The 54,999-nt window shown below is 35.7% G+C and overlaps 5 protein-coding genes and 1 long non-coding RNA gene across 10 annotated transcripts; 3 read left to right on the top strand and 3 right to left on the bottom strand.

Annotated features, from left to right (window-relative positions):
• The first annotated feature begins 397 nt into the window (after positions 1–397).
• On the top strand, positions 398–6,782 carry LOC123681304 (leucine-rich repeat-containing protein 27-like). Its single transcript, XM_045619630.1, has 5 exons — positions 398–783; positions 2,444–2,782; positions 3,828–4,107; positions 5,463–5,772; positions 6,648–6,782. Exons 1-5 carry the CDS (start codon positions 507–509, stop codon positions 6,714–6,716), a joined length of 1,275 nt encoding a protein of 424 aa, XP_045475586.1. The 5' UTR covers positions 398–506; the 3' UTR covers positions 6,717–6,782.
• A 2,704-nt stretch (positions 6,783–9,486) lies between these two features.
• LOC123681299 (attractin-like protein 1) lies at positions 9,487–30,009 on the top strand. 3 transcript variants are annotated; one of them, XM_045619622.1, is made up of 13 exons: positions 9,487–9,962; positions 10,094–10,500; positions 10,584–10,871; positions 11,106–11,699; positions 12,599–13,172; positions 13,417–13,865; positions 15,624–15,989; positions 17,322–17,703; positions 23,332–23,458; positions 23,518–27,228; positions 27,445–27,521; positions 27,575–29,546; positions 29,614–30,009. In XM_045619622.1, the coding sequence occupies exons 1-10, from the start codon at positions 9,727–9,729 to the stop codon at positions 23,845–23,847; spliced, it is 3,753 nt and encodes a 1,250-aa protein (XP_045475578.1). In that variant the 5' UTR covers positions 9,487–9,726; the 3' UTR covers positions 23,848–27,228; positions 27,445–27,521; positions 27,575–29,546; positions 29,614–30,009. The 3 variants fall into 3 exon arrangements, with proteins under 3 accessions (XP_045475578.1, XP_045475579.1, XP_045475580.1); XM_045619623.1 differs by lacking the exon at positions 27,575–29,546; XM_045619624.1 differs by lacking the exons at positions 23,332–23,458; positions 23,518–27,228; positions 27,445–27,521; positions 27,575–29,546; positions 29,614–30,009 and adding an exon at positions 21,982–22,385 and having other exon boundaries at positions 9,489–9,962.
• Positions 19,356–20,280, bottom strand: LOC123681301 (small glutamine-rich tetratricopeptide repeat-containing protein beta-like). Its single transcript, XM_045619628.1, has one exon. The coding sequence runs from the start codon at positions 20,235–20,237 to the stop codon at positions 19,413–19,415; it is 825 nt and encodes a 274-aa protein (XP_045475584.1). The 5' UTR covers positions 20,238–20,280; the 3' UTR covers positions 19,356–19,412.
• A 25-nt stretch (positions 30,010–30,034) lies between the features above and the next one.
• Positions 30,035–30,720, bottom strand: LOC123681302. Its single transcript, XM_045619629.1, has 2 exons — positions 30,564–30,720; positions 30,035–30,397 (listed from the first exon to the last, which is right to left on the bottom strand). Exons 1-2 carry the CDS (start codon positions 30,610–30,612, stop codon positions 30,102–30,104), a joined length of 345 nt encoding a protein of 114 aa, XP_045475585.1. The 5' UTR covers positions 30,613–30,720; the 3' UTR covers positions 30,035–30,101.
• Positions 30,721–30,798: 78 nt separating this feature from the next.
• On the top strand, positions 30,799–48,644 carry LOC123681298. 3 transcript variants are annotated; one of them, XM_045619620.1, is made up of 16 exons: positions 30,799–30,883; positions 31,065–34,044; positions 34,190–34,493; positions 34,789–35,564; positions 35,637–35,807; positions 36,619–36,759; positions 37,044–37,277; positions 37,791–37,865; positions 37,923–38,060; positions 38,276–38,407; positions 38,462–41,059; positions 41,408–41,782; positions 43,587–44,236; positions 46,924–47,146; positions 48,155–48,336; positions 48,485–48,644. In XM_045619620.1, the coding sequence occupies exons 2-16, from the start codon at positions 31,077–31,079 to the stop codon at positions 48,551–48,553; spliced, it is 9,036 nt and encodes a 3,011-aa protein (XP_045475576.1). In that variant the 5' UTR covers positions 30,799–30,883; positions 31,065–31,076; the 3' UTR covers positions 48,554–48,644. The 3 variants fall into 3 exon arrangements, with proteins under 3 accessions (XP_045475576.1, XP_045475575.1, XP_045475577.1); XM_045619619.1 differs by having other exon boundaries at positions 30,824–30,999; XM_045619621.1 differs by lacking the exon at positions 30,799–30,883 and having other exon boundaries at positions 31,067–31,168; positions 31,231–34,044.
• LOC123681303 lies at positions 48,626–53,475 on the bottom strand. Its single transcript, XR_006747680.1, has 2 exons — positions 53,257–53,475; positions 48,626–49,038 (listed from the first exon to the last, which is right to left on the bottom strand). It is a non-coding gene; the product is annotated as an uncharacterized LOC123681303 (long non-coding RNA).
• Between the last annotated feature and the right edge of the window lie 1,524 nt (positions 53,476–54,999).

Genomic DNA, 54,999 nt, shown 5'->3' with positions numbered 1-54,999 from the left:
AGAGTAAAAGTTGCCATACCTTAGATACAGAACTTAGATACAGAAAATAATAAATATTCTGCTTTTTATGAATTCGAAAATTAATGAAAATATCGGATTCCAAATATTCAAATTTGCATATTTAATTGAAAATCACTCAAATAAATATATTTCTTTCAATAAAATATACATTCATAACGATATAGTAAAATTGTGGATTTGAAAATAAATCACGATCCGACAACATAAATTAACCATGTTGGGGACATGTAAAATTGCGTATACTCCCTCTATCTATGTTTATTACTCTATGGATTCAATCGATCAATCAAAGGCTCTTCGAATATAACAATTAACGTTATTTGGTCGATACGTAACATAGCTACCACGGTTGCTATAACTAACAACTTTTACCTCCATATAGACAGAAGCATGACATGAAGGGAACGAAACATCAAATCGTAATCAAAATTACTCATACAATTTTTCTAGCGAATCGAGAACATCGATGCTCCCAGTGAAACATCATGACTGAATACGATATCATTGCAGACCATTCCGAAGAGGAACTGACCAAAATTCCAGAAGATGTTCTCCGCATGTTCAATCTTAAGATGCTCTATCTGCAAGACAATTCCATTGAATACCTACCAGATGATTTTTTCACCATTTTGAGTAAATTGAATTGGCTCGATCTGAGAAAGAACAAACTAAGGTGCATTCCGAAAAGCATTGCAAATCATGAAAATCTGGAAAATTTGCTGGTTTCCAACAACTACTTGGAGAAACTTCCAAATGAATTGGGTGAGTTATCTTAGTTTGCAGAAAATATGCTTGTAGCTTTCATTAAGGTTAGGGAAGAAGTAATTTCGTGTTATTTTTTATTTATAATTTTTTTTTTACAATGATCCAATTTAAGTTTCAATGCGCTGTTCTATTCTACCAACGAGATTCCAAATTCATAATATCCTTCAAATAGAAGCATTTGTTCCTATTTCCAAAAAACTTGGACAACCAATTTTCAGACAGGAACAGATGGTACCAGATTGCCCAGGTCCCTCTTGGGTGGATGAATAAGAACATCCCAGCTTCCGAAGCATCCAGCGCGTCAAAAAAATGTGTGCGAACTGGTTTTGTCCTGATTTCTATCCCATTCACCAATGAAGACCACTTCTATTCAATCGCCAGCTTCAAAGGGTAATATTGTTCATAGTAGAGGGCAGAATTGAGAGGGTTCAGTTTCACTGCGACCTGATGGTCTATTGTGCCCTCCATCAAAGCTATTCCCTCCATAACGTAATCTACAGCTCGTCTTCGAGTTCCAGAGTTCCAATGAACTCCAGTATCTGGGATGGCTTCAAGGAGACTAATTCCCCACTTCTACAAGTTTCTTGTCAAAAGCAGATTTTGCGTTGGCTACTGATGGCGAGCAATTCCGTCACCAGGTGATCCTGAGTTTCTTCCTCCTCCACACATAATCTGCACTCGTAATTTTCTGCTAGACCCATTCACATGAGTTGTTTCCTAAGGCCACAATGCTTTGTTGGGAATCCAGTGAGGAGTTGTAATATATTCTTGCTAAAATCCAGATACTTCTTGGATCTTGCAGTTTCGAAGAAATTTTTTGGAGTGATCCAAACCTGAAAGATTCCGCCAGAGTGTTTCTCCTCCAGTTTTTTCCTTCTCCTGAAATTCTTTCTTGTAGGTACATTTGCCTATACCACATAAAGGTTCCGGGCCGATGAAAGGAGTTTATGCTTCTTTTCTGGCAAGTGTGTTGGCCTCTTCATTAACCTAATCCCTAAGTGGCCAGGAACCCAGACTAAGAAAACCTTGTTATTCTTACCTACTTCATTGGGTTTTATTCGGCACTCGAATACCATTTTACAATCGATTATATGTGAGCTCAGTACTCTGATTGCAGCTTGACTATCAGAATATATCGCTATATCACATTTCTGATAGTTTCTTGCTAGTTTAATTTCTACGCATCTCTCTATTGCAAGTATCTCTGCCTGAAAGACACTTAGATAGCGGCCTAACGAATTGAGTATTTGGTACCAGTATCAAGTACTCTAGCGCCAGTCCCCGTCGTGGTTTTAGAACCATTTGATGGAATTCTTTTTAGGAACTGGGATTATGGACTCTCTTTCCAAATAGAATCAAATTTCATCTATTTAAGATATTGTGGTGGCTCTTTGCTAGCCTAAGAGACTTAAACTTAACCGTTTTACGGCAAAGTCACCACGCTCCGCTATGGAGATGAGAGGTGTATATGGTAAGGACCACCGAATTGCCAAACTGGTGATTCAATCAGTGGTCCCGGGATGAAACGCAATTTTTTACCAAACCATGAAAATTTATTGATAACACCTCGCCAATATATATAACTAACTACACGTAGGATAGGTGATACCATTTTCGTACACCATACAGATAATATTTTTTGTTGTTGTTTCGACAGGTTTGGTTCCGAAATTGAGAGTTTTACACGTCTCCATGAATCCCCTGATATATCCAAGTAGGTCCGTAATAAATGAGGGATCAGAAGCTATCTGCGCATATCTGAAAGAGCGCTATCTGCTCGAGAATTCGAAGGAAGGAGAGGCCGACACGATTTCCAGACCTGATGCCGATTGTTTGAACACCAGGAGGTCTTCAGAAACGTCTCTATATACCGACGCGAGCAACGAAACTGGTGATATTGAGGAGAGGTATTCTAAGGCGTTGACCACGACGAAATCGAAGAAGGTCAAGACGAAACGTAGATTTCCTGAAAGGGCGCCGATTATAACAATAACAAGTGAGTGAGGTTTAGTAATAACGGGTGTTTTTTTTTCGAGGTATATAACTTTAAGTTGGCATTACTGTTCAAGATGGCGACTGATTTAACAGCTGTCAAGTGATTTATCCTCAGTTTGATTTGGCAATTCATCATGAATAGACTCACGCCTGAACAACGCTTGCAAATAATGCAATTTCATTTCGAAAATAATGGTTCTGTGCGGAATACGTATCGCGCACTACGTCCATTAGCGATGAAGCGCACTTCTGGTTGAATGGCTACGTCAACAAACAAAACTGCCGCATTTGGAGTGAAGCTAATCCTCAAGTGTATGTCGAAACACTGTTACATCCAGAAAAACTGACTGTTTGGTGCGCTTTATGGGCTGGTGGAATCATTGTTCCGTACTTCGTCAAAAACGATGATGGCCAGAACGTTACATCCAATGGTGATCGGTATAGAGCCATGATTACTAACTTTTTCATTCCTGAATTGAACAACCATGATATCCAGGAGCTGTGGTTCCAACAAGACGGCGCAACATGTCACACAGCTCGTGCCACAATCGATTTATTGAAAGACACGTTTGGTGACCGCCTAATTTCACGTTTTGGACCTGTGAATTGGCCTCCAAGATCTTGTGATTTAACGCCGCTAGACTACTTTATGTGGGGCTATATAAAATCATTGGTCTATGCAGATAAGCCACAAACCCTTGATCATTTGGAAGACAACATTCGCCGTGTTATTGCCGATATGCGGCCACAAATGTTGGAAAAAGTCATCGAAAATTGGACGTCCAGATTGGACTACATCCGAGCCAGCCGTGGCAGTCATATGCCAAAAATCATATTTAAAATGTAATGCCTCAAGATTATCTTGCGGATAAATAAAATTCATGTCAATCGGATACTCCATCGTTGTTTTATTGCAATTTGAAGTTCTATAGCTCTAAAAAAACACCCTTCATTAGGTTAGGGAAAAAGTAATTTCGCATGTGACAGAATATTTCTTTGTTCTTTATATGACATACGTAAACCACAAATCAGTAGAATATGTTCAGGTCTGTCTAGGCCAGTGGATGAGTCGTCCAGTATGTCAGACGTAGAGATAGCCACGACGATTCAAGCCTCACAAGAACTGCCAGACGATAAGCAAATAGTTCATGAGATTACCAAAGGACCCTCGCAGATAAGCCTGAAGTCTTACTACAAGAAGGGACATGTTAAGGAGAAAAAGGAAAATATTCCTCACAGCATTTCTGACGCGCAACTGAAACAACATTGGATGGAGAAACTTCAGTTGATACTGAACGAGCAAGAAAAGATACTGCAACAGGAGAAGTGAGTATGCAATTAGAACTTTAATGAATCTGGGTGTTTACCATGAGGAAGTGGGAATGTTTGAGTCAAAATATATGACTTTGTCAAAAACACCTAATAGGGTAATATTGTGTTGGTCCCGATCCACTATGGACGTTGGCATTCACGTTGGTTCTCATTACTTTGTTGACTGTAGTCTTGAGTCTTTGTAGAGTGTGTATAGTGAACAGTGTATTCAAATAAAGATGATTACGCATTCATTTTCATTGAATTTAAAATCTCCAAATCTGTAGCCGTCAAGAATAGATTAGATAAGATTTAATTAAGGAGATTCCGTCTCACTGCGACCTAATGATCTATTGCTATTTTCTCCATATCGTGATTTACAGCTCGCCTTCCAGTTCCAGAGTTCTAATGAACTCCAATATCTGGAATGGCTTCAGGGAGGCTAATTCCTCACTTCTACAAGTTTTGTGTCAAAAGCAAGTTTTGCGTTGGCTAGCGACGACGAGGCATTCCGCCACCAGGTGACCCGGAGTTTCTTCCTCCTCCCCACAGAATCTGCACTCGTCATTTTCTGTTAGACCCATTCTCATGAGATGTTTACTAAAGCGACAATGCCTTATGAGGAATCCAGTGAGGAGGTGTAGCATATTTTTACTAAGATCCAGATATTTCTTGGATTTCGTAGAGTCAAAGTTTAAAAAAAACTTTTTGGAGTGATCCAAACTAGGAAGATTCCGCCAGAGTATTTCTCTTTCGATTTCTTCCTTCTCCTGAAACTCTTTCTTATAGGTACATTTGTCTACGCCACAGAAAGATTCCGGGCCGATGAAAGGATTTTGTGCTCCTTTTCCGGCAAGTGTGTTGGCCTCTTCATTACCTCTGGATTCCCGAGTGGCCGGGAATCCAGATTAAAAAGACCTTGTTATTTTTCATTGATTTTTCTTCGGCACTCCAATACCATCTTAGAATCGATGATATGTGAGCTTAGTGCTTTGATTGCAGCCTGAGTATCAAAATTTATCGCTATATCACATTTCTGATAGTTTCTAGCTAGGTTAATTTCTACACATCTTTCTAATGCAAGTATCTCTGCCTGAAAGACACTTAGACAGCAGCCTAGCGATATTGAGCATTTGGTACCAGTCCCGAATACTCCAGCGCCAGTCCCCAGCGTGGTTTTGGAAGCATATGTTTACCATTTGATGGTATTCTTTCTGAGAACTGGGATTGTGGACAGTCAAGGGTATATCCCTCGTAAATTATCTAGGATTTCGATTATGGAAGCGCGTCAACATGGGCATAGCTGTGTTTAAGCCTCTCCTTGCTCAGGAATGGATCTATATTTATATTGTAATTTGTCAATGTTTCAGAAATTTGATGAGCCTAAAAAAATGGCGAGAGGAGAAGAAACAGGAGAGTCCACGATATGTCAGTCCTCAAGACTTGCCAAAACCGCCATACGACGTTCAAGAAGAATACATGACGATGGATTCAAGGACGGATCTTTTGAACCGAGAACTAGACAGATTCATTCAAAGGGGAACAAACACTCCGAAAGAGATAAATATTCCTAATCTGATCGGCGAGTTGGTCAATCAATTGAAAGAATTGGAGATCCAGTGTGAAAAAGACCAATCCCCAAGAACGGACATTGAAGAAGCGGCAAAACAGATAAGAACGGTACGATCATCTAATTTCTAGTATGTTTGTTTCGGCAATCGCATGACGTCACGAATGGCGAATCCGAGATGCCAACTGAATCCACCTTAAAAAAAGCTCACAAAGCCGGGCAATATCTAAAGTTGGTGTTATGAATCCTTTCTTATCTAACATATATAGATCTTTCAACATTTCCCATTTACACTCTATCGCTGAAGTCACACCATTGTTAAAATAAATGAGTTGTACAAATTCATTTTTAGCTGAAAAGACCATTTTAAGAAATAATCCTGAAACACGTAGATTTTTTATTTTAATTTACAGTATTTTAAAATAATAATCTAATATACAGGGTGAATTACTTTCGAGTTATGACGTCACCGTCATTTTTTTTAAATGGACACCCCCATTTTGTCTCAATTTTCCAATTACTCTAGCTGAGCTGATTCCAAAAATTTATCACATGTTGATTCCAATTGGAACAGGATGGACAAACATACAATAGTTCTGTGTGTGCTCATAAAGTAACGCGTAACATTCTTTATTAGTTAAATTAACAATATTATCAAAAATACTTACTCGAAACTAATTCACCCTGTATATTAGATTATTATTTCAAAATACGGTAAATTAAAATAAAAAATCGACGTGTTTCAGGATTATTTCTTAAAATGGTCTGTTTAGCTAAAAATGAATTTGTTCCATACTTTACGGACACAGTGTATAGTCTAAGGCTGTACCCTATGATGAAAATGGATTAGTGTGAGTGATACACCTTAGTGCTGAGAATTGAAGTTTCTCCGAAATCGTTTTGACACTCACACTATAAACTTAAAAATTTCTCCAATGTTCATTTATATCAACTCTATAATTCTTTTTTTTTTTTCATGTTACAGATTATGGGATTACAACAAAGAATTCAGAATTTGCAAGATATGAATGATAAATCTGTTTCGACTGTTTGAATAATCTTGGACCTTCGTTGCTGATGTATGTTTTATTTTATACTTAATAAATTTTATATCTGAAAATTTTTTCAAATAAAACTGAAATATCGTTTTTAAATCATGTTTGGTGAGACTTTCTCGAGCCAAATATCGTTAGTGCGCCCTCTCTCAAGGGATTGAGAGATCAAGATCACTGGTGGACTCTTTAGATAGGAAATCCAGCGATCTCTGCCTGAGTCACCCTCCCACACCATCGTGGGGAGGTGACTCTGCTGCAACGCGGCGGCTCCTTTCAACCCGCCGGGACCGCATTAAAGAGTGGAACGAAGCCCATACTGCCACCTCTCGGGCAGACAGAGTCACTACACATGCAATGATAATACCACAAATGAGATCAGTGACTAAAAACCATATTCCATCAATATATCAATATTTTATTGAAGTCAAATAAAATTAATTGTGAAAAACTAGTTGAAAGTGTCTCTTGATTAATCAATTTCATATTTGTATAACTTTATCATGATAAATACGATTGAATTAAATTGGACAAATTAAGGAAAGCATAACGTGCTTTCGTGTTTTCGGACAGACAGAATAAATTCATCATTATTGCCTTATTTGATACAATTTCCGGCTGACAAGTAGAAAAATGATTTATTCGAGGAACGAGCGCTCAAAAATGGACAAGGCACTGACGTAAAGACTGGAGGTTTTGAGCTCAATTCAAACGTTTCTTTAAGGGCCAATTGCACTCTTGGAGACCTCATTTATACCTATATAGAGTAATGTGATCTCCAAGGGTGACTAATTTAATAGAATCAATATTTTCTTGAGTTATCAGGAGAGCAAAGTTTCAGATGTCTGTTCAGTACAAAAACTAAATCGGCACAATTGAGACCTCAAACGTATGAATTCTAGAAATTTGAAGTCTCTTATTAAAAAACCCCAAAATAATTTGTTGCAATGGAGCACCGAAAACAAATTTCAAAAGGACAGATAATGCCAACTTAGCGGTAGAGCCGATAGAAAGAGTTTCACCATTTGATGTGGTGCTTTTTAAATAATCGGCTCCTGATCCTTTTTTATTACCATAAGACATACCTATGATATGAAACAACTATCATCGAGTTACTGCACTCATTAATTTCACTATATAATTCCCATATTTTTCAACCTTCTTCGAAAATTCTACCATAAAGACCTCTTCAACTTAGCTCAGTAATTCCTAAAGAGTAGGTGAGCAGCTTTCACGCGCTCATCGTTACAGTGGTCACTCTATTTCAAATTCTGTTGGATATCAAATTTTCATTGCTCTAAATATTCTATGAATATATATGTTCACTAATATAGGTCGTTTATGCATAGACTAGGTAAGTATTATGGCCAGTTGCACCATTTGCCTAAACATTGATAAAAAATTCAAACATTGATTACTTTCTGATTTCTTAAGAGAAATCAGAAAGTAAGGCAAATGGTGCAACTGGCCATTAGTAATTCATCGAAAAGGTGAAATATTCATCAATTACTCGAACGATATTAACAGAAAAATCTTATTTTCCTAATTAATGAAGAACCTGCTAAGAAGCTGAATTCTTACAACTCAATTTATCTGTTCGAGGCTTGCAAAAAAGGTATCGAGGTTAATATTTGCCCAAACCGAATCCTTCTGTTAGCTATAATGATCTAACAATACAAAGATGCTCTCTTGATCAGTCCTACAGTGCAGAGCATTGACTCAACATTAGAGAGAAAAAGATTGAGCCCTGGGTCACGTGACCACGAGGAATAAGGTGAAAATGTTTGAATTTTAACCAATCAAAACGTCGGTCGATTTAGCCCTAGGTCACGATGTGTAAACACAGTTGGGCTGAAAATTTCGTAGGCTTACAGAAAAAAAATTATAAAATTGGATTTTTTTTATTCAATATAGGCGCGATACAATGATTATAGCGGCCATTCAATTATTCGATGCCATTTTCATAGTACGATTTGTATTTAGCCTCAAAATAGGCATTAGTTTTCATTCATTCTTTTCGAACTAACAAAAGTTACTCCTCTCAAAATGCCATATATCTCTAAAACTAATAGTCCAATAGCTTTCGAATTCATACACGTATCTTTTGAAGGTTTAAGCTTACTAAAAATCATATGAATCATTAAATTCATATGATTTTTAGCTATTGGGCTATATGTTTGAGAGATAATAGCATTTTGAGTGGAGTAACTTTTGTAAGTTCGAAAAGCGCTACTAGTATTGACTAGTAGCGCTGCCTATATGTCAGATTTTAATGTTTTTCCATATTATTGATAGGTTATTTTGAGGAAAACTTATGTACCTTCAAATGGTTTATATATACATATAGCACAAGACAAACATAATGAGACAGGAAATCAACAAATGATTATTTGAAAGAATATTTTCGAAACGCCTAGTGGATTCCACGAATTCATTCAGCTGTGACAGTCAAAATCCGAACCTACCCTGAAAATTTACGGTTTCTAGTTCCGTTCGAGAGTTATCGAGTTTACGGACAGACGGGACGTCCGCTCCGTAAGGCAATCAATAGAAATACTCTTGTTACTTATCTGCATAACCGCATTTTCAACTTGTTGCTTGTTTTCAGAGAAACAAATAATTTTGATCCCTCAAAAAAGATTATAATAATATAATCACTGAAAATAATAAAATTGAGATTAGTTCAAAATGTCAACAAGTTGTCATAATTCAAATGTGTAGTTCAAATAGATTGTTTCTCTTCTTAACTTCCGGCTAAACTGTCACTTTGTTGTATTGTTGGTTGTTGGATGTCAAACTAGTATGGAAACCAAAAAATACAAAAACTTCTGATTGCATTCGAAATTAACATTTTATCTCCTGATATCAAACAAATTAATTTGACCTCAGACCTTATGATTTAATATCTTACTGCACTTTTGACATTTAAATTCGAACCTTGGACTAATGTGGATATACAAGTTTACAGTTATTTGTCGCATTTCGATTTGTAATGTTAATGCTGACTGAAGAATGTTAGAAGTCTTACAAATGTTCTTATTTTTATTCAAATCGAAGTATCGACGAAAATCCTTCCAATGGACCTTTATGTGCTGTGCAATCTTAGTCATCTTAGAAATTGCTGATTTGGTTCATGCTAAATGTCAGGACACTAACTGTAATGGAAATGGGGTATGCAGAAATGATACTTGTGTTTGTTATGATGGGTGGCAAGGGCCCCAGTGTCAGTTTTGTGGCGGGAAAGTAAGGTGGGTTCATTTTACCTCTAATTAGAAATATTGTGAAAACAAATTTCTCTGCAATATGCATACCTATGCAACTTCAAACCCTCTCTCTAAGGAGCGAAAAATTCCAAAACTGTAATTGTATAAATTTGCAGACTTGGAGCCTCTACAGGGTTAATATACGATGGCCTAGGAAATTACTCCATAAATGTAAAATGTAGCTGGTTAATTGATGCACCAAACTCTTCAATTACTCTCCATTTGGATGAATTCGCCACCGAATGTGGTTGGGATCACCTTTACATATTTGATGGTGACAGTGTGGCCTCTCCATTGCTTGGTGTATTTAGCGGCCTCATGTACAAAGATGGTTACAGTATCCGAAGAATTCCCGAAGTAGTAGCCAGCAGTGGCTCAGCTTTGGTGCATTTTTTCAGTGATGATGCCTTCAACATGTCAGGTTTCAATATAAGTTATAGACTGAATGCCTGTCCTTCAAATGTAGCTGGGGTTGATTGCTCCGGAAATGGTGCTTGTATAGATGGACAATGCACTTGCGATGGTGAGAATTTTTCATTCTGGTTTATAACTTAAAAAAAAAATGAAATTCTTTTCTTCTTCAAATAAAAAATGTATCTCTTTTAGGTTATTATGGAGGAGTTGCTTGCCATTTAGAAAAATGCCCAAATAATTGTGGTAAATCCAAAGGTAGAGGCAGATGTGACCAAAATGGCTGCATCTGTAACTCGGATTATAAAGGATATGATTGCAGTCAGTTGAAGGTCAATGGTTATTGGGAAACAATATCTGTTCCCAGTTTTGTTCCTCCAGGCTCTGCCTCACACGGAGCTGTTGTCTGGAAAGATTCTATGTATGTGACAACAGGAGAGAGCTACGGCAGAGGAACAATGCTGTATGTTTATGACTTCAATGGTAAATAATTTTTTCAAATTATGATTCAAGTTTTTACATGCATAAAGCAAAAGTGCAATATTCAATTATTCTATCCAATTTAAGAAGCTTAACCTTCAAATTTTACAACTATAGTTTCATCAGCATGGCCGAAAAAGATTCCCATTCAAAATCCGTGTTTATTTTACGAATTTTATTATTATATAATATAAAGATATTTATATTTTGCAATGCTAGGATTCTCATCTTTTTCAGGTAATGTGTGGGAAAAACCTCAGATAGCAACCAATCCTTCACCACGATATGGTCACTCAACTGTTATCTACGGAGATAAGATATTTTTATATGGTGGAATCCTTGGTAATAGGGGAGTGACCTCTGAAATTTGGGCATTTGACATCAGTGCCAAAACTTGGGAGAACATAACAGTGAAATCATTATCTTGCAATGACAGTTACTTTATGTGTGGCCCTCTGAAACTAGCCGGTCATACAGCAACTGTTGTAACGAATATTGACAATAAAAAAGCTGATAGGATGATTGTAATTTTCGGATATTCGTCCAGTTATGGTTATTTGAATACAGTTCAAGAATATTATTTTGGAGAAAGAGAATGGTACATTGTGAACACAAGAGGTTTTCCTGTTAAGGGAGGCTATGGACATTCCGCAGCTTGGGATTCGTTAACATCGAAAATATATGTGTATGGGGGTATAGTTTCAGAAAGCGACACTGCACAGACCCTGAGCCGTCATCTTTATTCGTATGAGCCAAATTCTAGAACGTGGACCTTGTTAACTGATTCTCCATCATCTAGATTTTTACACTCCGCTTCATTCATAACACCTGGTAGGTATTGCTTAATTATTTCAATTAAAAAATTTCTACCACCCTGAAAATTTTTACAGTTTATGTTTTGGAATGTGTGGTATACAAAATTGTAAACCGTGTAGAGCTTTTCTCAGAAAAAATAATAGCTATTGGCATTAAATTTGTTAGAACAATTGGATTCAATTTTGAAAGCATCAAGAAAAGAATTTAAAAACAAACATCTCTCAGAAACTTGGCTCATAAAATAATCCCTACAGAATCTTTATGTATAAAATCTTTATAGATGGTTTATCAATCGGAGATTTCATTTTGAAGAGCCCTCTATCTAGGCAGCTGCCACTTTTGAAGCTCTCATCTTTTGACATTTGACAAGTAAAAACTATGTTACTACTAAGGGTATGGTCCGTATATCGCCAAGAATTTCAGAGTGATTACTAGTGGTTTTCAATGTGTCTGGTAACATGCTTCGCATTTACGAACCGCTTGACACTTGTCAATGGCCAACTAATTTTTTCATTGACAGAATTTTGAAGGTTATAAATGGTTGATCTCTTTTAATTCGTAAATAACTAATACTTCTTAATGGCTCCAAAGGGTGTTTGTTTCATAATTAAAATAATAAAGTTTTGAGTGTTAGATGTCATGGAAAAGATTCATAACCAATAATCTGAAAATTAAAATGACAACTGCCAACCGGAGTGGGCGTGGTTACTGAATCTAACCAGAATAAAAGTACAGTAGCTCTGGTGACAGATAACTAACCCAAGTTTGAGGAAATAGTCACCGATTTTTGAGGAATTTGACATATAAAGACCACCAACTTACTAACCATAGTAACAGAGGTGATATACGGACCATACCCTAAAAATGGAAAGATACAACCTCCAACAACGCATGAAATTGTTGTTTTTTTCCAGGAATGATGCTTGTATTCGGAGGGAATACCCACAACGATACCGCTCATAGTTTCGGTGCTAAGTGCTACAGTGCGGAACTGCTAGCATACGACGTAACCTGCGATTCGTGGCATGCTCTCGACGTCCCCAAGGACATCCAAGGTGACCTGCCGAGGTTCGGTCATTCGGCTGTCGTCTTCGAGAGTTCGCTCTACATTTATGGTGGATTTGACGGTCAGATGTTGTCGGACATGATCAAGTACACTCCTGGCGATTGTTCCAACTTTCATCCGTCTGACGCCTGCCTCAACGCCAAGATAGGCGTGAAGTGCGTCTGGGACATAGCCACCAGCAGATGCGTCGACATCGAGACCAAGATGTCGGAAGTCGAGTTTTTGGGAGAGAGCGAACGCTGTCCGGTTGTTAACAGGTCCCTGATGACCCAACGGATCTTTCATAATACAGAGAGATGCAACAGGTTCGAGGATTGCTCTAGTTGTACTCAAACTACAAGTGATTGCATTTGGTGTGGTAACACATGCAGTTACAAGGAGTGCAGGAATACGTCCAATACTAAAGCTCTCACCGCAGCAAGGTAAGCCTCCACACACCCTTAGTTCACAAGACTGTAATCCTTCAACACTTCAGCAAGTTCAAAAAAAAAATGAGAAAAAACTTTGTAAAGCGTAGAACTTTCCTAAGAGCTTTTGTTTACGCGAAAGACCTTTAATTTTCGCCAAGGATTCAGCACATATTTGTAAATTTAATTGTATCCTGAAAAATAAAATTTAATTTAATGTTGTTACTTGACTAATTACTTTTGAAATCTCCACCCACAGGTCCATTGAAGATTGTCCGAGTGAAAATGACCTGCAGTGTCATCGTTTACACACATGTTCCGCTTGCAACACCCGACCAGAATGCCGGTTCACCACCAAATGCGTTCCGAAACCTTCCAACAGCTCTGCGGATATTTTCATACCGAACGGACAGTGTAAAGTTTGCTCGGAATTCAATTCCTGTCTGAATTGCACGATTGCAGAGTGCATATGGTGCCAGAACGAAGGAAGATGTGTGGACAAAAATGCTTATACCGCCAGTTTTCCGTACGGACAGTGTAGGGAATGGACAACGGTGCAGACAAAATGCAGGAGTAAAGGAAGCAATGAAAAATCGCAATGCAGTTTTTATTCGAGTTGTACGCAGTGCAGGGACGATCCGGCATGTGGATGGTGTGACGACGGGTCGAAAACTGGCTTGGGGAAATGCATGCTAGGTGGCTTTGGTGGTGAGTATTTTTGTCCTATACAGGGTGGTCTTAAATTTGAGGTACAAAGGAAAATGACAGATTCCTCCGATCATTTTAAGAAAAAATGTCATACTAACATGGGCCCTCAAACGTTTTGTTTTCAAGATAAAGGGTGTAAAAGTTTGATTTTTTTTCAAGCTTTTTCTCATAGCACCTTCCCTTCACAAGATATTCATCTTAAATTAAAATAGATATTCCAATTGAAAGTTTTCCTCATGTGAATTTCGAATGCAAATCTACTGGGTGATATTTTTTCTGGAACAGTGGCCGCTTCTTTCCTCCAGAACTTTTTTTTGGGGACTACTGGTAATTTAGAAAAATATAAAAAAAAACTTTTGTCTAGTACTAAACTTTTTGCTTTCATGTGGTTTTGTAGTATCTGCTACCGATTTCAAGACGAAAATTCCAAACAATTATCTAGCAATTCTCAGGAAAATCCAAATTATTATAAAGATCCAGTTAGCTATGATGAATAAATTAATTGAAAGTTTTAGTACCTGTTTAGCCAATCTGTAGCAAAGTTCGATAAACTGGTATAATCATCACAAAAAAGTAGGTGTACAAGAAACATTCTGTATCTCGAAAACAAATCTTTTGAAGTTTGCTAGGACTTTTTTTTCTTGAAATTATTCTCTTGTACCTCCAGTTTAGAAACACCCTGTAGATGATATTCGGCTCTCTGTTTTTACAGTGCCAGTACTTTCTTTTTAATGAAAAAATTAATTCCATCAAATTTTGTAACGTTACAATTGCCTATGAGACTCTAAAGACTAAAGGGGTGATTTGGCTTATTTGGCAACAAAACTCAGGTTTTTAAAAATTCAATAAAATCAAAATATACAAAGATCGATCCTTTTCACTCTAAACAAATAATATTGAAATAAAAACTTAACTTAAATCGGTTTTTAATGAATTACTGTGCTATTAGGATGGAACCTCTTCAGTAGATTATTTTCAGCCTTCTAAACACCAGATCTTTGCAGGAAACTATAGTACTCCAATTTCCATTCATCGAAGTTGATGTAATAACGCCAGGTATTACGCAGTTATTCTCTCAGTTTCAGGAACTAAAGTGGTTTAACGTATGTACTATTCCAACTTCTATATCTCAAGGAAGTACTTCTTGATATTTTTCAATCCCAAGAGAGGTTTCTGTTGTTCCAACCCCACGGGAGGTGCGAGAATCCCAACACAATTCTCGCAGATAAATTACATTCTAAATCTCAAATTAAACTAGTAATGGCTGAAATCTAAAACAAGTTACGTATCTTTCCTGAAATTATTGAAAATCTTTCAGAAAATTCTCTCTGTTTCCTTCTCTAGATACGCGCATCCGCATCCCGACCAATGGCATACGATGAATTGACAAATTACCGCAACTTTGGAAATTCCAGTAGCGTAACATGAATTGAAGAGTGCAAAATCGTTGCAATTTTTTTGAGGAAGCATCGCATAAAACCTTAATCGTTATAATAGAATTCAATTAGATAAAATTAAATAGAATACAATTATTGAATGTACCTGCAAAGTGACATGCCATGAAAACATAGGAACCATTGACCGGGTTTTACCAGTTGAGTTATTCAGACTATGAACCTACCTTGAAAATTTCCACTTGCTAACCCAATCATTTATAATTATTTTTGGATTAAAATTAACAAATGATACACATATATTTAACCTCATTTTCAAAAATTGCTCATCTCAAATATAATCTCCATTCTAATTTTATTGCAGGCCCTATCCTCCACATGGAATCTCTGCCGTCGACTACATGTCTTCCAGACCAATGGCATTTCACGACCTGTCCAAAATGCCAATGTAACGGTCATGCCGTATGTGTGGGAAACACAAGTGTATGCGAACCGTGTGGCAATTTGACCAGTGGCGATCACTGTGAGCATTGCATGAAGGGCTACTGGGGAAATCCGATCAACGGGGGAAAATGCATGCCTTGCGAATGTAACAACCACGCAACCCATTGTCATCCGGACACCGGAAAGTGTTATTGTACAATCAAAGGTTTGAACGGGGAGCATTGTGATAACTGTGACAATACCAATCATTATTACAAGGATGAATATAACAATGGATCTTGTTTTTGTAAGTTGGCAGCTACTAATTTCAAATTTACTATTTTCAATAGGTTATTTCCCTTTCTATTAGGGCAATTGAAAAGTTCTCGGTCTGATGCGCAGAGGCGGTGCTAGTATTAAATTCAAATTATTTTTAGTTAGTACCAACCTTCAAAGATAGGTGTCAAAATTTGACAGCAGTCCGACCATTAGTTTGTGAGATATTGAGTTGTGAATGTAGCTACTTCTGTTATTTGAAAAAAGAATTTCGTGTGCTGATAAAGTATTGCTTTTTGAAGGGAAAAAATACAGTTGAAGCAAAATCTTGGCTTGATGAAGAGATTTTGGGGTCTGCACCAGGAAAATCAACCATCATTGCTATGCTAAGTTTAACAGTGGTAAAATGAGCACGAAGACGGCGAACGCAGTGGATGCCCAAAAGAGGCTGTCACGGACGAAAAAATCAAAAAAGTTCACAAAATAATTTTGAGTGACCGTAAAGTGAAGTTGATCGAGATAGCAGACATTCTGAAGATATCATCTGAACGTATAGATCATGTCATTCACTGTGTGCAAAATGGGTGCCGCGCGAGCTCACAATCGATCAAAAGCAACTCCGTGCTAATGATTCTGAGCAGTGTTTGAAGCTGTTCAAGTGCAATAAACCTGAATTTTGCGTCAATATGTGATAATAGATGAATCATGGCTCTATAATTTCACTCCAGAGTCAGCTGAGTGAACTGCTCACGATGAACCGAATCCAAAGCGAGGAAAACACAACGGTCAGCTGGCAAGGTTATGGCTTCAGTATTCTGATTACCTCCAAAAGGGCCAGACCATCAACAGCGATTATTATATAGCGTTATTAAATCGTTTAAAGGATGAAATCGTTAAAAAACGGCCCCATTTGAAGAAAAAAAGGTGCTGTTTCATCAAGACAATACGCTGTGTCATAAATCAATAAAAACAATGGCAAAATTACATGAATTGGGCTTCTAATTGTTTCTGCATCTACCGTATTCGCCAGATCTGACCGCCAGCGATTTTTTCCTGTTCTCAGACCTCAGAAGTATGCTCGTTGGAAAAAAATTTAGCGCCAATGAAGAAGTAATCGCCGAAACTGGGGCCTATTTTGAAGCAAAAGACAAATCGTACTACAAAAATGGTTTCGAAAAGTTGGAAGATCGCTATAATCGCTGTATCGCCCTTGAAGGCAACTATGTTGAATAATAAAATCGAATTTTGCCAAAAAAAATGTGTTTTACTATGGTAGATCGGAGACTATTCAATTGGCCTGTTAGTCTAATTTGGGTGAACCCAATTTATTTATACATTTGGTCTTACCCAATAAATTTTTCAGATGATTTGACTGTGGACTACCAATTCACCTTCAACCTTTCCAAAAAAGAAGAGAGGCACTATACACAAATAAATTTCCGTAATACTCCAAGTAAACCTGACATCGATGCTGATTTCTCGATTCAGTGTTCCGTTCTAGCGAAGATGAATATTACTGTGAGGAAGGGTACTTCGAAAGAGGAAACCCCGATATTCACCAATCACAACTGCACCACAGTTCATTACAGGTTTTCCAAGTCGGAATATACCTTTGGTACGGAAAACAATACACATACCACCTTTTATGTGTATGTGTACGACTTCCAGCCTCCCCTGTGGATTCAAATCTCCTTTTCGCAGTATCCGAAGCTCAATCTACAGCAGTTCTTCATCACCTTCTCATCGTAAGTTGATTTCTTCATTTATATTTATTATTATTAAGCTTCAGCCTAACTCTGGAATTCATAGGTCATTGGGTTATTCATAATAGTGAAATTTAGGATACGATTCCATTCTAGAATAAAAGCGAATTTAATGTCTCATTTTCATGTGGTATATTAAGTAAGAACATGTTGATTGTATTCAGTGGCCAATTATTCTGGCGGCTATATTTAATAAGAATTATCGCATTCCGAGTTCATCAGTGAGCAAAATCTACTTAATAGTTTAGAAGTTATATATATTTAAAATTTTATTTCCTTGATCATTCAAAGCAGCAGGTGCCTTTGATTTGAAATTTTGTATTCACTTGGAAAATTAGGTATTCAAGCTACATGAAGAATTCCACTTTTATTGCGTCTCCATAACCAGGGAAAATTATTTTGAGAAAAAAACGATATATCCGTTACAACACATCTGACAGAGTCAATATTATGCATTGCAGATGTAAAATAACAATTCCAAGTTTGATGCAAATGTTCGCGTTGATCGCTTCATCGAAAAAAAAATACACAATATTTTAGTAACAACAGATCCGACTATGTTAAAATTTAGGTTGTAACACTTCACTCAAGTAAAACACTTTTTTTTAAGTCGACTTTATTCGTCAGCATAGTTAACTTCAAGAGAGATACATGTACTCCAACTTTTCAATACCTTTTCTGTAGGAAATTGCTTTAGAAATAGGCTGTTCAAATTCTTCATTAGAGCCAAATTTCTTTCCCTGGACCACCTATTAACCGTTATCAATAAAGCAGAGACTGAATAACTCTTTTCAAGCTTGCTTTGCTTACATAGTATTTTTTCACCACAAAAAAAACAGTACAATAATAGTAGAATAGTTATCATTTCTTATGAAATAAACTGTGTCTGGGTTAACTGGCATTTCATTAACAATACGCTACAATATAAAAACATAAATATGGACTTGGCAACAATTCTAGAATAGAGATCTAATAATTTGGTAGAATTCAACGCAGACGAAACACAAGCATGTCTTTTCTCTAGAAAAACCAATCTCACTGTGCCGAACACAAGCTTGTCAGGAGTCACAATACCATTGAAGTCATTGGTGTTACTATCAGAATGACCTTTCTTGTGAAAGTCTCCCAAAGACTTGGTTTTCTGTTTTATGTCAGGGGCTAATTTACTTCAGGTCAGCTGCTTATGATCTGTAAGGCACAGATCCGACCTGTCATGAAGTAATGTTTCCATGTTTGGTGTGCTGAACCTAAACATATCCTAAAATTGTTGGATTTTGTGCAAAAAAAAGGAATTTCGTCTAGTTGGTGATGTCTCACTTAACAAACTGGCTCACTTCTATGAACACCGTAGAAAAGTGGACGATCTGGCTTTATTTTATTGATATTTGCATGGGCGATGCTCTTCTGAAATCGTCCCTCCTCTGGCAGTCTCTTCGAGATTAACCCGTATCTTTACATCCCTTTGTGGTCACTTTGGAGACGTGCAGAACATCAGCTTATTTCAGAGACTCGTTCATCCAACCAACAGCAAGGCTTTGGAACATATTGCCTACCAGAACATTGAATGAAAAAGACTTAGCAATACGCAACTTCAGATACCTGTTGTGTATGTAATAAGTCAACAAAAAAATTTCATGAAGTTATATATTTCAAATGAATACACCAAAGGGATAACATGAAATTCAAAATAGCTATGGGTTTCTCTGGAATTGGGGTAGAGGCTCGGCACCTTGCAGTCTATTGACCAGCACCTGTCCCATCTGCAGGAGGTTGTTGATATAAGGCGAATCGCTCTCGTTAGTCGTGAGCTTCTCCAGTATTTCCTTGAACGAATCGTTCTCCATGAGCTGCAGAATAATCTTGAACAGAGCCGAGTTGTTGAACAATCCAGCATTCTGCTGCTGGTCATTCCCTTGACAGACGTCAAGATACTTCAAGTTCTCCTGGTACATTTCGTTGCTCGGATCGTATTTCAGAGCGTTTAGGTAAGCCTCGTGTGCCTCCTTGGTCAAACCTATCTCTGAGTACGCCTTGCCTAATCTACCGTAGGCCTTACTGTATTTGGGATCCAGTTTGATGGCAGTTTTGCAATCTAAAATGGCGTTCAGAGGTTGTTCTGCCTTGTTGTAAGCCGCGGCTCTATTGCAGAAGTATACAGGGTTCTTCGGGTTCAGAGCTATGGCCTGGGTGTACTCCTCGACGGCCTTCTTGAATTCGTTGTCCGTCATCAAGGTGTTTCCCCGGTTTTTGAACTCCTCCGCTTTTAACTCGTCTTCTTGGGATACGTTAACATCTTCTACGGGGAAGAGTTCCCTCAGATCCGGTACTTCATCAGCGAGCGAACCTCTGGTCTCGTTATCTATCTTGAAGATGTCTTCCAGACACTGGACGGCCACATCGAAGGAGTCTCTGTCGCTGTTTTGATATTCGTCCCTTGTTTTTTCCTCGTTGAGGAATTTTGTGATGCTCAATATTATTTTCTTTTTATCTTTGTCTGAAATTTGTCCGTTTTGCATTGTAACGTTTGACGTGAGAATTTTTCCGGTTTTGACAGTCGAATTTGTCATCTCTATGGTCAAGGAGTTGATATTCAAAATTAGCAATTTCGATAAAACTGAAAACTTGTTTAACAAACTTTTTATAGAAAGTCCCAATGGATTCGAAGAAATTACCGATTCATACTAATAAGCTTAATATAACAAATAATTTAAATCAGGTCATATTACCAGAATTAGATCGATTGATATCGAAATTTAATAATGTAGTTATCAAAATTCACCACCAACTCAATGAATCATGAAATTCATTTTCTACTAATTAGTGGAAAATGAATTTTCATAAATGAAAATGGTGACAGTAAATAAAAGGGGTGTTAGGTAAACATGCGGCAAAAATTCAACAGGTTATTCCTTGCACTATTTCAAGGATGTTTTATCCTTTGATGATTTTTGAAAAAGCTCTTCGTTGCGAAGATATAGGTCGAAAAACATTTTCAATAAATCCAATTTTGGTATTTTCAAATTATAATTGGAGGTGAAGTAAAAGTATGGCGTACTACACTGGACGGATCCAGTAAAAAACATAATGAAGAAGATATTTTCTTACCAACAAAATTTTGTATGTTGTTGTATTTTGTGTTTTTATAGTTTGTATGCATATGTCAGATTTGTTAAGATTTATTAACGTTTAACGCCATTCAAAACGCCTGAAAATCCTGGGAATGATTCAGAAACAAGGAAATTTGGTGCCGTACGAGTTGAAGCCGAGGGATGTTGAACGGCGTTTGTTTGCTCGTGAACAGCTGCTTGCAAGGCAAAGACGGAAGGGATTTCTGCATCGCATTGTGACTGGTGACGAAAAATAGGTTCATCACGATATTCCCAAGCGCATAAAATCATGGGGATATCCCGGCCATACTTCCACGTCGACGGCCAAACCGAATATTCTCGGTTCCAAGGTCATGCTCAGTGTTTGCTTGGACCAGCGCGGCATAGCGTATTATGAGTTGTTAAAACCGACTGAAACAATCGCAGGCGATCGTTATCCAACGCAATTAATGCGTTTGAGCCGAGCATTGAAAGACAAGCGGCCGCAATACAACGAGGGACATCCTAAAGTGATTTTACAGCACGACAATGCACGACCCCATGTTGCGAAAGTGGTCAAGACATGCTTGAAATAGGAAGTCCTATCCCACTCGTCGTATTCTCCAGACCTTGCTCCCTCGGAGTATCACTTGTTCGAATCAATGGCCTGGCTGTCCAGCACTTCCGGTCTTATATGGAAGTGAAAAATTGGATTGATTCGTGAATCGCTTCAAAAGATGACCAGTTTTTTCAACGCGGGATTCGTGTGCTGCCCGAAAGATGAGAGAAAGTCGTGGTCATCGATGGACAATACTTTAAATCATAAATGTATAGCCAGTTTTTTACAATGAAGCCTCGAATTTCGAAAAAAACTGCGGAAGCAAAGTTGCACACCTATGTATTCATTGGAAATTTGTTTCGTCCTATATCTTCGCAACAAAGTGATTTTTCAAGAATAATCAAAGGATAAAATATATTAAAAATAGTCCAAGGAATAACCTCTTGAATTTTTGCTGCATGTTGACCTAACAGCCTGTATATTTTATTTAATGCTGCATATTCTTTCTTTCTTCTGCATGATCATGAAATTAAACTCATTCACGAACTCGAGCTTTTGATGCGTTGTCAAATACAACAACTTTAAAATTATTATTTCATTGTTTACTTTTTACAGTTTGCTGGCTTCGAAAGCTGGTCGAATAACATAGAGCTCAATATGAATTCAAGATTTTTCTGGACTTTTCTTGAAGGAGCATATTTAATCCCTGCTATTTTTATAAGCATCAATAGAGTCATTTGGATTCTTCAATCCTTTTTTTATTCGATAAATATGGTAACATCTACCACACACTTACAATAAACTATCATCTGAGCGAATGTTATCAATGACCAATCGAAACGACGAACAGAAAATGAAGAAAACAAGTGATAAATTGTGTGCTAAAAGTGCTTGATATTTTTTGTCAGATAGCTTGAATGCCAAGAAACATTTTTTCAAGTTTCTTTAATGTTTAACTTAAAATAAGCTTTGCAATAACCTATAAATTTATGAGAAATAAAATGCCAAGTTGAATAACATCAATCGATCATTTATTCCTTTGTAGAGAATACCAAAAAGCAAAGACCCATATTTAGCAAGTTGGCCTAAATTAAACATTTAGACACTCCATTCTTACTTGCTTAAAATACCAATTCTACCTATTAATTTCACTAAAATCGATCGAGAAGCAAAGAAAAACTGAATACAGTAGGAGTAGAATCAGTACTACCACTAAGTCTCGCCTCGGTTTTTACCTGTCTGAACTCTGTCTGAAGTATAAGGTATAAGCCATTTTGAATATGCCTGAGAGGTGTATAAAAACAACTTATAAATGTCTTAAAAATAACCTCAGAGTAACGAACATAGATAGAGGGAGCATTTGTCATTTTCAGTAAGCAAATTTTGTCCCCAACATTAACTATCAAATTTGACATGAAGCGCGCGCAAATGAAAAGATATCAGTGATACGATATTTCACTCAATTCGCGAGTTTCTCTTCAAAAAACGCACTTGAATAATATATTGAAATAAATACCTAAATATATCAGAAATTCAGAAAACAAACTTCAAGCGCGCCAGACGACGTGAAACAACCGATAACACTAGGAGAACAAAAGTTGCCAAATTTTGGATTTCAGCAGGTAGATGCAGAAAATAATAAATATTCTGCTCATTATGAGTTCGACAATTGGGAAAGATATTGGATTCCAAATATTCAAATTTGCATATTTAATCGGGAATCAATCAAATTAATATATTTCATTCAATACAATATACATTCATAACGATATAGTAAAATTGTAGTTTTGAAAATATATCACGATCCGACAACGTAATCTAACCATGTTGGGGACATGTGAGAATTGCGTATTCTTCCTCTATCTATGTTTACTACTCTATGAAAATTATCCCCGAGAGGGATATAAAAACAACTTATTAATTTTTTGAAAATTACCAAACAAAAAATCTAAAAAAAATTTTCAGCTGTTTTCTACTACTTCTGGTGATTGCTGCTACTCTATGGAAAATAAAACAGAGGTATGACGTCTATCGTAGACGCCAAAGATTGTTCGTTGAGATGGAACAAATGGCATCCCGACCATTTTCGCAGGTAAGTCATATCGGCATCCGTCAGGGTTCATTATGAGGTTCTATGATATTCCATTCCAGGTATTTGTTGAGCTAGATAAAAAAGAGAACCTTGAACCGGAAAATAAAGCTATCGTTGCCGTTGATTGGAAACGTCGCAAAAGGGACTCTCCTAGTCCCATCTCCCTAGAGCCTTGCTTTGGCAACCGAGCGGCAGTCCTGAGTCTTTTGATTCGTCTACCAACTGGTGGTGACCCTTACACTGTTAAAGGTCAGTCAGCAGGCTTGGCAATCGCGAGTGCTCTTGTGACCTTGGGGAATCCAAGAAAACTCAGTATTGATCAAGTTAAGACGGAAACAAAGACAGGGAAATCGCGTAAGTCCCTAAGTCAACACCCTGACACTCTGTAGGTACTAGACTTTCAAAGAATATTAATCAATAACAATTAAAATAATTAGACAGTTGATTAAAGAGTTACATATAACAATGTTTTCGCTTCTCGAGAGAGTTCAAAAAAACTATTATAGTGCCCAAAAATAATTTGAATATCGAATTTACCATTTTTCTAATACTACAACTTTTTTAAGGAAAACATTTTCTAACGTCATGGTTTTTATCATTCCCCATTTCAATGTATATTTCCTCTAAATATATCAGAGAATCAAACGATATCAAACGAAAATTCAACAATGAATACTCTGTTTCTAATCACTTGATTCAAGTTCTTCTGATCTAGGAGCCAACATCCCCAATTACAAATTTTAGAAATCTACCAACAGAGGAAACGGATGAAATCAAAAAAGCTCTTAAAAATTTCCATTATGGCGCAATATATGTTCGATCTAGAACAACAGATTTTTTTATTATATTTTATCTCAAAATATATAGAAATATATTTGATAGAAGATTTTTGGGATAGTATAATAAACATGTTCAATCATGGTGTTTACATTACCTCAATATCAAAATATCGTCTTGTCAATCAGTGTACTGAACTAATAACAAGTTTGAATCTCATAAAATTTTATTACAAACAGTAGACGCTTAGCATGTATTATTCTTCAAAAGGACAAATAATATTATTAAATCTCATATTGATTTGAGGTTAAAATTGGTTTCAATGGGGAACAATTCCAATTATCAACATTTATTTAGAATTACCTCTCCTGTTCATTAGTTCATTGGTATAATAACGTCAATTTTGTTCTGTAAATTTAATCAAATATTTGAACTGTATACTATTAGGGTACATTTTGTTTTATTTATACTTTCAAAATAGTATTCTTGTAATCAGGATAGGAATGAAACAAGATATGGTATTATTTAAAGTTTGGACCTGCACGTCCTCTGGGAAACAAACTTTTTCAATTTATGAATAATAAGAGAATATTGTTATTGCTTGCTTCTAGTCTGATCGATACGCTTTTGATTGAGCAAACTTTTATTCTATTCCTAACAATAGATCTGATTTATTTATTCTATGATTTAAAATTTCAAATCTCAGATTTGGTAGTCATTAATTGTGATGAATTTCAAAAAAATAAGTTTGCAAAAAGTATTTACTATTTAATATAAAATTAGACAATCGATTTCAATCTGTTGAAGTGGAAGTCGATAATTTATTTTTTAAATTCCTTTTATAATGTCGTTGACCAACATATTATTTTCTTAGAACATCCAAGAAAAATCACATTTATTCTGGAAAATAATCTTTTTCAATGAATGATTTAGTACAATTAGATAATTTTCGATAACATCTATGTGATGCATCTGAATTTTATGTTTGCAATCGAGTTTGAAGAAATGTCAATTGCTATTTTTACATATCTTTATTATATGTGTGATTATATTTCATTATATCATTGTCCATTGAGAAACAGTTTTTCATACAGTAAATTTTATTTTCTAATTGATAAAAAATATATGAATACTCATTATATTATCTTATCTTCACTCATATGTGTATATATTTTAAACATGTATATATTTTCATTGTATTATCTTTTACTTATTTAATACTTTATTATTTGTTTTTCCTGGAAAAATTATTGTATAATTTGAAGTGAAGTATTTAACACAAACAAATACTTTGTTTCAGAAAATATTCTATTATTCTTATACGTACGCGAACTCTGTCTTGAAATATTTTGATTTTAGAACTTGATTAAAAAAAAATTAATTTGAATTTTTGAGATGGCAAAATGATAATTTCATTAACATTAAGGCTGAAGATAACAAATACAATAATGGAATACTAAAAATTTGATGTCCACTCATAGGTATTCTCATGAAATGATGGAATAAATTAAATATTAGATATAAATAGAATAGATATTAATTCAAATTTTATTAACTGAAAGGTCTTGGTGGTCTTTTGTTATATAAATCAATCGAGATTAAATACTCATGACTACTTTTTTATGCAGTGCAGATTAGTAAAATCAAATTTCTAGATATTGGTTCAGAATTCGATAAAAAATAAATAATATGTGTACCTATACAATGCTGATATAATATCAGACGTTGTAGATTTCAAGAACATTTCATTTACTGGCTGATTAGATCATTTTTTCAAAATCTAAGTATATTTGATTCCGTTTTTAGATGAAAATTTAAATGAAGCAATACTAGATGTCTAGTTACCCTAGTTCAGCAATATTTATTCTGAAATCAAAGTTGTGAATGCGATACAATGCAATGAAATGCTTGTATTTTGTATAATTTGTAACGTGAATGGTAGAAAGTTGATGTTTATGAAGTCTTAAAATTCTGTCTGATAGTTTTCGTCGGTTATATACGTTAAAAATTATATTGAAGTAAAAAATATTCATGAATCATTAAAAAATCACAAAAAGATTACTATTCTTAAGAAAAATTTTAAAATTCTGTCATGGTAGCAATAAAAATCGCAAATCTGCTGAAAAATTAGCCCATCTCAAAATATTATAATTTCAAAACAGTCTATCTCTATTCTGCCAATGTGAATCTTTTCTATTTAAGGGAGAAGGGGTATGTAAAAAGTGATAAATTTAGTCCAACATTCCTAAAAAAATCTATAATTTTTAATTAGTTGAAATATTTGTAACTGTAAAATATAAAGAGTAGTTAAATTTTGAAAGATACTATTCTTGTTATTTTGAGTGAGTTCCAAAGGAACAATATCTTAGTTTTATCAAAATTTTATATGATTTTACTGTCATTTATCCATAATATTTATTGTAAATACAATCTAAGTTTGAGTGGTGTACTTTTATTTCACAACAAAACATAGTTCCAACACATTTTATAAAATATTAATTCAATCCCTTCAACTCAAATGAAATCAGTCATTTGATTTCTGGAAGTGAAGTAGTATTTAATTACTTTAGTTGACAAGATTCCAAAATCTTTTTCAAGTTGCTCCACAAATATCTATAAAAAAATTCATTAATTCTATGAGGAAATATTCTCTTGAATGTATCCCTGTCAGATCATGTCAAAAATCAAATATCACTCTCTTCAAAACATTAGAACACGAATAATTTGATTTAGTTTTGGATATGGTATTATCAAAATCATTGAGTAAAACATGTACCTCATTCAAGAAGAATTTTATGATACAGAAAGTGGTGATACCTAAAGGTTCTGTGGATTCTGAAGATACCATTGTCATTGAAATACCTTCAAGAATGCAATCTGTTCCTATTTTGTTGGCAAAGAGGCAAGCTCCAAAACTACAAGAAATGATTAACTCCAAATGGAATCTACATTCTCTCATTGATTATGATAAGACAACTGTTGATGAACAGAAAGTAAGAGCGTCTACCTTGCTCAAATCAGTGAATTATACTGTATTGTTTCAATTTATATGCCTTTCAATATTCCTTATTATACATTCACCGTTTTATAAAGTATGAGTATCCTTTATACAAGTTTTATTTCGAAAGAATTAAATTGAAATAAAAAAAAATTGCTTGGGACTTCAATAAACTAATGGATGATATTAAAAACTAATAAATGTTTTTCAGAGCTCGACTGAAATGGAAAATCTAATTTCCGTTGATGTTTGCCTTCAAACCTCTGCCTCTGAAGTGGATAATAGCAGGTAAAATCGATTATTAAGTAATATCTGCATTATTCCTTTATCAATAATTTCAGATTCATATTAAATATACTTGTAAGAAACAGCTTTCACGTCACTACTCATGCGTAATAGCCTAAAATGCTACCGTGTTGAACACTGTTAGTCTATTGCGCGTGAATGGTTCCCTACAGATATAAGAAGTAAGAACGACCCTTATAACAACAACCTTATCTATTGTGGGTTAAATTTTTACATTTTATCAGGAAAAAATGTATTAAAACTATTTTCTGGTTCGTCGAAATTAGAGCTAAAAAAACAATATTTCCCTGAAAAGAATACTTAATGCTCGAAGGTGATAACTTTTGAGGAATTCATTTGAGGTTTTAATTCCCCGGCGTATATATCAAAGATGAATACATAATATAATAAATGGTCATATATATATATTTTTATAGAACTAAACTAAGATGAATGAGGACATTTTTTCAGGTAGGTTATCAACGTACTTTATAACCACCTTGATTATTGTTGTAAAATCTATGAACTGATGAAATTCCACAAAGTTATGACATTTTTGACAATTCCCATTATAAAATTTCTTTCAACAAAATTCTCAGTAGCATCAGCAATTTTTTCCCATAAATTTACATTAAAAACAAAACTCAAAGTGGCTCAACAATCAAATTTCTTCAATCTCTTATGAATTACTCAAAAAAGACAACAAAATGGAATTTACCGAGTGCGCTTGCGATAGCGATTCGATGGATCAAGATTACTTGATGGATGAAACTTGTCCATCAAGTCTTGCATCCGGTAGTCCAAATGCTCCAAGAACCCCCTACAATTTAATGAATGAAAGTTACCCCTCCCAACTTGTTGGAAGTCCAGGCATGGGTCAAAGTTATCGAAGTGGTCCATCTAGTAGGGGGGCAAGATCCCCCGGTAATATTATGAATGAAACTTGTCCAAGTCTTGCGTCCGGTAGTCCAAGATCACCTTACAATATAATGGATGAAAGTTACCCCTCCCAATTTGTTGGAAGTCCAGGCTTGAATATAACCTATGACGTTACTCCAAGTATCCCGAAAGGAGCTAGTTATCGTGGAAATATTATGAATGAAACTTGTCCCAGTCTTGCATCTGGTACTCCTTCGGGACCTAGATATCAATTAATGAACGAATCACGTCCCCCTCTTGCATCCGCCAGTCCAATGAGTCCAAGATATGCAGGCAATATAATGAATGAATCTCCTCCGAGTATGCTAGTTGGTAGTCCAATTGGTTTCAGATACCCTGGCAATATAATGAACGAGAGTTATCCCACGTTTGCTTCTGGAGTTTCACCTCCCTTCAGAAGGCAGGGAATTAGTCCTGGTCGGAATGTTCAACATCGCACATTACCATCAGGTACTTCTGATATATTTGCCTCTCCAGGAAGTGATTTTCTAGCATCAGGAGGTTCTCTAGGTTTTGGCTCCCCGTCCTGGCCTCAAATGTCTAACAGATATATGCCAACGCCTACTGATTCACTTCTGGTATCTGGAGGAAGTCTAAGAGGGTCGCCTTCTCCGCCAAGGGCTGTACAAACACGTCGTACATCTCCAGAAGCCCCAAGTCCACAGGCTCATTCTCGAAATCAAATTGCCCTACCTTCTGATTCTAAGAAGTCTTCTCCTCCTTGTCCTTGTCCTGACGAGAAAATACAATCGATAACTAAAAGAAGCTTTTCACCAGCTTCGGTCAAAGAAGCGCGTAATAACATATCGGAATCCATAGAGTCACATTTGAAGAAGGAAGAACCTTTGGAATTCGACGCTGTAGTTAACTCGGTCAAGAATTATCAAGCTTTAAGGAGACAGGTTATGACAGGCAACCCTGGAATTTTGGGAGATGTGGGCCCTTACACAACTTTCCAACAGGGCGTCGGTGGCAGTAGAATGTCTTCTCCGCAAGGGCCCTGTGGATGAAATAAAACTAATATCGAACAAAGTCATAAAAATATCAATATTTTCGTCAATAGGTTTCATATCAAGAATCATTGACAATGTAATTAAATTTCTAATACAATCACCTAATCTTGTAGCTATATTGTACAATAATTATTCTTTTTTAGTCAAGTAGATCCAGTTTTTCCACCTATGGAACTGAAGTACCCTTATAGTCTTCATACATCATTGATGAACTTTCAAGATAGGAGACCGAGAAGTGCCCAAATGTACTATAGTAACATTCACAAGTCCGTACTCAGAGAAAAACCTGCTACATCGCCTTATATTGGAGTACATTACGGTATACATTCAAGGTTTATCAACGGAGAAAAAAATGAACATGGAATACCTAGATATTCACCCCCCTACACACCACCCGACTCTTATGAATGGGCAAAACATAATTGCAACATACAAGAGGAAATAGCAAGTCTATATGAGGACACAGAAGATTGTGACGGAGAAGAAAAAAATGATACCAATATGTATATATGAATACAATAAACTAGCAAAAACCATAACGATAATCGAAAATTAAACACTATAGTTATTAGAACAATATATTTCTTCTAGTTTTCAACATATGTTTACAACTCAAACATGCCCCTTCTGACTATTCGCCTTTTTTCTTGACAAAGCTTACTCCAGCTTTTCGTTTCTTTATATTGACTTTATTATGTTTGTCGTCCCCAGTTCTTATGGAGGTTTCATTGAGAGCCTTGTGAATGTTGACTTTGCCTGTCAATTCAGCTCTAGTAACCTCTACAGTTCTTGCTGAAACTTGGGGGTTCGAAGATGCTCCAACATGCTTTGGAGGTTTCATAGAATACCATACGTTTTCGTGTAAATCTTCTCCAGTATAATCTTTTACTATTCCTTCTACATAGCAAAGTCCTTTGTCATCACCACCTTCAAAAATTCAAATATTGAGTACCAAAATTGAGGGCCGGTTTTTTCGCATGCGAATAAATTCATTTATGAAAAAACCGACCCTGAATTATAAAAAAATGGATAAGAATAATTAATTTCCATTCACCCCGCAGTTTAGTTGAGAAAAAATGTTATTTAGGCATACTTTGTTCTTCGCATCCACAACCAGGTTCTGAACTGCTTATATTGACCATTTTCACAAAAGATTTTTTAATTTAAAATATATCGAACATCACAATTGATAAGACATTTTGTCATGTGGAAATTATAATTTAGCTGTCAGAATTGTTCCTGGAGTTGTAAATTCATAAAAAAACAACAATAATTTCTATTTATGGTTGGAAGTATTTCGTTTCTATGGTGAACATTTAAATTTCACTGACAGTTAATAATAAACAAAATTTCAGCTTTCCATCAAAATAAGGGGATAGTATTTAATTGGAGTCTTATATCATTAAGAACAAAGTGAGGATTAGTTTTACTACTTTTTCGACTCTTAAAATATTAATTTCGAAGTTGGTCGAAATTTACAAGAATTCATTCATTTTTTGGAATTTGAATGGAGATATGTTGTAGTAGAGGTACATTATCTGGATAAATTTCATATATTGATATATAAATATTATTATTCATAATTTTCCGCTAGTGCACATTCTGGATGGATCCTACAAAAGAAACTAAAGCAGAAACTGAAGCCAACAAAGTTTTAGAATATTATAAAAAATATTCCCAGAATCCAGATTTAATCAAGTACTTCACTGGACCAGAAGCTTCAGTTGCTGAGAAAAAGATTACAGATTTTAATGTTCCAGATAGTATTTCCCCAGAAAAACCAAAATCTGCTGTGATGTCGGCGATTGAGGGCGTTCAGGATAATGAAAAGCAAAATTCTGAAGTGACATGTGATTCTCCACAAAATATGAATACTTCTACATCCCTTGATATAGAAATCAATTTGATAAGTGAACCAGAACCAGAAGAAATTGAAGAAAAGAATGTTTCTCGTTCAAGTAGTGTGGCATCTAATAAAATAGAATGGGATAATGGAGCAGACATAGGTTATAAAAATTCTTACAAGTTTTCCACCAGAAAAAGTGCTTCATTTCCAAATTTATTGACCAATAACTTATCTGTTAGTAATAATATTCTTCTAAAAGTTACTCCTGAAAAATCAGTTACTGATAATATACAAGAATTGAGAAAAAAGTATCACCAACTGACATTTTCTTCTGAAAATTCAAGTAGTATAAACAAAGAAAGGAATGTATCTTCTAAAAATTCAAGTGGAGGAAATAATGAAACTCCTGATAGTTCAAGTGGCACAAGTAGAGGAAATAATATATCTTCTGAAAATTCAAGTGGCGCAAGTAAAGAAAATCATACATCTTCAATTTCCAAAGAACCAAGTATTTCAAGTTCTTCATCACATGAAAATAAGAAAGGTAAAATGAGTAAAAAATCTTCCTCAAGTAGTGATTTCTCCTTAAAAAGGAAAATTGGTTGTCCTGTTGCATATTCAACACCGCATGAAGAATCTAGCTCAAAGGAATCTTTGAAAAGCTTGAAAAAACATGATGGTTATACAGTCACACCAATGCCTGTAAAAACAAAAAGAAATTTAAATAATAACAAACTTTTTGATGTATCTGAAAAACAGATTGTGGAAGAATGTCCATCTCCTGAAAAGATAAATACATCGAATATGAATGATATTAGAGAAGAATTGAAAAAAAAATCAGATAAATTAATGAAAAAGATTAATTTATGTATTACCAAACCCATTTCTGTTGAGTGCATTTCTCTTGAAGGTAAAAAAAGCATTAATAAAATTGTTCAAACAAGTTTCTCATCAGATAAATCATCAAAATGTGTACAAACAGAAAGCTCCAAGTTTGAAAATGAAGTATCCCATCGCTTAAATCCATGTAAGGTGCCTACTCAAAAAATAGAATATATAAAAGCTGTTGATGAATCAAAGGAAGAAATTGTTGAACATTTATCTGGCTCTGATAGGTATAAATTACAAGCATCGGAATGCCCTAATTATTCAAATGATAATTCAAATTGTTCTAAAGATATTGGACGAACAATTGAAGATTTCTTGAAAGAACCCAATTCTAAATCAACCCAAACTGATTATGAAGCTAGTAAAAAAGCTGTTAGAAGTAGGAAAACAATATGTAATATTAGAGAGTTCAAACATGAAAAAATAAAGAAAATAAATAAACCAGTGACGATATGTCAAGAAAATAAATATATTGATAGTACTGAAACCAGTAGTTTGACTACTTCTAGCCACTCTTCAGGTGAAATAAAATTATCAATTAGGAATTCTGAATCATCTGACTTTGGAGATAGAGCAGCAACCTCAGCTAAAGAGTTTCCATCTGAAGAAATGATTCTGACAGAGATGATATCATTAAATTACTCTAAGAATTTAAATACTGATATAAAAAGAAGTATTGATATCCTTCAAAAATTATTAAAATCAAAAAAGTATGATCAAGCAACAAAAAAACATTACATCAAAAAAATTGTGCAGAAAATAGTTAATTCAAGATACTCTGATGATAGTACTAATTCAGATTTATTTATGCCAAAGAAAACTTCTAGTGAGCAGAAATTTGTAAATAAAACTAAATTTCAACCAATAAAACATCAGGGTGCAACCAGATTAATGGACAATTTACCTTGGTATCCTGCTACCGAGCCAATATATGTGATGCATAAAAGTAAAATGGAAAAACCGGGTTATAATACAATGTCTAAAATAGATGACTTGACTAGAATGAAAAATACAAATTTTTTGAATAGAAACTATTTGACCAATTTAGATGTAATTAGTAATCACCCAATTACGGTACCAATTGCCAAAGCCCCTATAACTCCCGAAACAAAAGTGGATTCAACAAAATCGCGCTCATTATCTCCGAATGACATAATTTTATCTAATAATGGAGTCTTTAACCAGAATGAATGCCAAAATCTCATATCAAAACAAAAAAATTCAAGAAAAAATGATGATATTACAAAGGAAACTCCAAACTATTTGACCAATTTAGATGTATATAGAAATCCCCCAATTACAGTACCAATTGCCAAAGCGCCTATAACTCCCGAAACAAAAGTGGATTCAACAAAATCTTCTTCATTATCTCCGAATGACCTGATTTTATCTAATAATGGATTCTTTACCCAGAATGAAAACCAAAATCTCATATCAAAACAAAAAAATTCAAGAAAAAATGAAGAAACCACAAAGGAAATTCCAAAAAGTGCTTCAAACCCTACAAGTAGATTAGAATTCAATCCTGTTCAAGACAAAGAGTATCGGCCAATTTCTTCTGAAGGAAAGATCGGTACTAAAAATTGGAGAACTTCTAAAACGATATCAGAAAAAATATTAGAAAATAGGGATCAGATTGATTTGAAAGGTCAGGGGGATTATTTGTTAAATGTGGTTAAAAACGAACGTCATCATCAGATCTCATGGATCAACAATGAGATCGAACACCTCTCAAAACTGAAGGAGTTGTTGGAGAAAAAACCAAAGAATTCGACACCAGATTCCCAACTGAAAGATGTTATATCCTCCTTATTGAAGATGAAAGTAGATGACATGAAAGGTGAGTTTATCTTTTTTTCAATTGCACAATTATTTTTTTTTTAATTTCCAATTATGAATATTTTGAGGGAAAAGTTTTTCAGGGAGAAAGTAAAGGCTTAAAGTTCGATCAAAATCGCCTTGAATCATTAATTCCTCACTTCTAGATTTACCAAAGAGTTTTGAAGTTTTCATTTGCCAATGTTCGGCTACAAATGGAAGGTGTAATTGTAATAAAACAAGAGAGATTCAAAATTCACAGAAGAGGTCAGCTTGCCTGACTCCAGGCTATTACACCATAGAAACTCAGTTAGATCCTGATGGTAATCTTTTGGATCTAACGGTTTATGATGGTAATGGTGAGAAAAAATACAATTACCAAAGTGATGGCATTGTGGATGATATCTCGATCTGTTCAAAAAATCATGGTGCAGAAGTGAAGCTAAAACCTAAAGCAGATGAATGCCCTGGGTAATTAATAATTTCATTTAATGGATTAATTTATTAGCCCTAGAACAGATCCTCAGGGTACGGAAGAAAGAACAGCTATAACTCAATATCTCATACAAAACTTACTTTTGGCATTTGGTCTTCAAATTGAAGCTTTGGAGAAATCTTTTTCGTAAAATTTTTTCCTAATTAAATTAATTATGCTATTTAAACCATAAAAGGTTAGGTTAGATTATTCAAATTGAATCATGAAAGGTTTCTTGAATGCTTTCTTTCATTATGAAACTTCCTGACATTTTATATTTCATTACAACAGTCGACTTGTCTCTGAAATCAAAAAGGTATGTCGAGCTTGTGGAAGATGGTTCATGCCAAGTGATTCAGAAGAGTCTATATGCTGTGGCTGTACTGATTTACCTTTAGAACCAGAACGTGTGCCATCTGATGACTTGCAGTGCTGCTTCAAAATCTGCAAATCTTGTAGAATGCTATTTAAACCTTCAAGGGACAATCAAAATACGTGCATATGCCAGAATTGTTACAATGAAGTACCACAACCTGACTGGAAAACTATTGCACCTTCGAACACCGAAGAGTGTGAAGCTTGTGGAAGATTATTTATTCGACAGGATTCTGACATGCAGGGGATATGCTTATGTAAGAGTTGTAGAAAAGAATTAATACAAGAAAAACGACAATCTCCCAGATTGAAATCAACCAGAAAAATATGTAAAGTATGCGGTGAAATATTCTTGGAATCTAAAAAAAATCCCCAACAAAACATTTGCGAAGATTGTCTAGAATGTACTTTACAAAAAGAATTCAAGTGTACCTGTCAAAGAGTGACTTTTAGTGAACCTGCTGAGTCTAGCAAGTGCAAATGCGCTACTAGAGATGATGCGAGTAATGCAAAAATGAATGAATGTCCCCGTAAGAATATTTCACAAAGACCCTGCAAAGAATCTAAAGTGCAAGTTTCTGCAAAAGAGTTTTGTCAAAAGTGTGGTAGAGAATCGAGTCGTTGTGTTTGTGGTCCCAAGTTTGTACCAAAAAAACCAAAATTGATCGGTAAAAATAGGGAAGATTCGCATGGTGAGTGATTTTATTAACTACTGGGTTCCGCTGTGAACTGCTATATACAGGTTGCCCACAATTTGCTTTTAGCTGCGAAGGGTTTTCCTTGTTCTCATTGTGCTGCTGCTGTACAGGCAAGCATGCCTTCCAAAACCAAGCCTTCCAATTGCCTTCCATGTAGTCCAGATAAAAAAAAGCAAATGAAGTCTAGTGATAGTTCAAGAGCGCAGCGTTCAATGTTTCGCGAAAATGATTTCAATAGTGAGTAGATATAATGGCGATGAATAATTTTGAATTAGCTCAAATTTCTTTTGTTCACCTTCTATTTTTTTTTGCTTTTGATCTTTCCTTTTGTCTGATCACTGGTTAGTGTCAACCTGCTAACAACAGAATTTCTGTTCTATAATTCTTTTGGTTGAATTTTGTGGTCGAAAAGGCCCATGAAAGTCTGGATATAAAACATTCAACAAAAATATACTCAGTGACATTAAAATAAGATGATCCTAGATAAGTAAACGATCAAAATTTGGGCAGCTATATTTTAAAAGTTATCTAAGGAAAATAAAAATATGTTGGACCTCTACCTCTAAACATTCTTCTGATGTATCCTAGACTTTCTGTACCTCCTTTTGAAGCTTCAAGAAAGTCTATAATCACCTACTTGTAATTTTCCAGAGGCCAAAGATCCGGAGATCGAAGTAGCCACAGCAACAATTATACTCAGTTTTGTTCAAAGTTGTCCTAAGAAACTCCCACTACCCATTGGGCATAATCTTGTTGAAAATGTGGAAGGTAGTGCAGAACAGAAGGTGTCACTACTTCCTATATGTTTTTCAACAAATCCTTGATCGTTTATTCATGTTACCATATGAAACATGTACACATAAAATAATTAAAATGTTTCAACTATTGATGGTTGTTCTTATTTTAATGTCGCTAAGCATCACATAAGCAGATCTTTCTATGTAATTTTTGTCATGTCTTCATCTTCAGAAGTTTTCATAATACTTCCTTGAATCTAAACAAAATCAATTCGCATTTGGGAAATGGTACCTACTTTCTCTTGATTCAGGCTGTTCTAAATCGAGTGTAAGCAAGACTAGTCAAGTGAGATTTTCAAGTCCTTGTAGTACTAGTTCGCAGTCTTCAAGGGAATCTATGAAGCCGCAGAAATGTCAAAAGATGACCGAAACAAAGAGTCAACAACAAGCAAGTATGATGGCGCCGAAATTTTTTCACGAATTTTTTTTTCTTCACTTTTCTTTTGTGATATATTCATTAATTGAGATTCAAAACAATGGATATAGGACGCTGTTATCATGACTTTGAAATGAAACAAGGAACCAATTTGCCCATAACCAGAAAATGATAAAAAAAAAGTTTCTATTGAAGTAAAATAAATTGGTCGGAAAAAGTATACGTCCTAAATTCATCTCTCGTCTTTATGACCATTCCTTGACTATTTGAATATGAATAATCCCTAAACTACATTCCCAGAAAATAAACATTGCTGCAAAGCATGTTCGAAATGTGACGTTTCTTCTACGTCTACACCATCCCCTAGCCCTAAAACTAGACAGAAGAGGTCTGTCTCAAAAGCAGTACCTTGTCCTAGTGACTGTTCTACTAACAAGGACGTCTCTGAAATAAGAACGGAATGTGTGAACAAAATGCAGTCTAGAAAGAGCTGTCAGTGCTGCACTTGTATGAATTGCGGCAGCCAAACAAAGAGTAAATAGTTTTACGTTTTATGTAACTCGCTTAAGAGGGAACACCACCACGTGGCTGCTCAGTTCAAAGCGGGGATATTTCTTCTTAGATATCATCGATTTTTTGGGGTTTTCACATAATTTCCTTAAACAATAATCTACATGAAAGAAAGTAAATATTTTTAATTTGCGAATGAAAAGAAATTAGTAACTTGGTTTTTTGCAAAAAAATTGATTACATGTACTTTGCACAAAGCATTGATATATTTTTAAAATATTCGTGAAAAAACATTCCTAAAATCATTACAAAAGAGGTAAAACTATGATTTCCTGAAAGTTGCCCTCTACTTATTTGCTTTAAAAAAAAGAAAGATGAAGTGAATCTACAACTTCGTACACCGTACAAAGTTTGGTCATCGCAGTATCACCAGAGGGGTTATGAATGGGTACCAAAGTTGGACTGATACGCGAAAAACCACTTGGTGGTAATCCCTCTTAAACATGTCTATTGTCGAATATTATATCCGCTTTTCAGAGATTGGCGACAAAAATGTTCGTTGTCAATGTTGTATTTGCGAAAACTGTGGTGTTCAAACTAGCCTAGATGAAAGTAAGGCCCATTGCGACGATTAAATGAAAACCATCTACACAGCTTCGATATTTTCAGACGGTAAACAACGGAAAGTAATGAATTCCAAGTGGTGCCAACCTAAAAGCCCCGACGCGCAGTCGAATAAGAAAAAATCAGCCGATTCTAAATCGAACCGTAGTTCAAAGAAATGCGATAAGAAATGTCGCAAAACAGGTACGTTCAATATTTCCTTTACGGACATAGACAGCCATCGACTGTCATTAAGACAATTTGGCGTCATATTGAAGATTCACCCTCCCATTTCTCACAATTTATTGGGGATAATACAGCACAATGAAAACCGAGATAATTTGTGAGTTCTCACCAGGATTCAGTGATGATGCAAATTAAATGAACGCCAATAACAGCGAACTTATATTTCGTTTCAGATGAACTCGATAATACAGACGATTCAATGCAGAGTATATCATCGGGGAATATAATTTGCATCACACCGACGAAGTATAAGAACATGCAAAAAGGAAAATCCGATTCCGAATGCCAATGCGCAACACCTAGAAGTGAGCGCGAAGTACAATTTTGAAACGCATATCGAAGACATTTCTATTTTACAGGACGAACCGGCAGTGACCAAAAACTCCAAATCTGCCCATCCGTATTGGAAGCGTTATGTAAATCTGTTAATACATCCGCCCAACAAGAACGAAAGCGTTCGTTCTGTCAAGCCTCCCCAGGTACGTCTGATTCGTTTATATGTATCCGGATTCCTCAAGGGATTCAATGCTCAGACAATGACATCGATAACGAAGCCAAACGGTCGTCTAGAACTAGCTACCCTCGGATCTGTATTGTCTCCAATCAAGCATCACAGCCTTCCCAAAATTCTTGTACCTGCCGATCTCAAACTCCCCCTTGCCCCCCACCACCTCCACCTTGCCCACCTTCGTGCAGACCACCTCCTTGTCCACCTCCCCAATACCGACCACCTCCTCCTCAATGTCCACCGTCATGCAGACCACCTCCTTGTCCTCCTCAATTCCGGCCCCCTCCTCCGCCTTGTCCACCATCATGTAGACCACCCCCACCTCCTTGTCCACCATCATGTAGACCACCTCCACCTCCTTGTCCATCTCCTCAATGCAGACCACCTCCTCCGCCTTGCCCACCATCATGTAGACCACCTCCTCCGCCTTGTCCACCATCATGTAGACCACCTCCACCTCCTTGTCCATCTCCTCAATGTAGACCACCTCCCCCACCTTGCCCTTCTCCTCAATGCCGACCGCCTCCTCCGCCTTGCCCACCGTCATGCAGGCCACCTCCCCCTACTTGCCCGCCATCTTGTAGACCACCTCCTTCTTGCCCACCAGAATGTAGACCGCCACCCCCACCTTGTCCATCTCCTCAATGCAGACCGCCTCCTCCGCCTTGTCCACCATCATGCAGACCGCCTCCTACGTGCCCACCACAATGCAGACCGCCTCCCCCTTGTCCACCACCGTGCAGACCACCGCCTTGCCCACCACCCCCATGTAGACCTCCTCCTTGTCAACCTCCGCCCTGCCCTCCTCCTTGCCCACCACCCCCATGTAGACCGCCCCCTTGTCAACCTCCGCCCTGCCCTCCTCCTTGCCCACCACCCCCCTGTAGACCGCCCCCTTGTCAACCTCCCCCCTGTCCTCCTCCTTGTCGACCTCCGCCCTGCCCACCTCAATGCAGGCCTCCTCCTTGTCCACCCCCATGCAGACCTCCTCCGTGCAGACCTCCTCCGTGCAGACCTCCTCCTTGTCCACCTCCATGCAGACCTCCTCCCTGTCAGCCCCCTCCTTGTCCACCTCCATGCAGACCTCCTCCCTGTCCACCTCCATGTAGGCCTCCTCCTTGTCCACCGCCTTGTAAAAAATGCTGCCCGCCTCCCTGTAAACCACCTCCTTGTCCAAAGTGTTGCCCACCCCCACCTTGTAAACCATGTCCTCCACCACCCTGCTGTAGGCCTTGTCCTCCTCCGTGCCCACCTCCCTGCCCTCCACCACCGTGCAGCAAATGCTGCAAACCTCCGATTTTTCCTCCTTGTCCGAGATACTGCCCCCCCAGGTCTTGCAAGCCGTTTCCCCTTCGGTCTAAGAATACTTGCATAAGGAGTTGTTGCCCCCCGCCGCCTTGTTGTCCTCCTCCACCCCCTTGTCCACCGCCTCCTCGTTGTCCTCCGCCGCCTTGTTGTCCTCCTCCACCCCCTTGTCCACTGCCTCCTCGTTGTCCTCCGCCGCCTTGTTGTCCTCCTCCACCCCCTTGTCCACCGCCTCCTCGTTGTCCTCCGCCTCCTTGCTGTCCTCCGCCTCCTTGCTGTCCTCCGCCTCCTTGCTGTCCTTCATCGGAGAGCGAAGACGATGAATCCCCTTTTCAGAATAAGGAGCCTCCCTCCGAGCCTCCCGGCTCAATACACGTCCCATGTGAATTATGTGGCATCCCTCCTTGTGCTACCTTAACTCCTCCGAGTTGCCCGGTATGCAACCAATGCAAACGGAAAGATCCCAATGCAAAAAAGTCCGACTCCAAATTACTTTGCAAACCTTGCGACGACCAAGAGGACGATTCTTCGCCAACTCCTTCATGTTGTGTTCCTCCAGATGAGTCCAGATCCTGCGAATCCCTAGAATATCCCTGCAAGCCTTTGAAGCCTAAAGCAGAGGACCAAGAAGAGAATTCGTCGGAATCGTCCCTGACTTGTCCGTCGAAGAAAACGTCTTGTCCAGCGAAACCTCGGCCCTGTCCCGGTGCTTCGAATAAACCCTGTCCATCCTACCCTCCAAAGCCCTGTCCTGGTCGCAAAAAATCGCCTAGAGATAATTCGTCGGAATCGTCACTGACTTGTCCGTCGAAGAAACCTTCGTGTCCGGCCAAGCCCAAGCCCTGTCCTGGTGCCGGGGACAAACCATGCCCCGCCTACCCTCCAAAGCCCTGTCCTGGTCGCAAAGAATCGTCTAAAGATAATTCGTCGGAATCGTCTCTGATTTGTCCGTCGAAGAAACCTTCCTGTCCGGCAAAGCCTAAGCCCTGTCCTGGTGGCGGGGACAAACCATGCCCCGCCTACCCTCCAAAACCTTGTCCTGGTAGCAAGAAGGATCGTAAGCGGAAAGATAAGAGCAGACGTAGATCCAGTGACGCTGATGATGATGCGCAAGAGAACGAACCTTTACTCATGCCAATTTCAAGTAAAGTTACTTTTTCATATCATCGCTTTGTTAGACTGGTGAAATATTTATAAATTAAATACACAAACCACTATTGGTAGAGGAAGCTTTGTGTGGTATTTTAGATACCCGATTTCAAAACTTCCACTCTCAAACTGCGTTTCAGACTTGCAGCTTCATCCATATTATAGGTTACCTATGTATTTATTCCTCTTAATGAAGGTACTACTGTTGTTTATGATGTTGCTAATGATGTTTATTGTTATGTTCCATATGTTCATTCTTGTGCTAAATTTTCTTTTAGAGATATATTTCATAATTTTAAAACATTTTTAGGATAAATCGTTGTATATCTCTTCTCTATTTCAGTCACTACTAAATCACCTCTTCAAGAACCCCAGGCCAATAGCAAAACGTCCAGCAGATCGGAAGATTCTAGCAGAGAACTGCAAACCCAAGATGAGGTCCCCTCAATGTCCTCTGGTTCACCAAACATACCCTCCCCAGACCACGCTAACAGCCACCAAACAAATGTCCAACTTTATTTGTGCACTACTGAAAATCCAGCCCAAGCAAAGCAGACCCAATCAACGCAACAGAAGAAATGTGGGTGCAGCATGGAAACATGTAAATGCAACCAGACAGCCACTCACGAAGAGAAATACATCCAGTATCCCGCATTCATACAATGCACATGCCAAACGGAACCCAAGGAAGATGCCAATATACAGTGCAACTGCAAAGGTAGGAAATGAAAAGTATTGATATGGTTTTGGAGCTGCGATATATCTTTGGAATCTCACAATCTATGATTTCAAGAACAAAAAACCGCCTCTGTGAGATTCGAATTAGATTACTTGAAACTGAAAACTTTGAGTGTATTGGAATGATGTAAAGATAACATGTCCCAATAAAAACAATCCCCTGAAATTCTTTGTACGTTTGGTTTGCTTTGTATTCTGCATGATTTTTTCTGAAAGTGGAACAAAACATATTTGTTATCTTTTTTTTATATTATTTCTCTGTAGATATCCGTCTCAATTTATGTTGTGTCAGGTTAATCTCAGTTTTTCAAGTTAATGCTTGAGGGCGTTTCAATAAGAGTGCAAGATTTGATTATCTTACCATTTGTTATGATACTGTCGCCATATGTAGCGATACATTCTGACAATCAGGTTGTAATCGAAGCATTGAGCTCACATATCATGGATTCTAATATGGTATTGGAGTGCCGTAGAAAACTCAACGACAAGAAGTAGTCTAGTTTTTAGTTTGGGTTCCCGGTCTCTCGGGAATTAAAGAAAATGAAGAGGCCAATAAATTTGCCGGAAAAGGACCACAAGCTCCTTTTATTGACTCAAAACCTTTTTGTGGTATAGACAAACTAGAAAGAGTGTAGACTACTAGAAAGAGCAGTAGAGTACAGTAGTAGAAAAAACCAAAATAGAAACACTGGCGGAATCATTCTGGGTTGGATCATTCCAAAAAGTTTCTTCGCAACTCTGGCACTGCGAGATCTAAGAAGTATCTGAATCTTAACAAGAATATGCTACACCTCCCCACTGGATTCTTTACAGGGCATTGTCACTCCAGGAAGCTCCTCAATAGACTTGTAGCATAAAACGACGAGAGCAGATTCTGTGGGGAGGAAGTAGAATCTCCGGATCACATGGTAACGGAATACCTCTCCATCGCAAGCCAACTCAAAAAAGCTTTGGACAAGAAACTTATAGAAGTGAAAAATGGTCTCCTTGATATACTACGATATACTGGAGTTCATTAGAACTCTGTAACTGGAAGGCGATGTAGATCACGTAATGGCAAGAAAAGCTCTGATGTGGGCACAACAGACTATAAGGTCACAGTGCAATGGGAGTACTGGGACCCCCTTTAATCTAGTCTGATGTTATGACAGTTCAAAGGTGACATATGAGATTTAGTAAATATGGTGCCTTACACAATATTAGAGCACCACTGTATGTACTTGGTCAACAAGAAGTAAAAACCCACTTCGAATATTGAATGTTTATATTTGAGCTAGGAGAGTTTAAAGAAAACATTGCATCTGAAACTTATCACAGTTTGGTATGCTTTGTGGTCTGGTAGTATGTGTAAAATTATTTTGTTCTCAACTAAACATTGCAAATTGAAAGCTAGCTAATACAATAACTTGGTGCTGATGCCTGCAGAGGAATAACTTTAAATGTATTGGTAAAAGATAATATTTGTTCCATAAGTAGAAACAACTTGATAAAAAAATAATAAATTAAGATTAAATCAAAAATTCGAGATAATAGAATTAAAAATTTATTTAATCAGTTGACACTACTTAGTTTCTGGTTCAGTTTATCTATAATTCCATCCACCTCGTTGCATGATTCTATTAAAATTTTTCTCATCTAGAAATAATCTCGCATATGCGTCATATCCTATTAACAAAAGTTTATTTTAAATTGAATAATAGGCATAAACTTGTTGAAGAATCACTCTCAGTCCATTATGCAATTGAAGACGATTGTTGTCACATTTTTTCATTATATCCTTTCAGAAAACACTGGGGTTTCTTGTAAATGCGGGGAAACCCAACAGGACAAGGAAAATATGTGCCAATGCAAGAAATCCAGCTCCAACTTCTCATCAAGCACTGATTCGGGTTCTGGCAGTTTCATGTCTTGCATTTGCTGTAAGAAAGAAAAAATCCTGAAGAATCTCATAAACAAAATTCCCTTATGCGACCCATGCCAGGAGGTCAACCAAAAAAATTTCTACCCCCACCCATATTCCAATCCTCTGCACTCTTGTATGTGCTACAGCTTGGTGAATCGAGACGATTTATGTATGTTCAAACAAACCCTAACCGAGCTTGAACGTTTGGACGTATACCAGCAATACTGCGAAGTGTTACAAAACTGCAAGTGCTGCAAGAAATGTGGGTGTAAATGTAAGTTGCCGAAAAAATACAAAAACGGGTGCGCATACTTCTTGAAATTAGAAGACGAGTGTCCAAATAAACATTGCGAGGAGGAGGGAGAAAGTGATTTCGATTCTTATTGTGGGGAAGAAGAAGAGGAAGCCAGCGAAAACTGCCTACCGGAAGTTACAGTAAAAGTTCCTAATTGTAAAGGTGCTTGTAGTAGAAAGAACAAGAATGGTGAAGGGCGTGGTGCTAAGAAGTATACAAGCTGCCCTTCCATTCAGGTAAGTTACTAAACCTTACTCTTTGAACTCCTATCTGTTTTGCAGTTAGGCAAATTAGCCTTTTCCTGCTTCATATCAGTGTTATTCATCTCTGATGAAGTAATGGGTTCTGCACTAGCAAGTGGCTTACCTTACCACAAAAGTAATTCTGTGTATATATGTAGTTTTAACTTTTGACTCTCGTAAGAATGCTTTTCTTTTGAATTATACAGGCCTACAGACATTTTGTAAGCTGTTCTTGCTTAATTTTTGGATGCAGAATCCGAAAAAGCCCTTCAATTTCGTCTATGAGGTCTATATTTTGAGGTATACTACATTTAGCATTTCTTTTCTCAACTTGAGTATATTTCACGTAATAACTATTATAGTATATCCAAAGTCACTTGAACTAGTCCATGAAAATACTAAATACCAGAGTTTATTTTTAAACATTGTTCGGCAATATATTCACTGCTCCCAAAGGAATTTCTGAAAACTTGGACAACCCTTGTATAATCGAAATATTCTAGCTTCCTTCAAGTGACTTCGGGTATACTATACCATTGTGTAATAGTTATTTATAATAGTTTTTGAATGAACGAGTGGTAGAATGAGCCTTCTGAACGAGTATTATACATTATTTTCTCTAATTAATTGCATTTGTTGTTGAAATTAATGAAATATCTCCATAAATATCATTTAGTGATTTTTGCATTGAAAAATGTTGGTTGGCAGAACTGATTTCTTTAAGGCAAATTGATGAATTGACAGATAAAGCCATGGCGGAAAGTTCGGAGTACCAACATATAATAATAAAGAATAACCATGAAAACTGTGCGTTTCTGATATATTCTCGCACGATTTTGTTCTACAAGATGTGGAAGAATGAACGGAATAACCACAGAATTAAAGAAAAATATTCTATTCTTTATACAAGGATATTACTATTGCCAGATTTGAAAAAAAAACATGGATTTAGGTATTTATTAGCAGAAATAAATGAATTCAAATATTTATTAAAAAATTCATATATACATTAGTCACTTCATACTTAAAAAATTCCTTTTATATGACTTTCTAACATGGAGTTTAGTAGGGTAGTTTCGCTGAAGGCTACTACAATAGTCGACCAACATGTGGATATCCCATAGTCCTTGATATAGATTTCCCAAAGTTTAATGTCCTGTTGGAATCTTTCCCCCTTCAGTGAAATTGCCCAAGTTTTCAGGAAAGCAATGTACCACCATTTAGTTTTTACCGTGTTAATCCCGGAAAATTTACCTGACAAACACCCGAAACAATTTTCATCTTGATTTAAAACTTTAACTAATAGCATCAAAAACGGATATTTTTATCTTTTCGCAACCATTACGTTTTGTATTCCTTGAATCATAACATCACTTGATGGCCAATTTCTGTTAATCCAGTGTTCATTTTTAGCTCTTCTATCCCATAGACATAAAAAACAAGTATATTTTGTATAACCGCTTTGCTGTCAATCATTTTTAAATCAACACAAAATGCCCAGTGATATTCTACGTATTCGATTCGTTCAAAACTATTGCAAGTTTCATATTTCGCCTTCATGGTAGAAGAATGACAAATAGGAATTGAACCATATTATATTTCTTTTTTTTTACTTTTTAAACTACGCTATGACATAAAAATAGCAGTCGTCATGATGGTTTCGAAGTTCTCTCCAAACCTTTGACACATCAAACTTAAGACACTACTACTGTTAAGCTGCTTTCCAAGTGTCTTTCAGATAGAGATACTTGCAATAGAAATATGTGTGGAAATATACCTACTTAAAAACTATCAGAAATGTGATATAGCGATACATTCTGACAGTCAGGCTGCAATCAAAGCCTTGAGCTCACATATGGATGGTATTGATGTGCCGAAGAAAACTGGACGAAATAGACAAGAATAACAAGGTCTGTTTAATCTGGGATCCCGGTCACACGGGAATTGAAGGAAATGAAGAGATCAACGCACTTGTCAGAAAAGCAACATTTACTCCTCTCATTGGCCCAGAATCTTTTTGTGGTATAGGTAAATATACCAACAAGGAAGAGTTTCAGGAGAAGGAAAAAAGCGAAAGAGAAGAGAAACATTCTGGCTGAATCTTCCTGGTTTGGATAATTCCAAAAAGTTTCTTCGAAACTTTGACACTGCGAGATCTAAGAAGTATTTTAACAAGGATATGCTAGACCTCCTCACTGGATTTCTTATAGAGCATTGCTGTCTCAGGTAATACCTCATGGTCTAGCAGAAAAATACGAGTGCAGGTTCTGTGAGGAGAAGGAAGAAACTCCCTAACATCTGGTGATGGAATGCCCCGCCATTGCTAGCCAACGCAAAAAATGCTTTGGATGAGAGACTTGTAAAAGTAAAGAATTAACCTACTTGAAGCCATCCCAGATACTGGAGTTTATTAGAACTCTGGAACTACGACGATCAATGACGAGAACAGCTTTGATGTGGGCACACTAGACCATAAATTCATGGTAAAACGGTCCTACTTGTACAGAAGTTCCTGTTGCAGAAACCTTCAAATTTCACATGCCCTAGGAGAGCATTGGTTCTATTTTATGGAATTTATCAACTTTTGGGTTTCTATATAAAATAATGTTGTATCTATAATTCAATAATTCATGTTGTTAATCTTTCCAATGTTTTATCTTTTCCTTATTTGCGTTTTTCAGAATTATTTGTGTACAATGAAGCCTGAGTTTGTAGCCAGGGCAGAGCGAAGACGTCGCATTTTGAGGGATGCTACTTACCAAAGGGAAGAAAATTCTGAAAACAGAAAGTTGAATTTCATAGACAAAATTAATTATTTGAAGCAGAAAAGGAAAAACGAAGTTTGTAGTGAGAGCAATATTCCTAAACCTTGTGGTTACCAGGCGAATACGTATTGTGTTTTTGGTAAGTATATTGCATTCAATTATATTTATACCTTTTAAATTTTAATCTAATCTAAAATGCATAGAAAACCTGGTATGTACCTGTGAAACCTTCAGACAAAACGGGAGATTTTTCAGATTTATATCTACTTGATTTCGAAAGATCACGTCTGTGTCAGATGGCGCATACATCGTTTATATTTGACATTTCTCTCGATTCTCGTCTTTGAGTTTAGAACAATAATATTTCATATTCTATGCTCGTAACAATCTTCTATCACAGTATAGGAACTATAGTTCCTATAGTGTGCTTCTATACTCTGTCATTATATTCCATTCATTTCATTAAAAATTCGATAGGAACTGAATTTTAATTTATGGTGAAAGTTTGTGAAGTCTGAAATCAGTATTTCATTTCTCTAATTCTGTGGTTATTCCGTTCATTCTTCCACATCTTGTAGAACAAAATCGTGCGAGAATATATCAGAAACGCACAGTTTTCATGGTTATATTTTATTATTATATGTTGGTACTCCGAACTTTCCGCCACGGCTTTATCTGTCAATTCATCAATTTGCCTTAAAGAAATCAGTTCTGCCAACCAACATTTTTCAATGCAAAAATCACCAAATGATATTTATGGAAATATTTCATTAATTTCAATGAAAATGCAATGAATTAGAGAAAATAATGTATAATACTCGTACAGAAGGCTCATTCTACCACTCGTTCATTCTAAAACTCGCCACTTCGTGGCTCGTTTTTGAATTTTGAACTCGTGGAAGAATATCAATGCCTCCTGCACTTGTATTATAAATAACTATTTCAAACGGCGCCAGGCAGAAAGCGGGAATTCGAAAATTTCTGAAGAGCGTCACCTTACAGAACTCTGATGAAGCAGAAGACCAAAGCAACAGATGGATATCTCAAAAAGTCTGAAACAAAATCAAATCAGTACACACACCAGGGATTCTATGCATCTTAGTCTAATCTTAGGATGCTTGCTATCCTTATTCTCACATAATTTCAGATATTGAATTGAACGAGTCTCCAAAAAAATATCGGCCAAGAGTGTTCAAAAATTTCAAAGAAATGAAAGATTTGACTAAACGACATTATCTCCATTTGACGGAGGTTAAAAGCAAAAAGAATTTACACAAAGAAAAAAGACTGAAGGAAGCAAATAGGCTTCTTGCCAATACTTTCACTAGGGTAAATATATTTTAATTTATTATTATCTTTATATATTAATCAAATTATAATTTGACAAATATTACCATGAAATTAAATTCCCCAATTTTTGTTCATTTGTGTGGATATTATCATATATATGTGTATGACCATTTGTTTTTTTTTTTAGAGATTACAAAGGAGTACTCTTAGGGGTAATGTTGACATTCCTCTCAACGTGAAAGTTGTATCTTTTTAATAAACTCAATTTATAAATATTTATATAATATATCTTTTTGATGAATGATTATATTTATAATGTTTGCCAAAATAAAAAAAATTATTTTGTATTTTACTGTTTCAATTGAAATCTCACAAAGATCCACCTGCCATCTACTACTACAACTAAATAAAATAATAATTTCAAAGAAACAAACGAAAATTTTTGTTGTTTATTGAAATATAAAATTTTGTGAACTCTCGAGAATTAATATATAAAAAATTCTCCCTTCATGGCACTCATCTACAAAAAATTGCCCCTACTATACATTTATAGCACTTATAATCTTCATGTCGCCCAATTGAATGTCCGAATCGCTGCTTTGAGATGATTCGTTGTTGGATAAACTGTTCCCATTGATAAGCACTTGAGCAGCAGGAGGTCTAATGTACTCCTGCGGCACTAGTACTTAGTAACAGGACAGATCAATATTTAATTTTTAGATTACCCCATTCGGTGGAAAGCTGAAACAAAAAAAATCGCTAACATTCAAATTGAATTAACTAATTATACATTTGAAACATTGATATGTTCGATGTTCATCCGTTTTTTAAAATTTGTTATAGTTGAAGGCAAAAATGTATGAAAAAAAAAAAACTAAAAGAGTGTTGAAGAAATTGATCTACATAAAGATGTAATGAATATTTTTAAAAACACCAATTCTTCATAAAAAAAAAGTTAAGAGTACTATGGTTTTCTACGGTCTTTCTTATTTCAAGAATTATATCAATAAACTCCAAAAATATAAAAAATAGTATTCACAATAACAATCGCAATATTGAAATAAAATAGTATCGAATTTTTTTCTGATTCAATCTTCAATTTAATGAACTACAAAGTGAAAATTCATATCGAAGGAATGAAAAGAAAAAACCTTTAAAAAATATGTTGAAAACTACATATGTAGGGAGTCCTAGCTAGCAATGGCCACATTGTTTTCTATGAAATAATGAATGCATGATGAATGAATTTTGCATAAGATTTCACGTTAATACTTTATTCACAACACACTCATTGAATTAAAAATGATAAAGCTTAAGGCAAATCAGAATAAATTATATCCACACGCACATTTTGCTGTTGTGGTCATACAAATAAAATCGCAAAGTTATTGACCACTAAATATGTATGTTTACAGTACAGGTAAACATGAGAAAATGTGTAGAGGTACTTGCATGCATCCACCAGGAACTAAATCATCACTTTTCTCAACTAATTGGACGGACATGATCGTACACGTAATAGGGGATCTCACCTCTTATAAAACTGTAATACCTACTGAATTGAATGTTCATTCACTGATACTTTCAAGGGTTAAGTGATTCGACCTCTACTAAATTAAAACGTCTGTCTACCAATTGTCGATTCTACTCTATAAACTCGACGAAATTCCGCATATCATACGTTTTTCGGAGCATTAAAGTTTCTGTAGGGTTCTTGTTCGTCAAAAGTTATGTATTTTTTACGGTCTCATCATCTGTTGGTTTTAAACATGCAATTAGTAGTAAGCGACGAGGTAGAATCGTCAATTAATAGGAAGCATTTGAGTGAAGTATGTTAACAGCTTGTAATTTTGGATGAAAACATATTTTGGTTGTCGATTTCAAAAGATTTTAGGACCACCGCTAACAACACAAATCTACAAAATATTGTAACTTCTACAATTCTTATCTGATTTTGATCAAAATATATTTGGGGATCCTGTTTGGGTCGTAGATGGTAATGACTTTCAGATTTTCCAAATACAGGATGCGCTTAGTTAATTTGACAAGAACCAAAAAAACCAACTCAGGACAAAACATTCTCCTTCATCTATGAAAAGTTGGAACATAAGTTATGTTCCAAAGAAGTATATCTGTAAATATGTAATAAACATAGCGTTGAGCTTGCGCAAGCGTGAAATTTCTCAGAATCCTCATATTTCTCGTTCTACTTCTCCGATTTTGATGAAATTTTGTATGGATATTCGACTTATGACGTTGATGGTCCCTTAACTAATTGCAGTAAAAGACGCGTATTGCTCATGCGTAAACTTGAAATTACCGGGACTTGAATATTTCGCGTTCTACTTTTCTGATTTTGATGAAATTTAGTATGGATATTCGAGTTGGGACATAAATAGTTCCATAGAAATTTCAGCTCTTTTAAATATGCGCTTCTCGTACCGTATGCGTAAATCAGAATAAGGTCAGATAATATAGTTTGAAAATGACTTACTATGATAGTCTGAATTTCAGGAATCATATTATAGTGCCGTAACTATTGGGAAAGTTATTGAATTATTTCCTCAGATCACAGGTTATAAATTCGCTTACAAGTTGAAGTCCTATAGATTAATTTTTCCTAATCAAATATTCAAAAGGAACTAGATAAATATATGTAGGATATATGAGATGATATTTTATTACCTGTTTATCTTTTCATGATTTTTTATGAAATTTTGAAGGGTTGGGATTCAGGTCATCACCAATAGAGGTGCACTTTTTCTGAAAAGTTTCCAAATGTTTATATTTGAAAAACAAACTTAATAATTATGTAAATCCAAAACAAAGATTGAGTATAAATTCTTATTTCATTTCTTGAAATTGTTCTGATTCCAAAACTCAAAATAGATTATCTTAGGTTACATTGCAACTATCAGTTGGTTATTTATATTTCAATGGGTATTTAAATAAGAAAGAAAAAACATACAATATTACACTGCGTTATTTGATCCCAAGGTTATACGTTCCGAAATTCGATGAAATTTTTTATAGTTATGATTAGGGCAGCCGAGCCAAAGGTATACGATTTATGTAATTAAAAACTTAATTATGCATTTTTTTGGTTGTAGTGATTTATTATTATAAATATAATAAAATTAATTATAAAATAAATAAAAAACAAACTCTTTCCATTGATGATGTTAGAGCTTTTCTCTACATTTCGGAGTATACCGTGTGTTCCTAAATTGGAGGTACAAAAGGAAATGGGAGATTCCTTGGATAATTTCAAGAAGAAAAAGTCGTACAAATATTATACCAATTTATCGAATCTTTATTGTCTTTATCTTAGCTACAGATTGGGTAAATAAGTACCAAAACCCATGATTAATTTATTTATTACAGCTTACTAACTGGATCTTTACATCAATTTGTATTTTCCTGAGGATTACTAGAAAATGTTTTGAAGTTTTTTCTTGAAATCGGTAGCAAATACGACAAAAACACAAGAAACCAAAAGGTGTGGTACTCATTTTTTTTTTCATTATCATTGAATCAAAACAAAATACATTCAAACATGTAGAGTACAATTTGTTCACAACTTTTGAGTATAATAGAAGCACTCGAGAGAAGAATAGTGAACACTATAGGCAGAATGCTTGTTTTGTATCACAGTATCCATAAAAAAAAAAGTTATGGTGGAAAGAAGCAGGCACTATTCCAAAAAAATATCACTCTGTAGATTTGCATTCAAATAATGAAAACGTTAATTTGGAGTATCTATGCCAAATTAAAGTTATATATCTTGTGAAGGGAAGATGATATGAAAAAAAAACTTGAAAAAAAAAATTAATTTGCATGTTTATAGGACATTTTTTTCAAATGATCCGAGGAATCGGTCATATTCGTTTGTACCTCCAATTTAGGAACATCCTGTAGATATGGTCAATTCAAAACTGATCTCTTCACAAATAAATTGCAATTTGAATGAAACACAATAAATTGTGCAACACAGCCAGACAATTTTTCGATGCGAATTACTCAGTTCAGTTCTTTGATAACTACATATGAAATTTTGTGACAAGAATGATGCAAAAAACCGAAAATAACGAGTAATTTAGGAAAATCCTATATATTTCATCCCGAAGTAGTTGAACTTCCTAAAGATATTACAAATACTTAAAAAACCCGTAAAACTCAGCTACTTCCACAACACATCATCGTACTTGACCGATTTTCATTCAATTATGAGATTGGCTCCGACACAGAGTTAATTAAAGATACAATTAAGAGCGAATGTGACTCATGGCACGTTTCATTTATGTATCGTGGAGAGCTTAGTCACAATTAGTAAAAAGTACCCCTATACAGATACGCCCTTACCTTTTATACTACGTATATTAATATACCCCTATACTACGTTATGAAGATCGGATGTTTCATATATTAAAAAATTAAAAATGAATATCATTATGTGGAGTTTGAACGCCGAGGTTTATCTTTTATCTCAGTTGAAAAAAATCGAAAATATACAAATACAAAAATATTAGAAGATGAATTCTACTGTAAAAAATGTTGTGTTCATTTAGGTATAGTTATTTAAAAATGTATTCTCAGTCTTGGAATACATACCTACATGGTTTCAACTGTTGATTGAAAAGCAGCAATATGGTATAGATATTTCGTTATTTTATAAAAGTAGACTATGTTATTTTCATTAATATGAAACCGATAATGTAAAGATCTCGAAAATTCCAGAAATTTTATTTTCTTTTTAAGTTCCAAAATATCCTCAAATATGTAATTAACTTGTTTTTCCAATAAGTTGTTCAATATTTATAAAGATAAGGTTCGCAAAAATATTTATCTAAACCGAACACAAAAAAGAATCATCTCAATACTTTCGATTAATTATTTTCAAAATACAGAATTTTTACACACAAAAATATTGATAATGATTGAAATGTAGAAGTTTCAAACCTTCGGATTTTTCTTTGATTTTTCCCCAATCCTTTTCAAATCTGAATGGGTGTTAGATAAACAGATAGAAGAAGCATGCAAGCATAATACGTCTTCACTGCATCAGCATCTTCAATTAATTATATTCACACAATAACACTTTCATTCGAAAATTTTGATCAAGTCGCCACTTTAATTTTGTTAATCTCTGAATGTCCTATTCCCAAAGTACACAAACATTGACTGTTCTGCATATCTCTTCCAGTTGACGGAATACCTACTTTTATCTCTTATAGCTAAGGCCATGGGTCATACAAGATTAAATTGAATGAGAAATTCAATAATAAATCCTGAAGTTATTATCTTGAAAGTAAAATAAGACATATCGTTTATTAGACAAATAAATTTTGTTGAACTTGATTGTATCGATGATTCAGATAGCAACTTTGGTTCCTGAAGGTCCAACAGAACTAAGAGATATAATTGAACTTGAATATTTTCATTTATTCATTGAATCAGTAACTCTGAAGAGAAAAACTTGGTGTTTTAGTTGTTTATTATTTCTATTCATTTAATATTGAACTGATTATTATTTATTTGAATGCCTGAAAACCAAATTCGGATTTATTAAACAGATTTTTCTAATTTCTCCATTTCAGAATGCTGAAACAGTGCCTCAAACATTTCCCTTTTATGAATGGGATTTATCATTTCAAGAACTTAAATTCTGAAGCAAATAATGCAGATGGAAAATTTTAAAAATAAGATATATGAAGAACTTAAATTTTCACATTGAAATTAGTAAATATGCTGCATTACCTTCTTTATCATAAATACATTAATAAGAGCGGAAAACCTACAATTATTTTCTGTTTGTTGAGAAACTAAATCGTTACTTACGTGAATCTTCAAAATCAGGTACACCTTAACACAATTCTTCCAAAAAGTACACCACGTATTTTCGGAACACATACCGCGTAAGCTGTCATGTAACTGTCCGTTAATAAGAGTCAATTGACTTTATATGTGAAGCCCACATCCCTGCGTTAATTTAAGTTAAATTATTAAGAGATTATTTCCTTTGTATACGTTATTATTCTATTGTAGCATCATGCCAGAAATACTCCTAGCAATGTGGTTCTCTGATATATAATATTATGCATTAGTATCGTCTTGAAATCACAGTCCATAATTTCATATTATATATTTAATGTTTTACAGTACGGAGTAACTCGAAGAAATGATAAAAAAGTGATACTAATCTGATAATTTTACCTTTCATATTATGGAATATCTCAACTCGAATGAAGAAAATTTATATATAAATATTACGCTGCGGGACTTGAACCCATATCGATTCAATCAGAAATCGATACTAGGATTTATCAGTAAAAGATACTGTATTCAGAATAATTGTAGGAATAATTATTTTCAATTTCATATTTATAGGTCGCCAATCTTTCGAGAAATGAGTTTTTCAATTTTACTTCTCGGTTTTTAGCCTTTTAAATTGATGGATCATGTTCTCTAACTAGGAGGATCAAAGCATTAGTGCAACCTATTTTCTACCAAATTTCAAGCAAATGAATTCAAATAAAAGTGTAACGTTAAAACTTGAAAAAAAATTTCAGGAAAGTTGAATTTTTTTTCTCAAAATATTACAGGTCCCAATCCAAAATTTCATATTTTTCAATGCGAAAAAAAACTGAAAATAACCTACTCATTGAAACTCAAAAGATGTATTTTTCATTGAATTTCATTATT

This window comes from Harmonia axyridis, chromosome 5, assembly GCF_914767665.1.
Source record: "Harmonia axyridis chromosome 5, icHarAxyr1.1, whole genome shotgun sequence".
NCBI lineage: Eukaryota > Metazoa > Arthropoda > Insecta > Coleoptera > Coccinellidae > Harmonia > Harmonia axyridis.
Note: the sequence above shows the minus strand (reverse complement) of the source record. Positions and strands in the feature narration are given on the sequence as shown.

What these genes read in the sequence shown, in the direction of transcription:
- LOC123681304 (XM_045619630.1), top strand. Translation starts at nt 507, where the DNA reads ATGACTGAATACGATATCATTGCAGACCATTCCGAAGAGGAACTGACC. An exon ending in GAAACTTCCAAATGAATTGG is followed by an intron (nt 784 to 2,443) that starts GTGAGTTATCTT and finishes TTGTTTCGACAG; the next exon opens with GTTTGGTTCCGAAATTGAGA. An exon ending in AAGATACTGCAACAGGAGAA is followed by an intron (nt 4,108 to 5,462) that starts GTGAGTATGCAA and finishes TCAATGTTTCAG; the next exon opens with AAATTTGATGAGCCTAAAAA.
- LOC123681299 (XM_045619623.1), top strand. Translation starts at nt 9,727, where the DNA reads ATGTTAGAAGTCTTACAAATGTTCTTATTTTTATTCAAATCGAAGTAT. An exon ending in TTTTGTGGCGGGAAAGTAAG is followed by an intron (nt 9,963 to 10,093) that starts GTGGGTTCATTT and finishes ATAAATTTGCAG; the next exon opens with ACTTGGAGCCTCTACAGGGT. An exon ending in GTATGTTTATGACTTCAATG is followed by an intron (nt 10,872 to 11,105) that starts GTAAATAATTTT and finishes CATCTTTTTCAG; the next exon opens with GTAATGTGTGGGAAAAACCT.
- LOC123681301 (XM_045619628.1), bottom strand. Translation starts at nt 20,237, where the DNA reads ATGCAAAACGGACAAATTTCAGACAAAGATAAAAAGAAAATAATATTG.
- LOC123681302 (XM_045619629.1), bottom strand. Translation starts at nt 30,612, where the DNA reads ATGGTCAATATAAGCAGTTCAGAACCTGGTTGTGGATGCGAAGAACAA. An exon ending in TTGTGGATGCGAAGAACAAA is followed by an intron (nt 30,398 to 30,563) that starts GTATGCCTAAAT and finishes GAATTTTTGAAG; the next exon opens with GTGGTGATGACAAAGGACTT.
- LOC123681298 (XM_045619620.1), top strand. Translation starts at nt 31,077, where the DNA reads ATGGATCCTACAAAAGAAACTAAAGCAGAAACTGAAGCCAACAAAGTT. An exon ending in CCAATGCGCAACACCTAGAA is followed by an intron (nt 38,408 to 38,461) that starts GTGAGCGCGAAG and finishes TCTATTTTACAG; the next exon opens with GACGAACCGGCAGTGACCAA. An exon ending in CAAGCTGCCCTTCCATTCAG is followed by an intron (nt 44,237 to 46,923) that starts GTAAGTTACTAA and finishes TGCGTTTTTCAG; the next exon opens with AATTATTTGTGTACAATGAA.